This window comes from Falco peregrinus, chromosome 5 (genome assembly GCF_023634155.1).
Source record: "Falco peregrinus isolate bFalPer1 chromosome 5, bFalPer1.pri, whole genome shotgun sequence".
Taxonomy (NCBI): Eukaryota; Metazoa; Chordata; class Aves; order Falconiformes; family Falconidae; genus Falco; species Falco peregrinus.
This window is the reverse complement of record NC_073725.1, coordinates 58,554,497-58,626,176: the sequence shown is the minus strand read 5'-3', so window position 1 is coordinate 58,626,176 and position 71,680 is coordinate 58,554,497. Positions and strand designations below refer to the sequence as shown.

At 40.4% G+C, this 71,680-nt stretch overlaps 3 protein-coding genes across 5 annotated transcripts in view; 1 reads left to right on the top strand and 2 right to left on the bottom strand.

Annotated features, from left to right (window-relative positions):
- The window catches only part of LOC101922556 (elastase-1-like), a 7,429-nt gene extending 1,420 nt beyond the window's left edge, over window positions 1–6,009 (bottom strand). Inside the window, exons 1-6 of the mRNA XM_055803909.1 lie at window positions 6,006–6,009; window positions 3,243–3,334; window positions 2,985–3,094; window positions 2,077–2,208; window positions 1,380–1,516; window positions 1,090–1,235 (exon numbers count right to left, since the gene is read on the bottom strand). Coding sequence (XP_055659884.1) covers window positions 1,090–1,235; window positions 1,380–1,516; window positions 2,077–2,208; window positions 2,985–3,094; window positions 3,243–3,334; window positions 6,006–6,009 — 621 coding nt within the window. The remainder of the gene's footprint in view (window positions 1–1,089; window positions 1,236–1,379; window positions 1,517–2,076; window positions 2,209–2,984; window positions 3,095–3,242; window positions 3,335–6,005) is intronic.
- Window positions 6,010–27,825: 21,816 nt separating this feature from the next.
- Window positions 27,826–38,587, top strand: GORASP1 (golgi reassembly stacking protein 1). 3 transcript variants are annotated; one of them, XM_055804514.1, is made up of 9 exons: window positions 27,826–27,997; window positions 30,583–30,663; window positions 31,750–31,953; window positions 32,624–32,710; window positions 33,070–33,200; window positions 33,761–33,902; window positions 34,419–34,563; window positions 34,921–35,076; window positions 36,754–38,587. In XM_055804514.1, exons 1-9 carry the CDS (start codon window positions 27,935–27,937, stop codon window positions 37,035–37,037), a joined length of 1,293 nt encoding a protein of 430 aa, XP_055660489.1. In that variant the 5' UTR covers window positions 27,826–27,934; the 3' UTR covers window positions 37,038–38,587. The 3 variants fall into 3 exon arrangements, with proteins under 3 accessions (XP_055660489.1, XP_027647524.1, XP_027647523.1); XM_027791723.2 differs by lacking the exon at window positions 27,826–27,997 and adding an exon at window positions 28,273–28,641; XM_027791722.2 differs by lacking the exon at window positions 27,826–27,997 and adding an exon at window positions 30,215–30,492.
- Window positions 38,588–42,514: 3,927 nt separating this feature from the next.
- On the bottom strand, window positions 42,515–71,208 carry WDR48 (WD repeat domain 48). The gene is made up of 19 exons (XM_005240955.4): window positions 71,119–71,208; window positions 63,039–63,179; window positions 62,631–62,709; window positions 62,269–62,351; window positions 62,024–62,153; window positions 58,593–58,681; window positions 57,610–57,711; window positions 57,033–57,257; window positions 55,550–55,624; window positions 55,119–55,221; window positions 54,700–54,797; window positions 52,753–52,860; window positions 52,269–52,365; window positions 51,651–51,746; window positions 48,623–48,728; window positions 46,961–47,048; window positions 46,348–46,424; window positions 45,122–45,314; window positions 42,515–44,502 (listed from the first exon to the last, which is right to left on the bottom strand). The coding sequence occupies exons 1-19, from the start codon at window positions 71,164–71,166 to the stop codon at window positions 44,407–44,409; spliced, it is 2,034 nt and encodes a 677-aa protein (XP_005241012.1). The 5' UTR covers window positions 71,167–71,208; the 3' UTR covers window positions 42,515–44,406.
- Window positions 71,209–71,680: the final 472 nt, after the last annotated feature.

The window sequence follows — 71,680 nt, the reverse complement described above, 5'->3', positions numbered from 1 at the left end:
GTCCTTCCCAGCAAGGGCCACCTGCACAGCACCTCTGTTAAACTATCAGTGCACTCTCCAGCTACAGGTAGGAGGGAAATGCTGCTCTGTTTGTTCTTGCAAACAAGCATATTCAAAGGGTCCCGGGAAGTTAAGGTGGTAAAAAAGAAAGCAACTTGAATTAAAATATATGAGAAGATAAAGGCCCTCGCTGGGCTCAGAACCAGGTTTGTATAACAAGGTTCTGCCATAACTAAACCACACCAAACCCTACACTATGTATCTATAGACCTGTAATTATACTATACCTATAATTGCACCACATAGAATTGTATAATCTGTTTTATTTCCATACATTTCTGTATTATAATCATATATTTACATAATCAATTATGTTATGTACTTGTCCATTACTTTTTAAGGGCTCTGGTTGGTTTCTTTCACCAGAAGCCACCCCTGTAGCAAAGGGAATACAGGCAGAGATAACAGGTATACCCTGCCTCCACCTGGCAAACCTCCTTGCCTTGATGCTGGGGCCACCTGGAGCCCCTGGGATAAAGGGGACCTCACAGCATCTTCCTTTTCCACCTAACCTGGGCCAGACGGTGCAGCTGGGGGTAGCCACAACTTGCAGCAACATCAGCTGTGCATGTAAGCAGAGTGGCTGGGGTGCAGAAAGGTGACAAGCAGGGGGGAGCACTGCAACGTGACCACAGCATTGTCATGAGGAGTGGCAAGACTTCTCCACAGCTTCACTCTTCGGGTAAGAGCAGAGGGGACTGCCAAAGCCTCAACCTAGTCCCCAGGACCTGGTCAATGGGACACGCTGCTGGAATAAAGGGCAAATCTCCCCTCCAAAATCAGAGGGGAGAGATGCAGCCTGAGGGTTTGGAGGTTTTCTCTCTGCTGGCTGCTCTGTAGGGAGGTGGAGGAATGCGAAGCAGTCTGGTCTAGAAGACATTCAGCAGAAAGCAGCAAAGGGGCCAGGATTTGCAGGAGAGCTTTTGCCGGTGGAGAAATGGCAAACCCAGGTCCCAACTGCAGGAACAGCAAGGTCAGATAGGAAGGAAAGAGGGGAGCCTAAAAATCCCCTGATACAACAGATCTTACACTGCATCCAGACTTCACGCCGTCTCCACCTGCACAGATCATAGTGACTTTTACTTGAGATCCCCACCAGTCATCCTGGGAACAGATCTGACGGTCCACCACTGGCATCATCACCTCCTGCAGTCTGTCTGCGCTGTCACCGTTCGCTAGCACAGAAAGGGTAAGATTTGGGTCCAGGAGCTCCAGCAGCTGAGGAGGGAAGCCCGCACCCTGCCTCGTGCAGCCTCACCTGCGTGGTCGTCCCTCTGAAACCAGGAGGGATGCTCAGCGCTCCTCCTTCCCTTACTTACCGCTAACCAAGCCCCATCCAGTAAGGTAGCAGGGATAGTCATTGGGCAACGTTTCTCCTTCAGGCGGCAGCAGTGCCAGCTCAACGAACCCATTGTCATAGGCAGAAGACTCGAGGTGCAGCAGGGCAATGTCATAGCTGAAACGGGGTACAGGTAAAAGACTCTTCACTGAAAATCCTGCTTTAGCCACAGACCAGACGTCCTCACTCACATTTCGTCACAGGTCTCTAGTCTGTGGCATGATGATAGACAAGCACCTTGCAAACATCACTGAATAATCCTTATAGCTACCACAAAACCATGAGATTTTTGTTATCGATTGAGAGAGAAGAGGCCACGGTACAGACCGATAAAGGGCTAACACCCCCCAGAAACCTCCCACTCCTTCGGAGGCACCAAATCCCAGAGTGAATTGCAGCGGACCCTGGGCAGACAGGCATGCCTCTGAGGGGGAATTTAGAGCAGTTCCTTGGCATTTCCTTGATGGCTTCCCTCCATCAGATGCACACAGTGGTGTGACTGCTGGCAAGCCCCCGAATCTGCTGTACATCCTTGATCCATCCGTGAGGCCAATCTTTCCCCCATCTTGGGACAAAACAGGACTGAGGTCACCCACACAGATGTAACACCTCCAAGAGAAGAGGTCATTTGGGTCCTAAGTACCATTCAACCATCTGACAATATCCAAAATATTTACCCATTGGCAATGTTATTGGGATTCCAGCCTTCATGAATGAAGGCTCTTTCCACACCAATGTAGTACTCAGTGCCATCCTCCTCCACGAGACTGTGCTCACCCAGAGCCACTCGGTAGCTTGAGCCTTCTGGCCTGAAAATGAATCACAGAATAATCAATGTAAAAACTACTCCCCACCGCTAGCTTGGCAGTGTAATTCCTGCGCCACTGACACCTTCCACCAATGTAATCATCTCTAAAGCACCTTCCACCGGAGGATTTTCCATGGGCTGTAGCTAAACGGGCTTAGGAATTAGGCAAATGCCGCCTGCAGTTTGCTGGCAAAGCAAGTGAAGGTGCAGCATCAGCTACTACAGTGCAGAGATTAGCCTTGAAGGAGAATGTTCATTTTTCATCATCGCATGCCTGAACCGGAGTGTGAAGGATCAGCTTGTTACACTTCATTGTAAGTACATTCACTAAAGGCATGAGTAATTAAAGAGGCGTGTTTGCTTATCGGTGTCGCGCTGTACCATCTGGGCGGTGCGTGTTAGATATGCTGCAGAGCAAACTGTACAACACGGACCGTCAGCTGGGGACATGCCTTTTGTTCGGTCTTGCCATCTCTGTGCAGGTTTCTCAGGGTGCAAACCCATCCGAAATGCTCACATTCATGCAAATGCACCTCCTCTTATGCAAATCAGCAATCAGCTTGATTTCCACTCCCAGGAAACCAGCAAACAACATGTAAAACCAAGGCTAAAGCAAACACGAGTTTTCCAGTTCCCCTGATGAAGCGTGCAGCGAGATGTCCAACAGCACAAGGAACATCACCAGCAGGGAGTTCAGAGGATGAGGAGGGTCTGGCTCCCATCTGCAGCAAGAATGAGGGGCTGAACAGGAGTTTTAATGCTTTTTATCCTACTCACATGCTGAGGCAATGGGCTGCAGTCATCACCCAGTTGCTGCTGATAAGGGTTCCACCACAAATGTGTGAGTAGTACCCCGGGTAGTCAGGATAGGCAATCTGAAGTGATACCTGGATCAAACGACAACACGTGTTACACCCAAGCGATGCCATGCCTCTCTGGAGATGGGGTGTGTGGCTTAGGACAGCACAAGCTGTCATTTTCTCACTGTTTTTTTCAAGTCTAATGCTTTTTTCAAGCATAAGACACCAACATTACCTGCCACTTCCAGATGTTTCGCGGGGCCTCATGGCCTCCGATTACTCTCCCATCCTTCTGTTCATCCCTCAGGGGACTTCCAGAGATTGCCCCTAACCACACAGACAAAAGGAGTGCAGTTTGTCATGTGGATTCCCAAAGAGCATCAGCCATCCCAGGTTACCACCAGCCACAAAACCGGTGCGGCACAGGACCAGGACCGCCAGCTAAGCCAGCCTGGCAGATCAAGCACTTTGAGACTGGAATGTGGTGACACTGTGATCCCTCTCCAGCCCAGAGGCTGTCTTTAAAGCCTCCACGGTTGAAAAATGCCATCAACAGGCTTCAAGACACAAAGCTCTCCCACAGACTGACTTGTTTCCCATAGCCCCTACCACCCCACCCTAACAGCCAGGTGGCTGGGCACGCACCTAAATCCCCTTTCTTTCAGGGTGTAGGCTTCCCCTCCCTCCGAGAACTACCAGATCTTTCTCATGGAGATCTTGTTCCCGCAATAGAGAAAACTCCTTCCAGCCAAAATAATTATGTCCACATTAGGTTTTGCACTAGCCCAGTAAGTGCAGAGAAAAAAATGATCTGCTCTAATCTGCAGCAGTTAGAGGCCGAGAGGTTCACCCTTTCCCAGCTCAGATATTTTAATTGCAACTTACCCAGGCAGCTAAGAACAACCAGAAAATGAAGCATGTCTAATGAAGTGGTAGTATTTTTTTTTTCCCAAGAAAAAGTCTTTTTATACTAAAATATCTGATAAGAAGCTGTGTCTAAATTCGTGATTCATACAAGTTATCTATACTCATAACTCATTAAACTGATAAAAAATGTTCAATGTGTTGGAAAAGAGGGGGAGCAGCAAACTGTTCAAGGTAGAGCCCAAGGTTACACAAACACCCCCACACTGCAGAGTTCCCACTGGGCTATGAAGCAGAAAAAAAACCTTATAAATTTGGAGCACTCTCAGACCGAATCCAAACCAAGGCAGTGCAAACCCAGGCTCAAGAAGCTGACACTTCAGACCAGCAATTGTTGATGCACGTGTTGCATTCCCTTGTAAGAAATCCACCTGTCAGCCCAGCTGCCTGCCATGCCACACAACATGGACTGATCTTTGCAAATGAGATAAAAAGAGCAATAGCAAACAGGGGGAAGTGTAGCACTAAAAGTGGTTCAGCCTTGGCTGGATGTGTTAATCTGACCTTAGCTGGAGATGCTGATCCATTTTTAGGATACTTTTCTGCTCCCTCCTCCCTGCTGAATGAGTGTTCCCCTGCCTGCCCCAAAATGCTGGCTCTCAGTGACAGGAGGGGACGTAGGAGCTGGGCTATGGGCAAGGGGGATGCTGCAGCTGGAAGAAACCTGGGCTATCTCTGAGGAATGGGAAAGGTCCTGTAATCACAGAATGGTTGAGGTTGGAGGTCTGGAGGACATCTATCTGGTCCAGCCCCTGTGCTCAGGCAGAGCCAGTAAGAGCTGGTTGCCCAGGACCATGTCCAGACAGCTTAAGAGTATCTCCAAGGATAGACACCCCACAGCCTCCCTGGACAACCTGCACCAGTGCACGGTCATCCTCACAGTAGAAAAGTGTTTCCTGATGTCCAGAGGGAACCATCTGGGTTTTAGTTTGTGCCCCTGGCCACTGGTCCTGTCGTTGGGCAATCCTGATAAGTGCTTGAATCTGCATCCTCCCTTCAGGTATTTATGCACATTGATGAGATCCTCCCTGACCTCTCCCTTCTCCAGGCTGAACAGTCCCATCTCTCTCAGGCTTTCCTCATGGCAGGCATGATCGGTCCCTTCATCATCTTTGTGTCTCTCTGCTGGACTTTCTCCAGTATGTCCATGTCTTGTAGTGGGGAACCCAGAACTCCAGTGTTGATTTCTCCAGTACTGAGTAGAGGGAAATGGTCACATCCCTCGACCTGCTGGCCATGCTTTGCCTAATGCAGCCCAGGCCACTATTCTTTGTAACAAGGGCACACTGCTGGCCCATGTCTGACTTGGTGTCTACCAGGACCCCTAGGTCCTTTTCTGCCAGGATGCCTTCCAGCAGCTTGGGACAGGCAGCAGGTAGGGGAGGGACCAGGAGATATTACCAGGACCTGCGTCCCATCGTTGACCGTGGCCTTGATGTAGAACTTCAGAAGAAAATGTAGAGGCCTTTCTAATGGATAACTTTCTTCTGGGGTGAAGTATGTTTTCCTTTTTTAAAGCCCCATTAACTGCAGTCCCTTAACCATTTTACACTTGTGGAGCATCATTATTTATATCCCTTTAACGGTTTAAGGCATCTATCCATATATAAGCATAGCAGATGCATAAGTTCTTCAGTTAAATGTAAAATGCAGCCCTGCTTTAGATGTCCAGTGAGGAAGAAAACCAGAAATGCCCATAGCTGGTGGAAACTTGGAGACTTGTTTCCACAATCAGGGGAAATCCCCTTAGGAGACACAGGCCACCAACGGGAGGGAAGCAAAGCTCGCCTTGAACGTCAACTGCAGCCAGTGACCAGGTGTCAAGTAGAAAAGGAAGAGTTAAGGAAACGAACTGGAGAAGACAGCAAGGGTCATCCAATCCTCAAGCCCATCATCCCCAAGCCAGAGCCATTCCAAGGTTTCTCACAAGTGTAGGCAAAAGTGAATTTCTGTGCTCCAGGTCTTTACTGGTAAACAAAATGGGACATCTTTCACACCACAAAGCCAACTCACGTGGCCTTCTTTGTGTCCACATGGCCAAACTCTTTTATGCTCTAGACCAGAGAGGTCTCACCCATGCTCTCGCCCAAACTAGCTTTCCAAACCATGCATAAAGCTGCGATGGGGAGCATGGAGTGGTACAAACCAGTCTTAGGGTAGACGGTGCTGACATCTAACTGTACAGAAAAAGCAGGACAATGTCTGGGTTGGTCCTCTGGCATCCTTTAGTTAACTGCTGCTCTAGCATTTCTCAGTTAATTAGTGATCTAGTACTGCTCAGTTAATTAGAATATAGCTTTTTGGTCCTTGTTCTCAGAGCATCCACATTAAATATTTGATGACAGCAGCATTTTCTGGATGAGTAGACTGTTTTAGGAGTGATGGGAAGGATAAGGCAGGTTGTGAGGGGTAGGATAGATGGTGGGGAAAGATTCCCGGACTGTACAAGTAAATAAGGAGATTTGGATGCACTTGATGAGATCCATTGGGAGCTGCTGAGCACAAAGTCATCTTTTATGGAGGCCCTAAAGCACAAACTGACTTCCAGACATCAGGAGGGTTTACTGTGTATGTTTACTGTGCAGCTTTATGTCTGCTCTGCTCTTACATGCCTTTCCTAAGCATCTGCTATCAGCAGTTGTCACTAAGCCATTGGCTAGATGGATCTTTGGCATTACACAGTTCAGCCCTACATGTATCTTTATTTATTGACTATGTCTCCAGAAACAAAAGCCTCAGATTTATTTTTGCAGTGCAAATGCCAAGGTTCCCTTTCTTCTGTATAGCAGCAATTCAACATGACGTATCTATTCAGAATAATATTAAGCACACAGTTAAGCATGTGCTAATGTAAAGCACATGCTTCTCTTCTTAACAGATGGTTTTAAATGTATTAAGTAAGACTAGAGAAGATTCCTTCCAATGCACACACAGTATTTCATTATTTTTTCTCTACACTTCTCTTTCATACCTGAGTTTGTGTTGTTTCACATGGTAGTAAACCCATAAATATTCCCAGCTTCTCAACATTTGGCAACAAGTTAGGACAACATGAGCGGAAACCCTTCTGTTATATACGTAAAAAAGGTCTATGAACAGACTATTCTGAAAGCACTGACAAAACCTTGATTAACATACAGTTCTTAATAAATAGACCACAGTGACCTTAATCATCAATATGTGAGGATAAAGGGACAAATGAGTTCACTCTTTCTTCCTCTTTTTATTGCTATAGGATGAAGCCCTTATTTCAGTGTGAGTACTATTGAGCTGTAAAGAGATAAGCGTGATATGAAGTGGCTAATTTGTCAGACCACTCCATTTATCTCTATCTGGAAGCCTATCTTTGAAGGTTCATCTAACATACATCCAACTCAAAAGAAATTCTTAGGAAGAAGGAAACATAAAACCAGTAAGTGAGAAAACTTCGTATTTCAACACTGGAAATGTAAAATGACATAATGCAATGACAATTTACCTACTTTAGTGATAAAAATACTTATGAAGTTTAAGCTTGGTGTTACAAAATACACTTAACCTATATTTACTGATGTTTCACGTGGTGATGTTTGACAGAAAGTGCAAGTGACTCAGTAACACTAGAGTTGGTATGCACTGTGATGTACACATACATGAAAAATGCTACTTGATACATTTATTAGGCAGCTGAGGTTCAGGCAAGGTATAATGCACACAGAAAGTCTACTCTGAACGTGATTTTTAAAGAAGTTTGATATACAGACTGTTGAGGGCATGTGGAATGTGACAGCGTTTGCTTCATTAAAGTTGTAAGATCAAGAACGTTTTTCATTCAGAGGATATAACAGGTAAAAGGGAAAGTGATAAACAAAACAGAGGCACAAACCTGACAGACAAGAGATAACTAAGATGGTGATGAGGACCAAAAGTCTCCAGACTGCAAGTGATGGGCCACTGAGGAACTACAGGCTGAGCTCTGGAGAGAGCTATCCTGGACAGTGGTACTGATAAGAAGGGAAAAAGAAGATGAAATTGAGGATTTGAGGTATTCAAGAGGGCTGTGCAGGACAAGCCAGCTGGTCTAGCTGGCAAGTAGGAGATCATACAGCCGGTACAAGGGCCCAGTGTAATCCCAGGTCCTGGAGGCAGCTGGAGATGGAAGGTCTTATAATGTCCTTAATGTGGACCACTGCATATGGCAGTCTTACTGGCTTTATTTAAAACCTTTCTGTACCATCCAGGCAGGCAAAATTGATAAATACAATTTACTGTCACTTTGGGGTTCTTTCAGCCTGAGAAAACAATGTAAGCGGTTGCAAGAGAGAGGATCTGATACTCACTGTCTTGTAAATTAAATCACCTTTAAAATTCAGCTATGATGAATGCAATGTCCCCTGTTGGCGAACCTAAAGCTCCCCCTTGCTGAGCACACACAGACTGTAGTGTTCATGCCTGAGTCAGCTCATTCATTCCTTAAACAGTTGTCTTCCTATGTGACTCTTCAAAAAAAGGAAAACTTTAGTTTTATGTCAATTAAAAAGTCTAAAATACGTATTTAGTCAACTTATTATTAATTATTTCTAGTGTTTAATGACATCTCTAATAGCTAAACATTTTGTAGGAAGGTCTTATATTTAGGGTTTGATTGCTGCTTGTGCCTTTTAAAAATCTTTTTGAGTCTTTGGATAACTTGGAGAAAGCGTCAAAACCTAGTTAAAAAAATGACAGTTAAGAAAGTAAAACTTATTTTTCTTGTGGTGTAATTCAAAGTTTTTTTAACGACTTACATCATGACAAACTTCCACCTCCTCCACACATCTCCTATCCTTTGGATAACTGAGAGCAAGTTTGAAACCTTCAAGAGATGCAGAAAAAAATGTTGTTTACCACCTGTACATATTGAGGTTAATCTCATATTAAACCAGCACTTTGGAGCTGATACCACAACAGATTTAGAGTTAAAATAGAATACCCCAGAAAACATTCAGATAATGAACATGCGACCTGCACTACACTTTCTTTCTACCTGGACTTTTCAATTGGATTAATGCTAATGTTGAGTTAGGAAATCTCCCAGAAAAAGAGCTTCAAGGAAAAAAAAATTACTAAGTAATAAGGTCTTATGCACCTTGGATCCCTAGCCAGTTTGCAAGTACCGGATACTTGGTGGGCTCACACTAGCCAGGGCTGGGAAACGAGGGCTAATGTTCACAGCCGTTGTGCTCCTGGAAAAGGAGCCTGTCATGTCACTGTGCCTTTCAGAGCCCAGATGCTGGCACAGGTCCTGGGGACCACGCAGCACTGCTTCAGTCCAGGGGTTATTTGGAGAGTAAACCAGGACATAAGGATCAATGACCTGGGAGATGAGCAACAACAACTAACACCCCACATTTTTCTGATTCTTCAACATCTGACAACATCCATTTTACTTTTGCTAACTGTTTTAGTTGAATCTCTGGCCTTGGTGGTCTGATATAAGTATTACATGAGCATGGGTCATTGTCAAAATGATCTGAATTTTTTCCTTCTAAGAAAACATAAATCACATTAATTATAGCAATCTCCCTTCATATGCTAGTGATTGTATGATGTTTTGCACTGTTGTATGACAAAAAGGTAATGCAAAACCGACAGGTTGTTAACAGATTGTGGAGTAAACCTCAGTACTGCCATTTGTAGTAAACGCCCAATACAGCATTAAAAACCACTGAATATATACGTACACTTTTTTTATCTTGCACTGGAATTCCTACGGACAGGTTCCTAGGACCTCATAATATAGAGGAATTTATATATGAAATCTTTACAATAGGGCAACATATTAATGACAAACTAGGTGGAATATATGAATCAAAAGTCCTTACAATCAAAACACCTGTAAAAGGTTTTCAGCTTGTCTGAAAATTGAGCACAGAAGATACAAAAGGAAAACCATCTCCTGTGTGAAAGGCAAAGATACGACTTCCAGGAATACCCTTTTCCTTCTGGGTGCCGTCCCATTTCCTCAGTGCAGGGTGAAGTATTTGGATGATTCAACTCTTAATTATTCAAACCACTGCTAATCAAATCAAGGTCAAAGGGCTCCTTTAAGTAGCAAAACATGTTACCTGCTTTAATATGAATGCGTCATGATTGATGATTAGTTTTGAGCATTCACATAGCTCTATTAAAATCATTAAGTATGCATATTCATGCAGGGGAAGCATGTAATTAAATACTTTGCTGACTCAGGACCAGAGTGTTCAGCTAATTGTTGTTTCGCACTATTTCCCAATATTGATTTGTCTATATTGTAAATCTTGGGAAAGGAGAAAAACATCAATAGTTCAAATTATTTACACACAACAGAACTGAAAGAGTAAATCTTGATAAATAATGTCCTATTTATTTACTTCGAACAGCATAATAGCTTGATCTTGCCTCCAGATTCTGTGGAACATCCAGTACATAATTCAATCTTGTTTCAGTTGTTTAAGTAACTGTGGGACTAGAAAGCAGTTTACAGAAATCCAGTTTTCATAACTCTTAAGAGTTATGGCCATGATTTTCGACAAGTAAAGAGACAAGTAAAAAAAAATTAGTCTATGAAGTTTTAGAAATACTGGTATTCCTAATTCCTCTGAAATCAATGGAAAAGTTTAGTATTAATGACATCAGGATCTCACCCAGTGTGTTTACCAAAAGAGTTCACTTTGACCTTAAGTAAAGAGGAAAAAGTATAAAATAAACAGCCTACATTCTGTCTCTTTTAATCCTTACTCAACATGGAAAAAAGTAGTAAACACGTTCATACATAAGTATTCTAATATGGTTATTGATTTAATTTTAAAGCTTTTAGTTTAAAGTTAAGAAAATGTTATTCATTGAGGAGGAAAAAACAGGTAAAAAAGCAAAGCAGGAGTCTACTAGCAAATTGTGAGAGGAAAGAATGTGCATGAGAAGATCTAAAAAACTTTTTACCTGTCTTTTTGCCATTTCTACAAGTACACTGAGATTTTTTTCTACATTGTGTATTCCTGTAGTAGCCATTACACAGTATTTCTAATGTCTTTAGCTGATTTGGGCCTTTTTGCAAACAAGGACAAAACTCCTTTAGCAATTTTTCTCCTGTTCTTACACCCTGTTGTGCCACTTCTGATCTAAATTACTGTCACATTACATTCTATATGGTATTTCCTAGTTTCTCAAATAGTGACTAATATAAAGCAATATGTATCTTTGTCTATAAATTCTAACTACCCCGTATGTAAACAGAGTGGTCATGCATTTGTTTTTCTAAATATCTCATAAATCACAGTTGCTCAGACTAGAAATTAAACTGCTACTATTCGTATACCTCTTCTACAGCTAATTCATCCTGCTCCAGGTCTTGCAAGCATGGATGTTTCTGGAAGTGCTACATTTTCCTTTATTTTTAAAATGAAAATACATTAAAAAAAGAATGGTGAGATATTAATATTCTATACCTGTTGCTAATTGTGTTGTCAATAGGTACACTTATGCTTTTCCTGTATGTATATTCACACACTAAAGACTGACAATTTTTTATGTCAGTAGTATGCACAGGGGATACGTACAACATACCCTCCTCTATTTTCCCTCCCTTCTTTCTCGTGTCATTCATGCTGGTATAAAAAGAAAGGCACACACCCTACAATGCCTGATTCTCTCAATGGCCAAATTTCTGGAAAAATACTTGTGGCTTCAAAGCAAGAAATGTAGGAATATACATACAAAAACGTATCTCAAAGAACAGAATTTCAGCCAGTTTGAGGAAACTCAGCATAAAGAGCAGCAAAAGGCTGAGCATCTCCACTGGTGGATGTCGAGGTGGTGGCTAAGAGTTCAAAACTGCTTGGTGGAGATGCCCATCCAGTTTAGCTTCAGTCAACCATTTTTGCAGTGCTGGGTACTTCAGCCAAACTGACAAAACATCTGAGTGGACAGCAGTTGAAGAACATGTGAATTTGGATGCACAGCGAAGCAATTTTTGGACTGAGGATCAGAATTTCTCTTGTTGAGAAGCTGCAGGTGCGGCTTCATCCAGAAGGACAACCACCACCACCATCATTAAACAGGGATGGCAGAGCCTGGGATGGCAAGTCTGGCCTGAATCAAGTACGAGAAGATCTGGAAGGAAGGGAAGGGCTCTTGGACTCATTGGATACCCTCAAACCAGAAGAAGGTCCTTGGCCAAACTAGGATCAGCTGAATCTCTGCCGGCAAACCCCTCTTGGCAAGGCTCTTGAGTGCACCAGCAGGTGCTGCAGTCCTGTCCTCACCCCCCCTGGGTGTTCAGCTGCCTGTGTTCAGGGTCAGCTCTGATATAGTGGAGCTGCAACCTTGGATCAGACTTCTGTGGAAACCGCTGCATCGTGAGGAAATGCTAAATGAGAGGAAAAGAAACAACTCAGAAACCTCATCTGGTGCCATACCTCATGCTCAGGCCCTTGCTCTTGGTCCTTGCTTGAGCTCTTGGCAAGTCACTTACCAATAACTTGATGCTAAATGCTTGCTAGTAAAGAAGATGAGAACCTTGCGGTACCTTATTCATTGATATTATAGCAGTGATATTAACTGTTACTATATGTGGGTGATGGATCTTCACGTCGGGCTTTGGGATATTCCCAAGCATGACAAACTGAGCTTTCAGATCACTGGAATGAACCTTCCAACCAGACAAGGAGGCAACCGTGACTGTTGACTAGGGTAGCAATGATAATTTGAAAGGCATTCTGATATATCCTTCTCCACAGTTGCCATTGATAAGAAAACCATGGACTTTCTACAGAAGTGGCATCGTCATGCTGATCAACTGATCAAGTGACCAGGAGAGCAGGTACACTGACCAGCTTCGTGCTCTGCACCTTCCATATCACTGAGCCCAAGTCAAAGCCCAAGTCAAAGCCAGAACTCCAGAGGTTTAGTTGGTTCCAAGGGAACTTTCCTACATTTATCTTCAGACCACAAGCTCCTTCTACACAGAGAACTAAATTACACCAGAGCTAAAGGCTTGGCATTTGCTTCTGCTGTCTATACTGTGGAATTGTTTGCACAATTCCTGGTGTAGCTTTGCCCCACGTCAGCCACCACAGTCTCAAAAAAAACCCCCACACTTTGTCACATTTTAGTGCATAATATGGCCAGGAACGATTCCAATAGGCAATTGGGCTGCACAGACTCTGGTTTAGAGATGAAAGAGTTTAATCACATGAACATGAGATGTGTCTTGCCAGTTGGACTCAGGAATAAAGAATGTGCACCACCCGTTTGATTTACTAATAGACTCAGAATGAAATTTTTTTGTTCTCCAAAACTCTGTCCAGATGCCTCCTTTGCAAGCCTGCTGCTGATGCAAAGTGAAGCAATTAATCTTTTCACCCTCAGGTTTGTGACAAGCAATATCAACTTTTTGATCAGCCTGGACCCTACAAAGCACTAGAGCTTTCTACTGGATGCAGTTCTGACCCATGGTGAAGAAACATCATTCAACCAGACTGAGACAAGAAGGTGATTCTAAGGCGGATTACCAATGACAAATTTTAATAACAGTTTCTGAATTGCTCTGTTCCAGTTCCTCAAATCCTCAGTGGTTTCCCAGTCTCCTCTACTCTTTAATACCAGCAAATAGCTACTAGGAACCTTGCTCTTGATCTCATTTTTAAATGGATTTTGGTATTTCCAAGTAAGATGTTCACCTGCAGCAGAAGCAGGTTCTAATTGGAATCTCCTTTCTGCCCTGAGAAATTCCAAGAAAAGGACTGCAGGAGAACGGAGGCTTGAACTGAACCGTGTGACTTCAGGATATGATGCTGAACACCTACTTGTCTGGAGTAACAGACCCGACTGTTTCTCATTGAGCATGTGCTGATGTAGGAAGATGGGAACAGAAAGAGAAGATGGCTTTCATGTCTTGAACCAGAACTCAACATGCTTGTTTTGGTGCTAAAGGCTGCACCAGGGTCCTCCAGCAGAAAGCACAGCACTACTGTCAGTACTGCCGGCTTCTAACAGGTTCATGCTGTTCTTGAAGAGTTTGCAGGGGCCGAAGGTGAGAGAACACTGTGAGCTTTGAAGGAGCTGAAGTAACCAGTACATCGTTCCCTCCCTGGAGAATAATGGGGTGACTCGTTGGAAGCGGTGAATCAAATCAGTCTTTTGCAGAGTGCAACAGCTTGGTTTCAGCATGGAAAAAGGACTCTAGAAAAGGGTGCTGGACTTGGCAAATGAATGAAAATGCACAGGAAAACCTCAAGACAGCAGCCAAGCTACTTTACAGACATGTCTACAAGTAGAAGTCTCGGATTTGATAGAGACGAAGCATTGTTCAGGAATGTAGTCTTAACCCAAACAATGGAAGGAACGGCTAAGCTCACCAGAGCAGAAAAATCACTTCCATAAGTTATAAACAGTCTGTCAGAGAAGTTGTGGTCCTGTGGCACATGAAGAGCCAAGGTCCAAGGGGATTTAGACAAATCTGAACTATACCATTGATTGCTCTCTGGCCCCAGTCCCTGTCCTTTCTAGCTTTGGTATGTTACCTCAGAGTTGGATTAGATTGTCCCATCTGCCTGTTTGAAAAGACCAGAGGGCAATCAATTGTCTCAGTATGAAGTTTCCATATTTATCTACATAAAGCACCATGAAAACGAAAAGTCTTTTTAGAAAAAGGGAAGTTTGAAATATTTGCAGTAAGCATATATCTGTATACAAACTTATAAACACTAAGGGTATGAATGTTTTCAGGTAGATATTTATCTCATTTTATAATCTATTGAGAGATGCACAGGTTTTCTCATACATATGCCATCTTTCCATCTATAGCTTCACAGTTCTAACAGTTTTACAGAACATGTGTTTGCCAGTTCTGATGCACAGATTAATGCAAAATCAACCCATTAAAATGAAGAGAAATCAGGCACCAACCACGCAAACTCTGCCAAGGAAGGACAAAGTTAGCCCTGGAGGAGAATGGGTTTGTTTGCTTTCCTCCATGTACCACAACTCTTGCACTGAATCATGACTGCTTAAGTACCCAGTTTCTGCTTATATTCTTAGCCAGGGAGTGCTTCTGCAATTAATGAAGTACTTCTGTTTGGCTACTGAATGAATTTAAACCCTGTCGATGGTATGGGTTGCTGGAAACCTGCCAAGTCAAACCTCTCTCAGGGACACAGGTACCTACATTTCTCCACTCTTCTACCTTAAACCTCAAAGCTGATGCTTTCACTCTCACCCTGAAATCCTAGCAAAACCGTGAGCTCTGCTAAATGCACAACGTTCCCTTTGTGAAACAAAGAACAAGAGAATAGATGGGTTGTGCCAGATGTTAACCAGGTCGTTCAACGCAATTCACAAAGATACACCTGTACTATGGTGATGATGATTAATAACAGAGGGAAGAGCAATATTGATAAAGAACAGCATTTCCTTTAACGACGGCGCTCTGGAAGGAACCCCCTCAAGCAGCTGGCAAGGGTAATTTCTTAGAGCAGCATCCAGCATTAGGGTATTGGCTCACGCCCTATCCAGCTATAGGCACGTACAGAGTTCAAAGCTGATGATCAGGCGAGCTCCATCAGCTGCGCCAAGGGTAACGGTACATGTACAGCGAAGCTGCTCTAACAGGTTGTTGCAATAAAAAAGTGACTTGTTATCACTCTGTTCCTGGCAACAAGGTCCTCCCTTGCCTTGAGCTCTGGAACTTTTCCTCTCCCATAGTAAAATGGTTTGATTCAATAACCCAGGGAAAATATATTCATATTTTTGCTCATTATTTCTCTGCCATTTTAGAACGCTGAATCAGGCAGATTTTTGGAGCAAAGAGGCAGGTGAGACCATGTGGCACGAAGCAAGGCAGGAGGAAGAGCAGGACCTTCCCATTCCAGCACAGCAAGTTCTTCAGGGACTTGAATTTGTACCACGTAGTTAGACATCCATGTTCACAAGTAAAAAAAATTGGACATCCACACAATGTACATCTACATAATGAACATTTTATTATGTTTTTCATTCAGTGCTGCAAAGAAAGCCCAGTGCAGGCTGAAAGAGCTGTGCTATATACTCTCTATTGTGTCTTCACATATTTAATGCATCCCAGTCGCTTATGCCTGTGGAGAACTACTGTGAGCAATCAAGCAATCACTAAAGATATAAGTTAAACAGATTCCAGTTACAATCTGGGCTTGTATATTCTGCATTATGCAGTATAAAAGAAAACTTCTCACTATCAGATTGATTCTATAGCCCAAATTAGTTTTGTTTAATTGTATTTTGATATATCATTTCCAGATACATATTAGATGTGAAACCCTGTAAGTATAATCTTTCTTTTTGAAGTCAAATGCCAAAAACGTCTAAAGCCAAGAAGTCCACTAAGAACTACCTGGACTTATATATACAACTGGAAAATGGGTAAAACCCCACATTTGTAGAATATAGAGGTCATGTGTGTAACACAAATGTAGAGAGAATGATGAGAGATCTCCAAAATTAACAGGTATCTTTTACAGTATGTTACAGGACTTATTTGAATTCTCTTACTGACTACATTATAGAAAAACATCTTGGGCAGAATCCTAGCTCACTGAAATTATTTAAGCTAAGATTTGTCTCCTAATGTTTGCAGATGGAGGACTATTTACAATCAAAGCTCTTGTGTTAAGTATCTGCAGCTGATAGATTCAAACCAACCTACTTCTATTTGGATTACCCTATTTCACTATACATACAGCTTTCCTCATCTTCATGCTCCAGTACTTCCCAAAAGAAGTCTTGACCTATTAAGAAGTTTATATTTTTACCAGCCTTACCTTGTAAGCAAATCTGAAACCCCTAGTTTCATTTCTGTGCACATGAAGAAATAACATTAAACAAACTGAGCCTTAAAGCCTAAACAGCACAGAGGTTCGGCTCTGAAAATCCAAAATCCACCAATATTCCTTTGCATGCCTTACCAGCAGTAGAGACCTTGGCAGTAGTTATATCCAGGTTCCAAAAATAATCATGTTTCTTCACCATTTCAAATAAAAATGTAGTTTTATCAAGGTTACCACTTCTCAGCAAATTATAAAGCAATAAAGTACATTTTAGGTCTATCTTATAATTACTCAGATGCTTTCAAATCTGGCAATATTTAACTATTTACTTGAATTGTGCAGATTTGGTTTGGTTGGTTTCTTTGTTTGGTGTGGTGGTTTTTTTTTTGGGGGGGGGCAGCTGTAATTAAAAAGACACAGCAATACTGCTTATGTCTTAGGAAGAGGGTATGGTTTTTAAAAGAAATAATGACAAAGCCAAAAAGAATTCAGATGCCACCAAGATTTCCAGCTTCTTGAAGTAGAAAATAGAAAACTCTTCCAGAAAATTTCAGATCTATTCATACTCTATACGTGACACTACAGAAAGTCCTGAGAAATCCTGGGGTTTATTCAGAAGAAGAAAATTTTGTAAGTGAAATGAAGAAGATGGATTTTTTACATTTTCATGAGTTAGTTTTTCAAAACTTAGAGCAGAACTCTGAACAAACACACCATCTTCAAACTTACTTAATGTAACATGCCTGGTGATTTTTCCACAACATTCTGGTAAAGATTTAGTTTGTTCATACTTATGTTTCCTCAAGGTGAGTCCTGCCATCACCTACAAGATAAAAACTTGTAAAAATAAAAGGACATGCACAAATAAAAAGCCCGACATATGAACTGGCATTAAACAATGTTCTAAATTTAGTTCTTTTAAATATTATCAGAATACATAGTAAAAGAAGTAATAATTACCATACCAAAAAGCATGCGGGACATTTCTGCTTTTTAGGAAGAAAGAGGTCCAAACCGTAATGGATGGGTCAGTGCCACCACGTTGGCATACAGTTACCCACAAAAAGCAAATATTTCTTCTATTTTCATATGTTGTGCACAGAGTGAATATTTTTTCCATCCTACAAAGACTGTATTTGGGGGATACAGACCTCTAATTTTCATCATTCCATCACTTCACCCCTTTTCTATGACTTTTTCTGCAAAAAAATTAGTGATGCCAACCTACCATGCCAGCAATTTCATTATTAATACTTTCATGTAAAAACAGTGTGCTGGTGTGCAGACTGGGAACACAGTTGTTGCATCTTGACAATCCATCATCCAAATTAAAATAAGCCAATTTCAGTATTATCAGAGAAAATTAGAAGTAATTAAAAATGAAGTATTTAGATAACAATTTTAATAAGTGTCAAGAGCCTCTTATTTTCTCCCTACTGTGTTCCATCACAGAAGACAGAAACAGAGTAGATCATTTTTTTCCAATGCAATTTCAATCTACTTTTATAATTAAATCAAAGATAGATTTCCCCATTAGAACTATAGCAGTACCCAAGTAATTATGAATAATCAGCAAAGGATATTCTTTACTGATTTTTCTTGTGCGTCATTAATTATCTGAAGTGACAGGGCTAACGTTATTTCTATCTTGAATAAACAAGTAGAGGAAACATGGAGGAAGTCAAATATAAATAATAATAAGATCGCCACTCTTTGAAAATCAGTGTAAGCCTGGAAAATGTTATTAGCAGTTCTGGTTAAATGAAACTGCATGTGCTTGCTAGATGTTAAAGCCTGCAATATGTTGCATATAATTACTTCTCAGTAAAAGAGTAGATGGAGTTCATATCAAATTCAGTGCTATTTTCTGCCAGTTAATGGCCCTGAGAATCAAGCATTCACAAATGTAAATGCGAGTTTTTCCAAACCAATACTTTATGGGCTTTAAGAACCAGCTTTTACAGCAAGTAGAAAATCATATCTTGTTGTAAGTGTGACCTGATTTTTACATTTCTAATAGGATACTCTCTTCTGTTGATTTACTGTTTTATACATGAATTGTAAAATATTTTTCAATTTGACACATTTTATTATATAATGTATATTTATTATACCTTTATGGATAAATAAATGACAAAATGGCCAACATGACTGTATTTTCTTTTTGTGTTTGTGTTTCTTTTTGGTTCTTCTTCCATTCAAATGTCAGAAATATGATTTAAGAATTCACCCATGGTAATTCTATGGTTTTAAAAAATCAATAAATATTTCCTTTTCTGTATGTTTGAGGACACGACAATAACAACAATTTATCTCACTGACTGTGTATAGATACCATGAATGAGATGTTGATTTTATGTGAATATATATACAAGATATTTTATATAAAGAGGTAGTTTCTTCACTATCTATTGGAGTATATGTTAATGTATTTTTATAGCTTTCAGTAGCTCGTACACAGTCCTTCTGACTCAGATAGTGCAGGACATTTTTCAGTGCTGCCAGCTTCTTCTGAGAAGTAATTGATCCTGGCTGCTCCAAAGGGACACGTTTCAGTCTTTGCTGTTTTTCAAAAGCTTGTAGCAATAATGAACCACCTAAGAGAGATGCATGAAACTGAAATAATAATTGCACCCATTTCTGACAGTTTTTCAGAGCCGTTCCTTCGTGTCTGTGTGTTGTGTGGGCATCCACCTGAGGAGCAGGCACCTGCCTTTAAATCGCTTTTTCCTGGTCCAAACCAGAGAATTCAAATTGACTCTCCTACCACCAGATTTGTGTCCTAAAAAACAGACTGGAATGAAAAGATAAATCTCTTTCAGTCACTGCCCACTAAAGCTCTTCCATTTTGCATAAATACCATATTAACTAGGCTTGTGCAGCCTGGCCTGTGCCTGTGGGGAGGGCATGGCTGCTGGGCTAGGATATCAGCATTTTTTTTCTTAAATAACTAACCTTCTGTTGAAATATGCCTTTCCTAGTGGATAGACGGTTCTTCCCATCTCCTGGCTTGACCCTTTCCTCTCTTAAGTTCACTTCAATTAACTCTTTTCTTAAAATGCTTCAGTCCTCCAATGCAGCATATGGGGAGACTCCTGGGGGTAGATGCAGCTATGAATTCTACCACAGCAGTGAATACATCCTGATTTTAGCACTGCTTTTAATCAAGGGATAATACTCAACATCTAAAATTTACCCATTTTCAGTTTGCCACAGTAAGGACTTCAGTAGTGTCTGGAATGGTGCTGTCCCTGCAGGCAGGTGACCTGCATTATAAGAACCATGTTTGCATTGAAATGACTACACTGTCCTTGATGGATTCACAAATGTATTTCTCATATGAAATCAGGCACTCACTCACAGAAACATTTGCATCTATATCTGGCTTCTACACCACTTATCCTACTCGAGCACTGATGTGACTTAATATGCACCACACGCTGACACACGCACCCTGGCTCGCTCCAGCTGCTGGCACCACAGACACCCAAGTCCTTACAACCCCCCAACCCCATCCCAGTTGCTGGCACATAGAACTCCACCGAGACATCGCAGGGAGCCCCTTCTCCAGGAATATCGCTAGAAATTGAGTTTAATGAGACTGTGCTGATGAGACACGGGGTATGGCTGGATGAGTGCGCTGATCGGCAGCCTGTTTACAGGTGACCAACCGCTTTTAACTCCTTACACTTCCACTTTCCCATGCTGGTTCCCCCCCAAACCACCTTGGTCCCTCCCTTTCCCCACCATGTGCTTCCTCCACTTAACATCTCTTGCTGAGTCTTGCAAAATCCCAAAACGCTCTTCCCCTGCATCCCATTACATGTCCCATATCCCCCAGGAAGCAATCCCACTTCATCTAGCGATGCTCTGCAGAACTTTCCCTGTTGACTCTGGCTGACAGGCTTCACCCCCAGCCCCAGGAGCTAACAGCTCACCTGTGACAGCCCCAAGAGGAGCCAGGGCAGGGTGTCTGCTTCTGAGACTGCTCCTTCAACAAGCAGCACCACTTAAATGCTGGGACATTGCCAGGAGCTGTGTTTGTACAGGACATTCTTTTGCCTGCCAGCCCGAGCAGTTGTGCTGGCAGTGGCACACTGGTCCAGGAATGGAGACAAAAGAATGAATTGCTGACACTCTGCAAGTCTCAGTAGTAAGAAAAATAAGACTATTAAACACTTGTTATGCTGTATGGCTATAATAAATCTAGTTGCACTCTAGAGCTTTGGAAACAACAGAACTTTCTTTACCTGTGAACATCAATGTGTTATTTATATTAAATGGAAATTCTCTCTTGTGAATACAAGTGGGAGCTTGAAAGACACTAGTACAACAAAATCTACAACACTGGATGCAGCTGAAACCTTGCATCTGTCTGGCAGGTTTTATGTATAGAAATATCTTTACTTGTGCTTCTCCAGGGCTGCAAGATTCAATTCTTTACAAGTTCTGAAGAGGTGATACTGTTAACAAGGTGATGATAATTTAACTTTTTTGTGGATATATGAAAATGCTGTCTTATCATTGTTACAGAGACAACTGCCTCCAGAATTCCTGCTCATGAGCATCCTGTCCATGTCTTCAAAGAGGTATAAACAAATAGGACCAAAGATCTTCACAGGTTTATCAGTACTTGCCAGTGAAGTGGATAAACCTGTTGGATATATAATCATTCACAACTAAATTCAGTTGCTCACACATTGGCATCCAGTGTCCTTAGAGATCCCCAAAAGTATCTAAGTGAGGACTTGCCTCCCCATTCCCTTGGGAGCTGCTTTTACAGCGAGGCCCTACCACCAGCCCCAGCCTGCGCTGCACTGCAACAGCGCAGCAGCCCTGTGCCTGCTCCGGGACTGTGGCCCTGGTCTGCACTTGTTGGCTTAGCCAGCTAGAAGAGGGATGTGCTCAGGCCCTGACACCCTGCTGATGGCCAACACGCCAGCCCGCCACAAGCTGCAGCAGCTGTGCAGTGCGGGCAGGCGAACCAACCTCTAGCCAGGACAGTCAACGGAGCCCACAGTGCTGTTGGTCGGAGTTAATGTCGGTGTCTGCTTGAGGTGAGCTGAACAATTCACCACTTGCTAGACCTCCACTGACTATAGCGGGAGCTTTGACACCAAAGGCTCAAGTCATCCACCTGCACGTAGCTGTCTTGTACCATCTGAGATGCCACACAGTATCTCACCTCGCTTTCAGGTAGTGTTCCAGCAAGGTGCTGGTACCCAGTCACCTCTGTGTGACAATGAACAGTCTTGCTCAGATTTCTCAGGTACCATAAAGCATCTCAGCTGGCACGGAAAACCTGTCTTTAAGCAAAGGAATTAGGACTGTAGGCATTATAGAGACATCTTAATGTTGACCTGAACATCACCCTAATAAGCACCGTTCCACCAAGGACAATAATACTGCCATCAAGTAGCTTCCAACTCAATGTCAAGTTCACTATTTTCAAAATAGATCAGCAATAAAATGCCTTTTTCAATTAAGTTCAGCACCTTTAAGATAGACAAACCCACTTGTTTAGGACAATAAAGGTCCTGTAAATCATCTGCACAAGTTTGAGATTAAATTAATCTCCTTAACAAAATGCAGTTTAAACAGGTTTAATCTATTAGATGCTCTTCCTCTTATTTTTGAATAATGAATTTCTGTAATCTGCCCTCAGTAATGCTTAAGTTCCTATTCCCAATTATTTTGACCAAAACATTATTGCTTATTCAGGGGCAATTTCTTGATCATCTTAAAATTACTTCTAGGCCTATTACTATACAAATATTTTGTACTGATAATGAGCAAAGAACTAATCTTCCATTAACATTTTTCATCATGCTTGATTTTTTAGCTAAACTCATTCACAGAATTTCCTCTGAACTGCAAGCTTCCTTCTGAAACTTACTGAGTTCAGACGGTTAATATTTGAAACCATTTACTCCTTTGAAATTTTGAATTTGAATGTTTACTCCTTTGTAATTTCTGATGAGTTCTGAAAGAGGCCAAAGATCTTTGTTCACACTACACAATTCTTCTGCCATGCTGAACAATTACTTGTACAATAGGGATGACAAATCCTTAATTATAAGAGCTACAGCCAAGAGAAGTGCCTACTTTTCTCTACTGATTGCAAAAAAAGGAACCTATGACTAACTCAGCTGCAGCTTTTTACACTATATGTTCGTATCTAAATGTATTTTAGAAGAGTCAGCACACATTTCACGCATCAACTTTCATTTACATAGGAACCTTTAGAAAAGACTGATATTGCAAGCAAGCTGTAACTGCTAAGCATACAAAGAGCTTTGAAAAATAAGCATTTAAAGTTTACGGTACTCTGCAAAATCTGTCAGTTCCATATTACATTGTTGTAGTTCCATTACCATGAATGATAAATGAGATTTCTTTCAAAATTCAGTATATGCAAAAGCAAAGACATCTAGATATCACTGTGTGAAAATGCCATAACTGCACTATTTCTAGCGGCTTAAAGCCCTATAACAATCAGATTATATTTTTAATGGCCTGCCAATTGTTATGTTTTTAACCTTGCATTACCAAATAGCTGTTTTTGTATCATGTACTGACTTTATTATGAAAGGAAAATCCTCTGTTGACCAAATATTTTGGAGAATGCCTAAAACATAACTCTTAGCAATTTACTAACTATAACACAATCCTATTTTCACTGTCTAATACAGAATTAACAGAATAACAATTTTAAAGTAACATTTCAAAAAGTATTTACTAAGAAAGTTGACAACAATTTTCATCCATCAGTTACGGAGTAGCCAGTTTTGATGGCATCAATATGCAGGCAGGTAACCTTTGTCCGGTGTCACAGCTATAATCAGACAGTCCTCTTTGTGTATTTTCAGAAGCTCTTTTAAATGCAGACTATCTCCTCTGTAAACAATTCCTGAAGAATCAGAGAATCAAACAAGAAACACAGGCAGAAGAGGCTTGAAATTCCTCTTAAACTCTTTGTACCTTTTTCTCAGTAGGCCAGGATTTGCCTATTAGTGGAGGAGTCTGTAAAACCTGCTCAGGAAGCCTTTTAATTCCCAGCTCCTTGCCTCTGGCATATAATTACATCACAGCAATTCCCAAGTTACAACCAAATGTAAGTAGACCTGACGAAACAGTTGTACTCTCAAACATTACTTTGTTTTTACACTGTAGAAAAGAATAAACATTCTTCCTCATCCGAAGTAGTTTTTGATTAATGCAGAAATAGCCACTAAAAAGACCCAATTAATTTTACCAGATTTTATAGTAAACAATAAATATAATCTAGATAATTATAATCTTAGGTACAGTATACATTAGGTTTTGCATGTTAAAATTTTCTTATATTTGGCTAAAAGTCTGATGATCTCTTTCTACTTTTTAAATAGCTAGAACTTCTGTCTTGTTATGGATGAAATACCTCTTTATATACTCCATACCATTTATATATATGAAATACCATTTATACATTACCTCTCTAGGTTCAGGAGACATTTTTGGCATTCTGTGAAGTCATATTTATCCATTAGCCATAAAAATATTTCTGCCTAATATGATTAATTAGTCCCTGCATTCTCTCTGTTTTCCATCTCTAAACCAGCTTCATAATCTGAAAAAAACCCCAACATTTAAAGAAAAATGTGCTAAATGTGTTAAATTTTGAAAAGCCATTTAATGACAAAAACGGTCATATGAAACAAGCCTCCCAGTCCTTGAAACACACATGTAGGTAGCTTCTCAGATTACTGAAATCAAAATTGCTCAGCATTTGCCAGGTTGGAAAGTAAATTAGTAAGCTCTTCCCCTTTAGAAATTACATCTTTTAAAAATGAATTATTTTTGCACAAGCTGAAAAATAACATAGAGTTCTCCACTGATACAGAATGTAAATCTCCCCCATGTGAGCTGCAAACGTTGTGTCTTTCAGGACAGAATACTTGTATTCCTAATATGTATTACCTCTAATAGAAGGAATAGGTACCAGTTAGTGTTCTCTTCTAGTGTTTGAAACGCTCTTGTGCTGACGTTCTGGAAACACCCATGCAACTAGCCAATATAAATCTTTAATGTTGCAGAGAATCCTTTTCAAGGCAGCTACCTGAAAATAAAACTGGTTTTCTCTTCATGAGAATACCATAATGTGATCACTACAAATTCTGCCACGGACTGCTGTTGTTTAATAATTTATTCAGGTCTCTGAGCTTCATATAAGTTGACAAATTGAATATGCAAGTACTGTTTAAGTGTTGAATAAACACAAGCTAAAATATTTTTCTAAATAAACAAAAATGTGTTGCAAAAGAGTGGTGCAGAGCAGATTGTTTTGGCACTTCTAGTGATAGCAGCACTTTTTTTTTGCTACTGTTTAGCAAATTAGACAAAATATTACTTAAAACATACCTACATTTACCAAATCACCTCTAAATTTCTTTCATTCTACAACTCCTAATTTGACTTGGATAAGTGGATGAAACACTGAACTCATGTATTGCCAAGTTTCTGACTGTTGAAAGAAGCATGAGGGTGAAAAATAACCCATATATACATATATATATATAATATAGGCAGAACCTATATTTTTACACCTTTTCTGTGCACAAAGGAATTCCAAAAGACAACATGATGACATATCAGAAGGTTCTGCCTGGCTTTTCCTAACTGTAAGATACACCTTGTATTTGACCAGCAGAGTTGCAGGTGGATGGTTGGTTGTTTATTATTATTAGCAATTACTTTAAAAGTTATTTGTATAAACAAACTTGGAGCCACAGTCTAACTAGGTAGTTTGTTTCATTTGCACAGCCTATCACCACAAGCTGTTCTCTGTACATGCATGTTGCTACAAGAGCTTTGTAAACAACCTGGAAGAAGTAATGAGCTCCGAGCATTAAGAACAGCTGTGTTTGGTCAAGCCACAGCTATATCTAGCCCACTCTCACCAGCAGCAGCAGTTTTGATGGATGTGTGAGATAGAACGTCTCTTCATCACAGTCATGTTGTCTCTTCCTGAGAATATAACACTCAGGTACCCACTGAAATTATATATGATAGTTTCTGCTGCTTTGTTGACAGGCTTTGCTGCAAAGGAGGCTTACTGGCCTCCCCTACAGATCTCTACTAGAATATATAAATTTTTTTTTTAAATAAGGTATTTAGTACTTTCCAGTTCCCTGCAGCCAAAGTGCTTTTAAACAAGGAGTTTGATACAACTACTTGTAGGCGTGCAGTCTCATTCCTGAGTTCCTGTGCAGAGACTGGGTAAGGACCATACACTCCTGCAGGTAGTTATTGTTCACTTTGTCTGTTCATAGGCTCTTTGACCTCCGCCTTAGTATAAGACAGATGTTGTGATGAGTCCCTCCCTACAAAGAAATCTTCCATGGTGAACACAGATGCAAGTAACTCCTGTAGACTTCGTTTCCTAGATACTCATTTTATACTGGGATCAGACTCTTTTCTCTGGCATCTACTTTTGGTACGTCTGAAGAAAGATTTCTTATTTCTGTTATTTGTAGAAGTACAAATGCAGTTCTTCATTGGCACTACTATTACAAAAGATATTATTAATAAAAGGAATTATAGAAAAAATAACTATTTTATTATATATTTTAGTATTTTTTTAAATGTGATATGGTTCCCAAATATATGTAGCAGGAAACAACACTAATATTTGGCACGACTTCATTTTTTCTGAATACTTTCATGTACTTTTATCATATCACAGAATAGTTGGGGTTGGAAGGCCCCTCTGGAGATCAGCTAGTCCAACCCCTTGCTCGAGCAGGTCACGCTGTCATATCCCAGTGGGTTTTGAATGTCTTCAGAGAAGGAGGTTGCTCGATGATTGTGATGCGCAGATCTGCAATCACAGCTTTGAGATAATACTGTTCCTTAAAAAGGCTCCTGAGAATATCCTGGGCTGGCTTCACAGAAAAGTGAGCCGGTGTATGAAGCTTTCAAGCACAAATAGCTGTTGTGGTGACAGTAAAGTGAAGAGTTTCATTTGGAAGCAAAGGCAGAGGATGGAGAAAGCAGCTTTTTTTTTTTCAGTCTTTATGCATCACGCTTCACAGAAATCAGGATTTATGTGGATGGATCGTTTGGAAAAATGACATCTCAGAGATGAGAGCAGTAACTACCAAGGACTTTTACTGAAATGGATGCTTTTATACTGGAATGAAAGTACTCACGCAGGAAATACAACTGGCACTTTAACCATATTAACATAATGATGCTTCAGATTATTACTACTACTTTGAAAACTCTCAGAACTTTTCCATTAACACGTTAAAAGGCAGAATCAGAGTAACTCATCCAAAGTAAAAGCGTGGAGCAGAAATTTCAGGGGAATGGAAGTGTCGCCGCTTCTTAACAATTCCCTAAAGACAAGGCTCCTCACATCTTGCACAATAGCAACACCAGCCCATCGATGTGCTCCTCCAGCCCCACCGCTGCAGTGGGTCCGCTGCTGGAAATGCTTTTCGCGAGCACAAGACGTGAGAGATGCCTGCAGGAGGCACCGAGCCACAGCGCTTGCTCCTTGGAAATGTGCGAAGTAAATACTGGGAAATAATTAATCATCGCCTTCTGAATTGTATTAACAGAAGCGTAATGTCTAAAAGGCTGTTAGAAGGAGAACAATAGTCAACTGCTTTTTTTTTTTTGAGATTTGTAAAAAATATATGTGGCCAAAAAAAAAAGAATTTGTAAGTGAATCTGTTTCTGTAGAAGAAAAAAAAACCCAAAAGGTCCGAGACCCGAACAGTGGAGAGCTGCCCCGGCTCTCGGCTCCAGCCGGGGGGCAGGCCGGGGGTACAGCGAGGGCCCGCCCGCCCCGGCAGCGGTGCCTCTGCCTCCCTGCGCGGAGCCCGGGCGGGGGGAGCCGCAGCTCGGCTCGGGGCTGTGACTCGGTGGCTCCCGCCTCCAGCCGGGCCCGGGCCCTCCTCAGCGCGGCCCCCGAGCGCCGGCCCCCCCGCAGCAACGCCTCGCTTGCCCCGCCCCCTCCCCCGTCGCTAAGGGCGTCGCCGCGTGGCGCGCCCCAGCAGGCAGCAGAGCGGAGCCGAGCTCCCGCCTCCCCCCGCCGTGCGCGGGCGCTGCGCTCGGTGCTCGCTTGCTCGGGCCTAGCGGCGCCCTCCGTGCGGGAGCGGCGTGGGGGCGACGCTCGGTGCCGCCGCCTGAGCGGCCGGCGCGGTCCCGCAGCGGGGCCATGGGGCTGGGCTCCAGCTCCGAGGTCCCCGACGGCGGCGCCGCGGGCTTCCACGTACACGGGGTGAGGCCGGGCCCGCGGGGGGGAGCGGGCAGGAGGGAGGGCCCTGAGGGGCGGCGGGGCTGTGGTGGGGTCCCGCTTCCCCCGTCCTGCCCGTGGGGGCTCAGGCGGGCCGAGCTCCGAGTCCGGCACCGGGGAGGGCGGCAGGCCTGGCGGCCGCGGGCTGCCCGCCCCCACCTGTTGGCTTCCTCCGGGGAACTGCCACGGCGGCAGGGGAGGAGCGGCCGCGCGGCGCCCGGGGGCGGTGGGTGCCCGCCCGGTGCCGCCTCACACCGCCCCGGCGGCTTCCCCGGGCCCGGGCCTCGGCCTGCCGTGGCCTGGCTGCCGGGGGGAGCCCTCCGTGCTGCTTCGGAGGAGTCCGGCATAGTTGAAGAGTAGCGTAGCTCTGCCTCCCTGCCCCATCCGCATTCCCTTGGCTGACGACTTGGCTGATTTTTCCTCGGATCTTTACGGCATCTTGGCTGGGGGATAATTCCGGGCCCGGCCCGTGTGGTTTCCTACGCGGCTGCGTCTCACAGGGACTGTATGTAGGTGCAAACTTGTATAACCCCTCTCTCTGGCAAATTGCACGCATGTTGCTTTAAACGCCTATCTTGGCGTTTAAACTTCTGTGTTGGAGCTGAAAGAGCGCTGGTAACTCCTGTTGCGTAAGTTACCGGTTCATTTAGTTGGTGGTCTTCTACCCTGAAGTAAGAGTGGAAGCGTTGTTGCCACATGCTGCTTTCCCCCTCATCCACAGTTTATTTCTCAGGATTACAAGATGTGTTTAGGGGGTAGTGTTACATGATCGGCTTTTGTGAGTCTCCCTAACTGAGCTCTGACTCCATCAGAAATGACTGCTGGTCACAGAGTGCCTCCTCCTCTTATGTTAAGTGCAGAATACTGCTCGATTTTCATAGAATCATAGCAGGGTTGGGGTTGGAAGGGACCTTAAAGGTCATCTAGCTCCAGCCCCCTGCCACTAGGCCAGGTTGCCCCAAGTCCATGCAGCCTGGCCTTGGACACTGCCAGGGTGGAGGATGATTTTCATGACCTACAGTATGCAGGAGACAAAGTTTTGGGTGGGTTTTTTTGGATTTTGGTACCACCCCCACCCCCCAGGAATTCATGCGGCTTTTAACATGTCATTTGAAAACCAAATACTGCAGGAATTTTTGCTTGCAGCTTTCTGAGGGAATCTGTATGGCTTTTACATAGCTGAACAACAGTGGCATGAGCTTTGTCATAAGTTCCATGTACTGCTTTTTGTATACATTTTCATCCTTGATATTGTGTTATGTGATAGTTTCATCATAAGGCTTCTTGCACATTATTTAGAACTCGGATGTAGAGTAGGCTTTTTTTAACCTTTTTAACCCTTGGTTCGGTATAAGCTGGCTGTTCGTGTTTGATGCTGTTTAGGGTTGTGGTGAAAGTTAATACTTGCTCTAATTGTGGTTGCAGTGTCAGTCTTGACTGCTAAATAATGAAGCATGATTACTTTTTTTTTCTTTAAAGTTTTTGATGAAGTAACTATGCTATTATTTAAGTATATTTTATAACTTGCATGGACAGTTATTGCCAAAAAAAAAAAAAAGCCTATACTGATATGACTTCATCTCTTTAAAAAATAAAAAAAACAGTTTGGTAACAGAAGATCAAATGTAAGATATAGCAGTTTTAACTTTGATAGCAATGAACTTTTTAGTTTAGATGGTGCGTGGGTTATAACTTAGCACTTAAATTGTAGGGTGGCTTTCAGGAGTGAAATATATTGCAGGTTAAGGTCTGTGCTGCTGAGTTATGAGAAGTGAAGTTAAAAACAGTGCCAACTGTTAGCATTTTTGCTGTGATTGCCTTAATATCATGTTCCTTTGTTAGTATACTTTGAAGTGGATATACTCTGTATATATCAAGTTCTGTGTGACTCTTGATGGGTTTTATCCTAGTGTGAATGTATTTTCATAGGTATTCTCTGTATTTCTTTATTACATGTGTTTTACAATAACTTGATTACAATGAAATGTTGGATGTTGGAACTCTTTTTTTTTTTCTTACGAATCTTTTGTAAGAGTGATGGCAATCTTCTTGACCAGTACTTGTTAGCAATGCATTTGTAGAGTACTCTTTTAAGTGTTCCTATTCTACTGTGCTGTGAATTGTGGCATCCTAACTGTAAATTGTGTTTATGTTAAAAAAAAAACCAAAAAAACCAGCAACAAAAAAAAAGGCTGTTATGTAACTCGGGACTCTCAGTGTGTTCAGGCTGTTAGTAGCACGGAAGAAAAACCTGAAGCAGCACTTTCAAAACTAAGCCCTTCTCCAAAGTTTTCAGTATTTAATAATTACATGCTGTGCATTCTAAATCACAGTACTTGTCTTATATAGGTTCAAAACCTGTTTTTTACAGCTTAATTTGGACACCTGTTTTTCAGTTTTAGAAAAAGAAGTTCACAACTGTGGACTGCTTCCTGAGGTCTGTCATTTGGTATCTCATCTCTGGTTCAGCTAACTCAAAAGTAAATATTGACTCAAGTGTAAAGATTAATGCTGTCACTTAATGTAACTAGAGATCGATGTTTTTAAAAAATAAAGTGTATGTTTTGCAGGTTCAAGAAAACTCCCCAGCTCAACGAGGAGGACTGGAACCTTTTTTTGATTTCATCATTGCCATAGGACACACTAGGCTTGTAAGCTTCAAATTATTTTATTGTTTTGCTTTGTTTTCTCCTGCATGAAATATGGGTATTGTAATGATAAAAGCCAAAGCTGTCACAGGAAGGAAAGCTTTTCACATTGATCATTGTATATGGCTTTAAAAGGTAAAGTAAAATTTGGTGGTATTCAAAGTCTCCTCTCTGGCTGGATTGATATTTGAGGAAAGTGTCTTATTTATGCCTTTAGTCACCTTAACTTTCTTAACACATTAACACAATGTTTATAATATTACTCATTCATGCATGTTATCTGCCACAAGGTGAATATTGAACTGATGAGTCGATGGTAAGAGCTTAACATTTGTTTAAACAAACTTGTTTCAACATTTGATAAAACGATGAACAGAATAATAGCCTGTCTGATGTACTGCTGGGAACAGAGTTCCTGTAGGTTGACTTATGAGAGAAGGGTTGAATTTTGGTTTGGTTTGGGTTCTGGGTTTCTTTTGTTGTTGTTTTTTGTTTGTTTTGTTTAAAAGGCTCACAGGCTTGGCTTTATGCTTCACTCTAGCTACATACAAGCTGAACTCATTGTTTGCCGTGCTTTTCTTAGTGGAGGTGTCTTTCTGGAAGTTATGGTTATAATGGTCGATTTTGGTGGGAAATCACTTAATCTTTTAACGTGACAGAAACAAGGATAGTTCTAAGCTGCTTCCAAATAGTCTGTCCTTTCGTAGTCAATCTGCAATGACTTTGAATGAATAGTTACTGAATAAGGACTGGGATCAGAGACAGGAAGTAAAATATTGCTGCTTATTATTAGACTGTGTAGCTGAGATCTAATATTGCTGATATTATTTAATAGTGGTTGTGAAGAACAGGAATGTAAGTGATGAAACAGATTAAAAGTAAGTATTTAGGTAAGGGAACATGAGCTGATGGTACTGACTTCTTTCTAATAAAACAAAATTGGACTGCTGGGACAGTTGGTGGAACACAGAGCCTAAACTTTGACTGTTTTGGTTCTTTGTATTCAAATTCTGCCACAGGTGTTGACATCTACCTTACATGTGCAACTAGAAATCACGTTAATCATGTATTTCTTTCTGTGCTCTACAGAATAAAGAAAACAATATGTTGAAAGATCTGCTGAAGGCCAATGTTGAAAAAGCAGTGAAGCTGGAGGTGTATAACATCAAAACAATGAAAATAAGAGAGGTAGAGGTGATCCCCAGCAACATGTGGGGAGGACAAGGTCTTCTTGGAGCCAGTGTGAGGTTCTGCAGTTTCCAGGGAGCTAATGAACATGTGTGGCATGTTTTGGTAAGATGGAATTCTCTGGTGCCTTGTTTGTGTTCATACAACCTTATTTAAAAGTGTAATGTTTAGGAGTAGCTTGTATGTAGAAGTACAATGCTGAAATTGCACAGAAGAAGGGAACAGTCTTGAAGGTTTGTCTGAGCTATTTGAATAGGGACAAGCAGTGGGTGACTGTTACAGCGTTGCCTCTCACTGTGAAGAAAAGTAACTCCATCCCACCTGAACCAAACAGCGTGTGATGGGGAGAAGGTTTTTTTGTCTGATGTTGAAGAATCAATGGTAAAAAGCAAAAAGATTCTGGCCTGAGTGGTGTCCTGTGTTGGCTAAACTTCATTAAATTAATATTAATGATAGAAAAAGTACAAAAAAAATATTTTAAATTGCAAAGGACAGCTGAAAGAGTAGAACTGAATAGTAAAGACTGTCATGTTTCTGGTGTTTAAATGCAACTTCTCAACATCTTCAGAGTATCTCATGTTAAATTGGTAGTATCTTGGGCTGTCTTATTCAGCATGTTTTACAAGATGTCAAACGTAGATGTAGACTGTTCAAGGACTTACATTTTGTCCCATAAATGTTCTTTTTTTCCCTATTTTTGGAGTTAGCTTTCCTTTTTCACCTTGGAGTATTTTATCCTGCTGCAAATGCAGGTGACACATATCATTCTTTCCAGGATGTTGAACCTGCATCTCCTGCAGCTCTAGCTGGTCTGCAGCCGTATGCCGACTACATTGTTGGGTCTGATCAGATTCTTCAAGAGGTAGGGCACATGTTCCTTCAGGTAATTGTCTTTGTGCCTGCCAAATATATGTTGTAGGGTTTGGGGTGGATTTTTTTATGAATCCAGTTGCATGTACATCAAATTAATGGGGATAGTATTTGGGGATTTTGGGAGGCTGATGTTTGACAGATGCCTTATGGTTCAGATAAACATTTTTTTTGTGTGTGTGATAATAAAAAAAAAAAGTTGCACCTAAAGATCAAACTACAGTAGTGAGTTTTAGTCTGTCTCTGGGTTTTTAATATCTCACGTTGAAGTAAGTAACTACATAAAATGCTAACTTGCTTCCAGTTCCTTGTCTTGCATACTGGAGTTTAATTACTTTCTTTTTTTCTTAGTCAGAGGATTTCTTTTCACTGATTGAATCCCATGAGGGGAAGCCGCTGAAGCTGATGGTTTATAACACTGAAGCAGATTCCATTCGAGAGGTAGTTGTGACTCCCAATGGAGCTTGGGGTGGAGAAGGAAGGTACTGATTCCCGGACAGTCACTGGCTGGTCACAGGTTACATACTCACTGTAAATGAGCTCCTGTTAAGATTATTATTACTATTAATTACAGCTTGTTGTTTTCAAGTTAAGCCTTGTATCCTTACACTCGTTACACAAAACTGCTCATCTTTCCATAAAAAAACCCTAGCTTAGAACTAGGATTTCAGCATGTTCTGTGTCTAATTCTGTTTGAGTTGAAACCGGTGGCAAAACCTCTGTTGACTTCTCTGGTAGCAGTTTAACTAGCTACGTTCTTGTAGTCAAACATTCAGTTATTACAGCAAGAACAAAATCCACATCAGGTCAGATAACTTTCCGTCAATTATATCTTTCCAAAATATGTAAACTTGTATCTAAATGCCAAGTGCAGTGTGCTCCTTGAGTGCTATGAGTAAGTGAGATGATTCTTGCAGGTAGGTATTTCTTGCTATACGTTGAGGACTCAACAAAGCTAGTAAGTGTTTTAAATTTTGACTCTAAACCAAAACCAATTTAAGAACACTTTTTTTTCATGTCTTGTTTTACTTTTCTTGTACAGTTTAGGATGTGGTATTGGATATGGGTATTTGCACAGAATTCCGACACAGTCTGTAATGTCAAAGAAAAAGCCAGAAAGCAAATCACCTTCACCCTTACCAGAAGCTGGAACTCCTGGACCATCTACTAATGGTTACACAGAGGTATGCAAGAAATAAGTTCGTATCTCTGGCATTTCAAAATTTTCTGCTTGTTGGAATATTCGTAATACGGTGTATCTGGGTACACTATACAATTTTGCTTGAATGACATGGAGTTAGGTGAAGGGAAAGTGAGGGCTGATGATGCTGAGCACATGACAGATCACCAGTATTAGCTGATGTGAATTTTTGCCTGATATTTTCTTCCTGGTTTGAAGACTTGCTTACTACAGCTGTATTACTCAAAGAGAATCACATTAGAAGAATACCCTGCTCACTAGGAAATGAAATATACCTACAAGAATTAAGTATGGACTGTTCTTCTAAGAACATATGGACTTTAAAAGGCTGCATGGGAATGTGTCCTGATTGGTGACCTGACTTTCAGTTTCAGCATCACAGGTTCTCTCTGAATAGAAGAACTTGGAGGCTGAGGCAGAATGCTTTCATAGGAAGGTTGTCTCCAGGTGAAGCTTTCAGTATAAAAAGATGCTTTCCCTTCTTACTGTGTTGTTCCAGACCCCATTATTGGCACCTGCTTCTCAGAGTGACAGCTCTGAAATAGTTATGAACTTGGATCATTCCACAGATCAGGAAATGAGTGGTTATTCACAAGAAAGCTCGCTTTCTCCTCCTCCCCCTCTCCAGCGCGTTATGGATCCAGGTATGTTTTCTTAGGTGCTTTTTTCAGCAATTCTTTGGAGGACACCCAAGTAAACTAACAAGGTCTTAAACAAGTTTGAGACTTAAATGCAGAACTGTGATCACTGGTGGTTGTTTTCCTTGAAGTTTTTGACTTCACTGGATTTCAGAGCTGTAGAATCTGGGTACTGTGAGCTTGACTGAGGTTAACATTCTGCAGAAGTCTTTCCACTGATGTCAGCTAACATTTAGGTTAAATTTATTTGCATTTAATGGGGAGGGGACTTCACTGACTTCAGTCTGGATATAGTATGTCTTTTTGAATGTAGAATTGTGTGTTACAACTACAAAATACTGTAGTATTTGCTTTCTCTTTCAGGATTTCTAGATATGTCTGGTACTTCATTTCCTGAACTCACTAACTTGGAAAAAGTGTCCAACATGTCTTCATCTGCCTCCTTCAACATGCTGGCAGCAGATGCTGTAGTAGGCACTGAAAAGTTAGTGTTGAAAAATGATGCTTCTGCTTATTTTGGTAAGTGTATTCAAGATTTCCTTTAGGCCTCTGACCTCATTTCTGGAATGACACCAACTCATGCCTGTCAACAGTATCATGCTTTTTGGAAATAAGCCAATTATATAAAAAAAAAAAAATCAGAAAGGGGATTTGCTAAAATAGTTTTTGTGCACTTCTACTCTTGATTTCTGCCACTTCTCCTAATAGGCTTTTTTATAACATTACATAATATGTGCCTTTTTCTGTACATGGAAATGTTGATGGTCCAAATGAAACTGACCTTAAATGTAGGTATTTCTAAAATCAGTATGAATGAATTTTTATACCATAGGCTTGTCTTCATAGTTCTAAAGTAAAAATAAAATTGTAGTCATCTTAGTAGTGACTTTTTATGGTGGGTTGACCCTGGCTGGATGGCAGGAGCCCACCAAAGCCACTCCATTACTCCCCTTCTCAGCTGGACAGGGGAGAGAAAATGTAATGAAAGGCTTGTAGGTTGAGATACAGACAGGGAGATCACTCACCAATTACCGTTACAGGCAAAACAGACTCAACTTGGGGAAATTAGTTTAATTTGTTACTAATCTAATTGGAGTAGGATAATGAGAAATAAACCCAAATCTTAAAAACACCTTCCCCCCACCCTGCCTTCCTCCAGGCTCAACTTCACTCCCAATTCTTCTACCTCCTCCCTGCCTCAGCAGTGCAGGGGGCCAGGGCGTAGAGGCTGCGGTCAGTCCATCACACCTTGTCTCTGCCGCCCCTTCCTCCGCAGGGACAGGGCTCCCCCCCCCTGCCCTGCCCCAGGGGGGGTCCCCCCCACGGGTGCCGTCCCTCAGGGCCAGCCTGCCCCAGGGGGCCCCTCTCCCCGTGGGGCCACAGGCCCTGCCCGCAGCTGCCCCAGCACCACTGCCTGCGGGTCACGGCCTCCCTCGGGCACCCCCTGCCCTGGCGTGGGTGGGTCTGCAGGTGGGATCTGCTCCACCGTGGACCTCCATGGGCTGAGGGAACAGCCTGCCTCACCATGGGCTTCACCACAGGCTGTCGGGGAACCTCTGCTCCATCACCTGGAGCCCCCCCTGCCTCCTCCTGCACTGACCCGGGGGCTGCAGGGCTGCTGCTCTCACACATGCTCACTTCTCTCTCTGCTGCAGTTGCTCCCCCGCCTTTTGCCCCACTCCTAGATGCATTATCCCAGAGGTGCTGCCACCATCACTGACAGGCTCAGCCTTGGCCAGCAGTGGGTCCATCTTGGAGCCAGCTGGCATCAGCTCTTATCAGACATTGGGGAAGCTTCTAGCAGCTTCTCACAGAAGCCTCCCCGCTACCAAAACCTTGCCATGCAAACCCAATACCCTTCTCTATTTAAAAAAAAAAAATAAATCTTCACATTATGGATGCCTTCCCTTTTTAAAAGGTTGGGTGACTAAGAGTTGTAACACCAAGTATCTGTAGCATAAGAATACAGCAGACCAAATGGTTCGTGGTTTCTTAAAAACCTGTTTGCACCATCAGATTTTCTGGATTTGGGGAGAACTGAGTAAACACAGCCTGTGTATTTGACAGTTGTGAATGTGGTTACGTGGCTGTGTGATGTATCTCATTCAGGCCGGTTTTTCTAGACGTGTGGTAACCACATCACTGTCTGTTAGCCTGACAGGTTTTGAATTTTAACAAACTATTTCCATTTCCCAGAAAATGCCACAGCTTTGGACCCTGAAGATGTAACCATGTATTCTGAAGGCTCAGTCAAGCAGCCCGAGATAGACGACCCACTGCCTTCAGTTCCATCTTTACCTTCTTTTGCTCTTCCTAATGAAATTTCTTCAAAAACAACACTAGGAACTGATCCTGATAACAAAGAAACAAAGTTGCTCTTAAACAGTACTGAGAGCTCATTAACCACTACGCTGGTGAAACCAGATGATGAAGCAGCGTGTGAACAGAAAGAAGCAGCAGCTGCAGAAGCTTGTGAGTGAAACGAATGCTGCTTTAGTTTACAGACTGCCGTATGCTGTGATACTACAGCCTGGACTATTTTTCTGATCTTGAAAGAATTACAGTAATTCTATTTTGTTAGTGTAGACAATATTATAAAAGAAATCATATGAAATACATATCATACTGTCTTTTCCAGTGACTGTTTAATGGATTGATCTGTGTTCAACCTTTGAATGCTGTGCAAAATCAAATTAATGGAGAAATTAATGCAGAAACAAGCTGGAGACTGGCAAAATGTCATGTTTGCCTACAAATGTTCCTGAATGTTTTTATGAAGGCACTCTGCTGGAACAGCAATGATGATTACTTTCTCAGTATGACTGATGGCATTAAAAAAAAAGATACTGAAAATGGCATTAAAAAAAATATTCTTTCTAGAAAGGTTAACCAATGGTACATCTCAATTAAACAGTTATCCTGACTTTCAAAGCATTTCCTACCCCAAGATATCTTTATTCCTACTTACTACTCTGCAAACTGTTATTTTTCTTGTTTTAGAGCCCTGTCTCTGTAACTGTTATTCATATACCTTGCCTACAACTACTTCTGCGGGAAGGGAAGTACCATATGGTTTGGAGCTGCAGCACGTAGGTAGTACAAAATCATGTTGGTGGGTCTTGGCTGTTTGCTTCTGCTCCTCCATGGATCACATGGTGGTCTTGCAGTTAAAAAAAGGGGGGGTGGGGGGGGTGGCAACAGTAGGAAATTATGCTGGATATTTGAAACAAACTGAAGCCAAAGATGATTTAAGTCAGGCCCTGTGTTTTCAGGGTGATTAACACTTTCAGCAGAGCTGAGTATATCTTGGGTTTCTGTAGTGATGGAGAAACAGTTTTTCTTTAGTTGTGCTTTTCTATTTACTCATTTCTATTTTATACAAATCATTCAAAGTTTAGGGTATGGAGATATAATATGTTAGTGCAGCAACATCTATTGTTTTTTGTAGATTTTGTTTTGTTTGCACTTACCTTCAAATAGCTTCTGAATGTAATAGCAAACATGAAATGAACAGTGAAAGAAATTAGGAGGTTTTATACCCCTCAGGGCAGTGATTTATTATGGAATTTTAAAGCTGTTGATTGGGCATAAATTTCACTGCAGCTGGTACAGTTAGCAGGGTGAAAATCCTTCAGAAATTAAGAGAATGGGGTACAAGGTTAGGTGTGCGTTTAAGCTATAAACTGGAGTATACTTACTTAGAAATACTGTGCAATTCCCTTTTCTCTGTCCTGTCCCCTGAGGAGTGAGGTGACTGTCATGCCACAATCTGGTAACAGTGCAGGGTGGGAAGCCAGGGTGACACTCAGAGCGTGATGACTGAAGACACCTCTGGGCTCTATTTGGTTTTCTGTTGCTGTTTATTTAGGACTGTTTCTAATCTTACACCTTTGTCAAAGCTGTTTTAAAGCTGGTGGTAGCTCATTTTAAGTGATGCTGTACCCTAAGCACCCCTTAGAAATTTAAAAGCAGGGAATGTCAAAACTCATACTGAATTTCAAATGGCACAGTAATAAATGGCTTAACACTGCTGGCAGTCTGTTTAATTGTTTGTTAATTGGCTCTTGGAGGGGAAGCTGGGTAGCCTTCCATGTATTTATAAGGACTTGATTCTTTTTTTGTAACATTCAAGTGCACGCTGGTCTAGCACCCATTTAGCAGACCAAACTGAGTTAAACCTCTAGCAGTAGTACACTGTACTCACCTATTAACTTTATAATTTCAATGCTAAATGAAGAGTTTAACTTCCTCATCAGACTCCTTTTGACAACTTGGAACTACTTTTTAAGATGCCTGAGGCCCTCCCCACTGAAACAAAGAGAAGTAGGCAGTATTCTTGTGAGTGCAGAAGGTTTTATTTGGAAATTAGGTTTTATTTGGAAACCAAGAAATTCTAAAAAAGTGGCAGAAGCTTCTGCATGGCTGGATTCAGAGGGGATCCAGTTCTCCTGGGGGCACAGGCCACCTGCCTTGCCCTCCTGCTGTTGCTGCAAGTGTTAAGAGCAGAAGCGTCTCCCCTCCGACAGCCTGTGCGCTGTAGGCCAAGCTGGAGCATTTGTGATGATCTTGCTGCTGCTGCCTTAATTTGAGACAAATTCAGGAAAGGATTGCCCAGGTACTACTGAAAGCAATGCCCCTCCTAAGGCCAGATCTGAAATAGTACAGGTAGTATTTTATGTTGGTCTGAAACAAGTAGAATGGCTGTGGAAGACAGAGCTATCTTTGAGTGAAAGGGCTTGAACGGCCTGCTTTTGGGATGGGAAACAAAAGAACTCCAAACAAACCACCATCAGTCAGGTGCTGTCCCAGAAAGCTGCTGTTTCCAGGTAAGCAGGAGGGCTGGCTGCCACCCTGCGCTGGGAGGGCATCCGTAAACCCCACAGCGCTAATTCCTTTGCAGACACATAACACTGCCTCAGCAGTATCACAAGGATGGCAAAACAAAGGAAGATGGGGCTTTAGCAGGCTTGGTACTAACTTCAGAGCTTGATGCCATGGTTGTGTAGGATGGTTTGATACGGCCAGACACAACAGGATAAGCTTCCAGACCCGAGGTGCTCTCTAGTATTAATAGTTAAGCCTGAGGACATGAGTCTAGCAGACGTTAAATCCAAAGAGGCTACCAGGAGCTCAAGTGTTACAGCAAGGATTATGCAGAGCTCATCCCGGCTGAGCCAAGCGCCTCTGCTCACCTGAATGAGTCAGGGCAGCTGGTGGCTGGACAGGGGATGGGTGCTCAGCAGCACTGGGACCTCCAACCACAGACACCCACAGCTCTGCTCAAAAAAGGCTGGAGCAACTTCATCAAGGCTAACTTCAGCAGGCTGGACCAAGCATTCTTCCATTCTGAAGTAAATTACTTCATTCATGGCAACTTTGGGCAGCATAACCCAGTACTAGCAATGATCATAACTCCCCAGCATCATAAGGAACTAAGCATCCTAGAGATAAACATGCAAATCTTATTATTAACAGCAATATGGATGCTGAACTAATTCTAGCTGAACTTGAATGTGTGACTGAATGCACTTAGTGTCTTTTAAGATGAACAACTGCTGGAAAGAACTGTTGAAATACCAAATTCAGGCAGTGATGACTTTATTTTCCCTCTTAAACATTCACAGCAGGCTTGACAACTGACTGACTTCTGCTGTGCTACTCTAGGCTATGTTCAGAAGCTGCTCATCCAAGTTGCCACACCTGATTGAACTTGGCTGTACCTGAGAAATGGAGGAAGACAGGCTGCAGCACTGAGCAGAGATCACAGCACTCGTGCACCGACAGGCTTGAGTTACCCATTTCTGTCTGCTTGCTGCTGCACCGTGAAATTGACAGAAATGGGCAGCAGCAGAGGCAGCCTCCCAGGGAGAAGCTTCGAATTCAGCATTCCTCACAGCACCCTTACTATTCTCCCTCTTCCCCTGTACCTGGGCATAGTTTCACTTCCAAGCATTATGAAAGAACTAGGCGCGGCTGCCTCTGGCTGTTGAGTGAAGGCAGCTACAAGTTACTCACTGCATTTCCTTTGACTGTGTTAATCTCTTCAATTTCCTGGGCATTGCCACAAATGTCCACACAGCCTCCCTCTTTGCTTTTGCCTTAAGCAAACACTAATTTGCATTGGTTCTCCTGTAGCAGCAATTTCAAGGCGATTGTTTGGTTTAAGTTACATTTCTAAGCTGCAAAAAGTAATTGAGCATTCTCAGTCCCATGAAAAAGATGGCTGAAACAACGTCCCCATATCCTCAGAGAGAGATTGGGCCTGTCCCACCCAGTCTCTAATCGGTACCTCTGGTCTGCATGATATTTGTTCGGCTGCTTATGGAAAAAACCGCCACCACATAGCACAGGAAACTTATTTTAGTCAATCGCTTTCTTGATCTTTACATGTGCGTGTGCTTTTAACAGTTCTGTTATCTAGGTGGGCGGTAACTCCACCTGGCTCTGCTGGGGAGCCATCAGCACGCCTACAAGCGTAACAGCATGTGCTTAACAATTGATGCTAAACATCAAGTTCAGAAATTTTCTGGGGATAAAATTTGAATCAAGTGGGACCTCTGTGAATGGGGAAGTAGTACCTTGCTGTGATGTACAGGTCTAAATTTGGAATGCTGTAACTGGATTCATGCGTTAACAGTCACTCTGTGCCTTCACCTTTGACAAACACATTCTCTCCCCTTCCCAGGCACCTCCACCGTAACTCACCTCGGCAAACTTTCCTCTCTCCCCTGAGTCAGCAACTCTCAGATCAACACTTCAGCTTGCATGATCTAAACCACGGGAGAGCTGCTCTGACCAAGACCGCCCGGAGCAGCACACCACCAGTCCCCGGCTGCCCCTCTCCCATGGAATACAGACAATCGAACTAATAAATCCCAAGTCTCTTATTTTCCCACCACTTGGCAATCAGGTGGAACTACATTATCTCCTGCCTAGGGCTTATTTTGAGTATTTTTTTAGTCTTTCTAAAAGTTAATGCTAAATCCTTCAGGTAGTTGTTCTCCTCCTGAAATGATACTTGCACTTCAGCTGCAACAGCTGAGCCCAGCTCTCCTGTCCTCAACACTACCCCACCTGAAGTGAAGAAAGTGTTGCCTGTCATAGACAAATGTATTTAGCAGTGTAACCTGTCTCCCAGAAAAAATAGAGTTACAACTGTCCATTACCAACTTGGAAATTAAAAAACCCTCACTTCTACAAATCAGCAGCCTTTCCTGTGATTCTGGCAAACTAGAACTCCCTCTGTTGTTCCAGTGAGCTGTGATTCTCGTGATTCTCATATTAACTCCTTAACGCCACGCAGGGGCCTCTCCTGCTCTTGCCTTCAGGACTCTTGAAGACAGCACAATTCCAGAAACGGTGACAGAAATTAAAAGGGAGTAGCAAAAAACACTCTAACTTGACACTCCATCTAGGATGGATGCTGGGAGCCTCTGGGAACACATTTGGCCACTGAATTAGTGTCCCCTCCAAAAGCAGCCCAGCTGACAGTCCCCGCAGCAAATGCTTTGAGCATTCTGTACTGGCATTTTCAGCATCAGGAAACCCAGTCTTGGTTTCCCACCTGCCTCTCACAGGGCTAAAACCTTCCCACATCCAGAAAACTCAGTGACAACTGCCACGAATTACTTGTAGCATGGCTGTCTTTCCTTATGCACTACATAGGTATTAGCACAAAATAACTTTCCTAGCACAAAAGCATGCACTGCCCATGCAAACAGCATTGCTCGAGCAGGTTCTCCACCTCAACAGGACCTCAAAGCTTGCATGTCTGCTAAATTCTTATACCCAACCATATTACAAGATCATCTTGAAGGGTAAGGCACTGCCATTTCTTTAGCCATTCCATTACCTGAGGCTTCAAAGGATTTTGAAGTCCCTAATAATAAAACATTAAATAGCAACGGTCCGAGTTCTACAATCGCATAATCAATCCAATAACAAAACAACTTGAAAATATTTTAACTAAAGCCTTTTATTCTATACAACTATGAAACATCATTTACCCTTCTGGCATTGCAGACTGTTCTGTCAATCTTTCCTGAAACTGTGTTTCGCAATGGTTACAAAGAAAAAAAGAAGAAAAATTACAATCTTGGCTGATTTCAAACAAAATTACTGGGAGCAATTTCAGTGTATACAACAGGACAGGAAGACAACCATAAAAAAAACCCAAACCCAAACAGTGCCTATTGGGACAAGCGTAGATCCTTGCTATTAATAAATACAAGTCAGGAAAATTTATCAGAAAAAAGTTACAATTCTGTTTAACCATTTAATTCACAAATATCACTAAAAATGTGCAGTTATAGCACAATGGTGTCAAACTGAGCATACACAGAAATGGGGATTAAAAACTGAAACTGACTCTCAAAAGACAGGGAAAAAGACATGCTAGCTTAGGTCTGAACCATATTTTTTGTTTAAGCAATGAGTTTGTTTACCTAGGTTAAGATTGCAGAAGGTAATGATTTGACTATTTTTTCAAATAAAGTACGATGAAAAATATTTAACTTTTTGTTTGACCAGTACAATCCCAGTAATAGAATTTATTGGGACTTTCTTTAGGCCTCAACCTAAATCTTGACAGCAAGATACAGGAAGGGCAAGAGCATATGTCTCCTGAAGAAACTCAAATAATATACTGCCCTTTGAAGGCACTTGTGCTTCTGCTTCAGACAAGAGTAATTTTTACACAATTTCTTTATGAGGATTTGTAATTTGTTCTGGCTACAAATGGTTTTCTGGGACAGCCCCACATTCTCTCACCAAAAAGCTGAAATGCCTTTACCCCCTCCCCCCAATAAGTTAAACTCTATAAAAGACTACTATGAGTCTATGACAGTCACAGATTTTTAGAAATAACAGTGAAAAGAAGATCTGCATAAATCTATAACGAAAGAACAACTGCATATAAAATTTTGGAAAAGAAGAATAAGTATTTTTATATCATGAATATGAAATCTGCTGAGAAGTTGCTGAAGTTTAACATTAAACATATGAAGTTATTTTCAGAATGGTCTGAAGTTTTAACAAAATGTCACATAGTTTTGGAGCACAGTTACCAAAAATTAGACTAGTGTGTCTTCAGAACACCCAGAACACAGTGCAGGAAGTAGTTATATATATTTAAAAAAAAAATAAATTGCTGCAAAGCATGTTCACCCTACTATGATGCACAGCATCACTGGACTGACCTTGCTACAATATTTACCTAGTGTTCTTATTCTGCATGTCAACAGTCCTTTAAAGCAACCATGGAGTTGCAGTATTAAAACAACTCTAAACATTTACAATTAAATGGGCCAATTCTTTCAAGTATACAATACGTATTTTCTGTTGTTTTTCTTTTCCAAATTTCTTTAAGTGGTAGACATGTTTGAGTAACCAGTGAGAAATCACTGTAGGAACTTTATGAATGGAATGTACTAAAAATACCTTGTGAGCAGTTCTGAACACAGCAACTAATATGGCCAAAATGGTTTCATATCAAGCATGAGCAGACGAGGATATTATGTTCTGGAAAAACAAAAGCAAAAAGGAGGAAGCAAAAGTCTGCACTGGACTATCATCCTTTCTCTGTACACCTCACACAACACGAACCACTCAGCGACTTCCCATCTCAATGGCTGAGACTAGGACAGACTTTAGTTTAAGTCATATAGATTTTTTTTCCTCTATATTACAGATCTATTAGTCACTTCAATTAAATGTATACTTCCCATCCATACCGAGTCATTAGAAGTCTCATCTACCTTAGGGGTTCAGTGGGCTTCTATAGTACTACTCTTGGAACCAGTACAGTATGGTCATGTAAATAAGGAACCATCTGGGTCCACACCACTGCCTTCACGTTGATTTCTGGCGATAATGAAGTGTCAGATCACCACCACTCTTCCAAATGAAGTGCTTTACAGTTCGAAGGTCCATATTGGGATCCAAAACCTAAACAGTAGAAATTTATCTTTTATTCCACAAATCTGCCAGACTCTCAAAAATTCAAGGATGAAACACTCTGGTTGGGCAAAACAATCCTACGGGTGATCTGGCGTCAAAGAGAAACCATGCAAAGCCTCAGATTTTTCAACTAGCAAGTAAACCTAATGCATTACTGAAAGATTTTAGCAATGTAACAAATAACTTCATATTAAAACCACATCCTCAATATTTAATCTTTGCACGCTTATTACCATTACTAGACAATTCATAATTCTGGGCCAATTTTAAACTTCAGTAGAAATGTAGAATTCAAAACGTTCCAAAAATGCTAGAAATGGAACTCTATGGAACTGTATTAAGTCCATTTGTTGAGTATGAGTGAGTAATCCTATAAAGGCCACTATTCAGCCTAAACGGAACAGGCATACTATATAAATTCTTTGATCTATCTGCAGCTGTCTGAACTTATGTCAGCAGTAAGCTATCATGATGTCAAAACATTTCCTTAGTTTTAAAGGTAACAGACAACCTAGAGTGTATTGCAAGCTCAGTATTCAGAAATTCACAACTGATTCATTGCTAAACACTGGTTTTGCTCACAGGCTAGAATGCTCAAGGAACTTACCTGGTCCTGGCACAGAAGTTCAATCTTCTCCTCTGCTAGCACAGCGATGTCTTCCTCTTTTTCTTGTTCTCCTGTTTTTTCGTTATTGGAAGAGCTAGTTGTCTGAGACTCATTATCCAAGTTTATGATTTTCTCATACACATGTTCCATCACTTTTCTCACCTGAAGCATATCACTTGCTGACAGTCGGTCTCTATATAAAGGTAAGGTATAAGTTTGGCAGGAAAAAAACTTGAGAAACTCTATTTCTCATCTTCACAATACTTATCTGTAGCAAAATATGCAAGTACACAGATAAACTCTTTATATTATAAGCCTAATAGTAAATTATCAGGATCATCCAGAATACCATGATCATAACAGCTATTTATCCAAAGACTCACATGGCAAAAGGGACTCACAAAATGGTAAGATATGCAAGAGACAGAATTAAAACCAAACTTCAGGTGAATTTTGTATACAGGAGCCATCTTTCAATAGAAAAGGGATTAGTAAGAGAAGGACAGAAGATATGGAATAGTAATAGAGGTCAGCCAGAATATGCTGCTCAACCTACCACATTAACAGAGGGGAATTTCTAAAGTAATAAGCAGCAGCAGCTTTTCCACAAAGGCCACAAACAGCCTGTGAAGTTCCTCTTTCACAAATGTCTCCGATGTGAAGACTTCAGTGAGATTTAAGAAACTTGGCATTTGTGGAAAATACCACAAACTGTTGCACATAAATGGTGGGCATGCCATCTACGATATTTGACTTCAAACCTGAGGACCTGCATTGACTTCTAACCTATACAGCTCCCAGTTACAGCTAATGTGATAGCCTGCCTATCCTGCTTTCCCTGCTGTCAGGTTTTGTACCTTTCCCTTTTAAAGAGCTATTACTCATCATTGTTAGCAAGAGGAAACACAATATAGAACCGAACAGCGTAACAATCTCTAAGTTCCTCAATTTTCTGACTAAATACTACAAAAGACAAAGTCTGATTTCAGTAGTTAGTTCTTGGACATTTCTTTCCATAATCTTAAGCAACTGCCCATTCAACCCAAGAGAAACCTACAGTTCTTTCAAATATTCTGATACAATTTAATGCTTCAGAGTGATGCTGCTTAATTGACTAGAAACTTCTATAAATTCATCAAGCACAACATGATTTTCTGGCATTTTTTTATTTTTTTAGTTTGCAATTCTCTTTCTGCAGTTCTGAGAGTTAAATATGCATTACTTACTTTTTTAGAGTTTTTGCCCCTGATGATGAATGAGGTTGGAGGTAGAAGGGGATCTTATTGAATTTGGGCATATTTTTCTAGAAGGAAACAAATTTGAAAACTGTTAATTTAGGATGAACTGTTATCAGTTCCTATTTCCACCAGCTGGTATGTGAAGTATATTCAGCTCCTAATTATCAAAAACCAAGAGAGATTCTTAATCAACATAACCACCACAGCCAACTTCTAAATTACTCATACTCCTGAGATGCTTCAATTTGGATAATGCATGTATCATCTAGCTTTTGCATATAAATTATCATTTATTTCAAAGGAAACTAGATAGAATCAAAAGACTGCGGCAATATGAAGAGCATTCTCTGTTCTGAAGTCCACACTTGAAAAGGATACCAATTATGCACAGTGCTTTGAATAATTTTTCTAAGAATTTCTGTCAAAAGAAAGTAAGCAAAAAAACCCTTAACTGGATATATAAAAAAATAATGAATCGAGATAACTTATTTAAAATAAAAACACAGCAAAAATTTAAAATGTCATTTCAGATCCTGTACAGTTAAAAAAATTTAAAAAAGAATAACCACCAAACCCCAAAATCTATACAGGTAATACTTACATCCACAGTGATGTCAATTACCCATTGTGGCACAGTTTCATTAAGAAGCATAGATTCAGTTTCACCACCTGAATCCCGACATAATAACCTAAGACAGAGAGAAACAGTGTTTGTGAATGAAAACAATTACTGTAATGTGCATTAAAAAGCTTTCAGGGAAGGACCTGCGCTTTTAATGGGCAGGGAGCTTGAATTTGGTTAGCTGGCCCTTCACGTCATCACACTCATTGGGGAAGTGATCACGTTACCTTCTGTTAAGACCAACAAAAGTAACTGCAGGAAGACAACAGGTCCCTGGAGCAGAAACAGGGAGAAGTAACTCAACAGACCACAGGCTACAGCACAGAGAAATTTAAAAAACTACTTTGCTCAGGGATTGCATATTTTTGTGTCTTGAAGTACAAAACTGTCAGGAGAAGGGGAAAGACACCTGGCATAAAGCAATTCTTTTCTGCTTAGAAAAAAATTAGCTTTGCATGTAAAGTGTCTGCTAAGCCCTCACTAAATGGAAAGAATAAAACCAATTTTAAGAAACATGCACATAAAATGGTGAAATGAAGCAACATAAAAATTTATAAATTCCAATTAAGTATTTTGTCAGAGACATACAGCCACCATTTAGGTTCAATAAGCATAGCTTGTTCCCGCCAATGTTGTCTTTTCAGTGTTCTCTTGAGAACAAGTTGTATAAGATGTAAGATCCACAAGTACAGAATGGATGCAAATATTAAGCCCCAGCTACAATACATTGATAATGCAGAAAAAATAATCAGTTCTCAAAGCTGCAAAAGGCTACCCTGTTTTACTGACCAATTCATGGACTGAAATTTATTTTAACACTAAACAACAAAAATTTTTGTTTATTGTTAAAATAGTAAACATTGTTAAATTATAATAGAAACTGTTAAGTGTTAAAATAAATTGTTAAATAATAATTGAAACACACAATGTTAAAATGACACAAAACCAACAAATCAAACATCTCCCACTCCTCAAATTTAAAATCCACTGTGTCAGTTACTATTAAATGCTTCATGGTATTTGAAAGCTTGGCGTTTGTTTCACAGCACTATTAAACTGTCTCTGACATATCATATATCACAGTTAGGCTTTTCAACATAGGATGAAAAAAACCAGAAGGATAATCAGTATGTATATATATTATAATACAAAATTTGTGCTCCTACCTGCCAGGGCTTAGCATCTTGTAATGGGTCATCAACTACAATTTTGGAAGCGGAAATTAATTCTCTAGTGAGTAGGATCTCCTGTCTGAGTCATTAATGGTCAAAGACCAGCACAACAGGCCAGTAAAAGAAGTTCTACAAGCATCTAAAGCAGCACAATTCCATTCTAAAATAAAGTTCAGTTAATCAGTTTGCAGGAGGAGGGCACCCATAAAGGTCTCAAAACTGTGACATCCAACCAGGAACAATATACAACTCTTACCGCTGTAAAACCCCACACCTTGCTGATTTTCAGACTCACATACTCAGTTGGACAATGCAAAATTATTAACGGCTGCCCATCTTCCTGTCACGGGCATGTCTTCAATGTACAGTACAGAATGGAGGCAAGTATTATGTTCTGATAGCATTTCTGCTTGCAACAAAGGAAGTGATTATTTAGCCGCTGAATTTTTACACTCTTGAATTTTCATACCTGAACAAAGTGCGTCCTCCAGCCTCACCAAAAATAACTGGTGTATGTGGTGGCACTTGAAAGTATCCATTTCCTTTCTGGACTCTGTTCTCCTGCTCACCATTCACTGTTGGAAAAAATACACACAACGGTGAGACTGGACTAGGCCTTAAAATTGGGTATACATAGACCCCCCAGCTAATATAAAAATAAGCTTAATAAAAAACAAGAAAATGCCCATTTCCAACACACAGGAAGTATATAAAAAAAAGGAACACTAGAGAATAACTAGACCAACACAGGTTTGTGGAAGGCCTATTTCAAAAGCCTTTTAGGAAAAGGAAACAGAGCTCGTGAGCCAAAACTCTGTTACTAGTTTTCTCCAGTTCCTTAAGAGAACTCTTGAGAATTTGTCAGACTGAACAATACTAATATTAGAAATCAAACAAAGAGATTCTGCTGAGACAAGACTGTTTCTCCCCTCTACGCTGACAGCAGAGAACTCTGAAGGATGTTAGCTTTGCTTTTCTACCTGGATTCGCCAGATGTCAAAACAGTGTACTAGCAAAACTTGGACTCATATTTCCTTGAAGTTGTAGCATTCTAAATTCAATTTATTTTTAGTCGGTTATAGCAGTATGGTCTTCAAACACTCAAGAATCTGATTCCACATCAGATGGACAGGATAAGATTAAAGAAAAATCAGCATTATTTATGCACCTCTTGAACAGCACAGCTTCTCATCAGTCAGGTATCTTGAAACACAATAGATGCCTTCCTTTCACTAGATCATCTTGATTACACTGCAGCATCTAATTAACCTATTTGAACACGATGTTCAGTTCAAGCATCATAAGAAATTTAAATGGCATAGTCTCACAAGATGCATAATTATTTAGCTTTCTGACCAGCAATGGATGTAGGGAAAGGAAGGTCAAAAATTGTATCAAGCAAAGAAACAAAAAAAGAAAATATTCCCTATTAGGAGGGATGAACAGGATATTTAAGCTAGAGCAAGTGAGAAATCCTAGTTTGAAAAAATTCTTCACAACACTTCTGTTAACAATTGAGAGGAACAATACTGCACATACACATATATATATATATTTATGTTCTTGTCTATTTACAGAGTCACAGGATGGTTGGGGTTGGAAGGCACCTCTGGAGATCACCTAGTCCAGCCCCCTGCTAAAGCAGGTTCACCTAGAGCAGGTTGCACAGGATCGCATCCAGGTGGGTTTTGAATGTCTCCAGGGAAGGAGACCCCACAGCCTCTCTGGGCAGCCTGTGCCAGGGCTCCATCACCCTCAAAGCAAAGAAGTTTTTCCTCATATTCAGACAGAACTTCCTGTGTTTTAGTTTGTGCCTGTTGCCCCTTCTCCTGTCGCTGAGCACCACTCAAAAGAGCCTGGCCCCAGCCTCCTGACACTCACCCTTAAGATACTTGTAGACATTGATAAGATCCCCTCTTAGTCTTCTCTTCTCCAAACTGAACAGGCCCAGCTCTCTCAGCCTTTCCTCATCAGGGAGATGCTTCAGTCCCTTCATCATCTTTGCAGCCTCCACCAGACCCTCTCCAGTAGCTCCCTGTCTCTCTTGAACTGGGAAGCACTGGACACAGCACTCCAGATGTGGTTTCACCAGGGCACAGGGGGAGGATTACCTCACTTGACCTGCTGGCCACGCTCCTCCTAATGTACCCCAGGGCACCATTGCCCTCTTGGCCATGAGGGCACACTGTTGGCCCACAGACAATTTGCTGTCCACCAGAACTCCCGGGTCCTTTTCTCCACAGAGCTGCCCCCCAGCAGGTCAACCACAGCCTGTGCTGCTGCGTGGGGCTGTTCCTCCCCACGTGCAGGACCCTACACTTGCATTTGTTGAACTTCAGTAGTTTCCTCTCTAGCCTGTCCAGGTGTCACTGAATGGCAGCACAGCCTCCAGGTGTATCAAATTTACACCAACTTCAGTGTCCAACAGTTACACTTTATCTTCTTAAGTTCAGTGTCAGTTTCTTAATTGTTACTTTTGAAAAGGAAAATGAAGACTGACTCTGTAGTAGTGAGCATCCTGAACATTCCACCAATCCACAGCTATTCACAGAGATCAGTAGTGCAGCATCAGTGTTCCAACAATACAAAAATCTGTGAGTTATACTTCTTATACACGTCTGGCTCTCAAGCTGCAGGCTGCCAATACACAGAAGTATGAAAATCAGCAACTTTATCCAGAAAAGCCTTCCAAGTGCTGTAACCCTCCATGGAGATCATTTCTGAAAGAAGAAACTAGCTAACTCTTGGCACAATCTTTGTCACAAAATGGCAAGATACTGCTGAACTTACAGCTTTCTTAATGGCATTATCTGTAGAAACTAATCTCTTAATCACCAAAGACTTTTCAGTCAACTCTGATCTGGGTCAAATTAATTTCAAACTTAGAAGTTATACAGTCTCTTCTGTCAATTCTGCCAAATTCAGCCACTACCTTAAACTTTACATAGCTGTGCTTTTTATCTTATGACTGATTAGACTTAGCATTTACCTTAAAACACCACTCTGAGCTGGTTTTGTATAGGCCTACTCCATGTATTATTCTAATATCCATTTGATAGATTTTTCACAATATATCTTTCTTTTATTTTATATGGTTCATAATATCTAGCATCAAATTGGAATCATGTCAAGAGAATGTTGGATAATGTGAATAACTGAACTATTGCTCTTTGCTGTCATTATCTAGGCTGTTTCTTTTCCACGTCAAGCCTTAGTTTTGCCAGTAATGTTTTTCATCAAGGCATCATATTTCTGTAACTTCAGAATCACCTATTCACCTACATTATTTATTTTTGAGTTCTTAAGATTTTTGCTGATACTTTCAGAAGAATGCTACTTAGCAAGTTTTGGTGTAAAGCCAATTTCAAAGCATTAAAAAACATTAGTCTATAAAGCATACAGAGATAGATATATGACAGCAAGTCAAGGTATAAACTTTTAAAGATAAACAGAATGTATGAACAAATCCTAAAAAAGGAAAATATTAAAACACTAACCATGATTTATTTCATTTTCTTCTTCATCCATTGGATTGATATGTGTTCTAGGCCAATACTCCAGAAGTGCTTGTAGCAGAAGCCCTCCAAGGTTCACTGTCAAGACATAGCAGGGTAGGACTTCAGTTATGCAAAATCCATTGGCATCATTATATTCCACATTTGATCCACAGCTGAAAACTTTCCCAGAAGATTAAGCAGTTCTGTTTCCAAAACAAATTATTTATGGGCACAGAAATCTTCTTATTACAATCTCAGAGCTACAAATTACAATCTTTCAAAATAAGCTACTTTTAGAATTGCTGCTGTTGGACCACTCACATGCTACAACATCCCTAGATTAGGAAACAGATCCAAGTTGAGGAATATTACTTTTTCCCTTTTGCTTCTTGAAGGTTTAAAAGCAAGTTAAATAGAAAACCTGAACATGACAAACATTTCAGAAAAAAGCAAGCATTCTCAATGGAGGATTCTCTGCAAAATTTAGTTTCAAGAAAATAAGCCCTAAAATCCAACCAGCTACTGACATATGTGACATTGGAATACTTTGAAACATAAATACTAGAATTTATTCTGCTTTTTCATCTCAATAAAACACTAGTATTAGTTAAAACTTACATTTTGGATCAGAACCATCTGGACTGCTAAATCCAGCATCCTTTGCTGAAACCCAGGCTGCAAAGCAGTCACTTTCATCCAAAGTAATTGTCAACATCTGTTGGAAAAAAGACCACCAGGAAAAGGAATGCAATAGTTGTCTTTTATTAAGCAAGTCTATAAATTTATTTTGTTCATACTTAACTGGGAATACAAAACAAAGAATTTCTAAATGCATGATAGCATATTTTTGTTTACCAAACTGTATTAATTCATAATTAGTGTTGGTGGATTTAAACTGACCACACCATGAGAAAAAAAAAAGTTTTTCAAATTATTAAGAACTGAGATAAAATTTGCTGGTTTGCTTCAAAATAAATCTAGCCCATCAGATAAATGATGATTTTTATTCAAAACTTGTAACACAATAAAACCTTTGTGAACAAACAGTATGTGAAAATATATTAAGTATGAAAGAACAACAGACTTAGGAATTGTATCTCACCCCAGTTTTCAAGTCTACTGAGAACCAGTTTGGCACATACACCATCTTAAATCTCTTCTTAATTTCTTCTTCAAAATCTACTTTCCCAAGGTCTTCAACTTTACATGCCTGTGCACCAAATGAAATACACATGGTTTTAAATTCTGAGTATTGAGTCACATCAACACCTCCAATCATTTGCTTGACTTTCATATACACTTGGAATGATTACAAATTACGATTTCTCCAAGAGTGCTGTAGTCCAGAGACACACAAGTTAAAGGTTCAACATTTTCTCAAAAAAATTAAACAATAGTTTATGTGGTAAATAATTTTTATTTGCTATTTATTATTTATACCTGATGTAGTGGCATCAAGACATTGGAATGGTATGGAAGTATTACTTCCCATTAATAAAAAACATTTTCCTTATCACTGAGTAGATAGCTGTCTTCTATCACCCTCTGTCATTCTTCTCCCCATCAGTATCAATATTTCAGTACAACTCTCTATCAAACACCAAACACCAATACTTGTTGCCAATCTAGCAACAAATTCAGCTCAACTACTGCAATGGGAACAGCAGTGAGTGCATTTGTGTGCAGATTCTTTTTTTCCTGTTTTAGTTTATCTGTTTTAATTTATACTTTTAAAGTTCCTTAAGCAAGTCTGTTAACATCGAAATCCTCGTATTCCACTCACAAAGTCATCCTGAAACACATGCTTTAAGCAAAGTCTAAGGATTATAACCTTGCAAGACTTATTTCCTCAAAATCTAGGAAGTTACAGGAAGCAAAGACTGGAGGGTGTAGCTACAGGTAAGAAAACTTCCCTATTTTCTTCCAGCGCATTCAAAAAAGAATCTCAGCTTTAGAGTGCAGTGATCCTACACATACAATGACACTTCCACCTGGCAAGTAACCTCATCTCTAAAGCAAATACATATTTAAACATATCTAACAGATGCTTCTGAAAGCCTTAAAAGAGAAAAAAATAATTGAATGAAGGTACAAATTATCATTAGCATTTGACTTTGGTCCTGAGATCTAATACTGATTTAAGTATATACCAACCATAAACTGAAAGAAAGAAAAGCTATTCACTTTTCCACAAAAGTAATCTAGATAATTTCTAGTACAAATCTACATTCTCCAACTTAATTCCCTTCTTCCTCCCTTCAGTCAGCAACTCAGTAGGTTAGCTGGGCATGCTGCACTTCATTACTTAATCTTGGATGGAGCACCACATTGTTCAAGATGAAAACAAGATTTAGAATTTCAAACAGGATTTTGCAAAGGAAGAAACTGCTGGCCACCTCACTGATCTGGGATTCCAGTCCTTTCTCTCCACACCCTTTTCCTTCTCCTCTGACAAATCACTGGGTAAAGCAAAAAAAAGAAATGCCACGCCAAGTCTCTCCTCAGAGGAGTAAGTAACACTAGGCAGGAGCTATGCTTCTTTCTGCTAACTGTCCTTCCAGTCCTGCCTCGCTGCCTGCTATATTTCCAACTAACAAGGATAAATTCCAGAATAGTCCACAGACTGCTAGTCGGCACGCTCGCTTGGGATCTGTAGGTTTGCAGCAGGACTTGAAGCACAGGTTTCCCTTTCGCGGGCTAAGCTTTCTTATGCTACTCTGTTCTGCATTGGGCAGACATGACCAGAGGCCTCTACAAGCCCTCTTTGAAACAAAACCCAATCAAAACAAACATTACTATTTTCAGGACAGAATTCAAGGGTCCGACTTTCAGGTGAACGAATACATCAGCCTCGCATCAGGCAAAGATACAGAAAAGCTCAAAAATACCCCCTCCCTTTTCAAAAAGCAATCTTTGCATTAAGTCATGGGACAGAAAGATAATTTACTTTCTACCGTAGGTCTCTTACACACTAAAAATATTATATAAAAAAGGTACAAAATAATTACACATCCAACAGCAGACGCTTAATCCAAAATTATATACTTACCTTCAAGACATCCCAGTATGCCACATTATTATTTGTGTCTTTGGTTAATATGTGTCTCTTGTCGTTAAGAATGTGGCACTGAATAATACTAGCACCGCCTAGCAAACAAAAAGAGTTAAGGTCACTACAGTGTTGGTTGTTGGTTTTTTTCCTAATATTACATTAAATTAAACTGTATAACATGACACATGTGATTGTTCTTTGGTTTCACTATTTTATATAAGACTTGGATATCACCAAGGTTTGAACAATATTTTAAATGTAGCTAACACTAGATAGGTGATAACCACATTGTCTTTGTTTTGGTTTGGTTGAAATCATAGTATCAGGCACCCAAAAACTTGAGCTAGTTGTAAACATCTACCATTTCTGGTAATGATAACAGATTTTATAAGGCAGTCTGAAAAACAGCTGTTTACCTTTTATAACTTGGTCAGGCTGTGTACACAGGGGTGGTATAGGGTTGCTACAATCATTATCATAATCTCCAGATGCTCTAAAATTATGAATTCCCTTCAAAGTCTAAAGAAAGAAATAAAATAATGACACATTCATAATAATCTATAAACTGCTTCTATCTGTAACAACGCTTAGTTCATGCTGCTATTTGTTAACCGTCCAGTTCAGAGGAAGATAATTTATTTCTAAAAGCAGCATAAATAGACAGCAATTCAAAGCTTAATGTCTTTTGATCAGTTTCAATATTAGCGTATTATTTTTTTAAAGAAAGCTTATAGATCATAGCAAGTCACAGTCAAGTTGCAAACAACAGTCCAACAGCTCCCAAACCAAGAGTGCAAACACCACGACTGCTTAATTGAATTCACAGAGTGTAAAATACATCACTTACCCATTTATTCACAGAGGATTTAGTTGTTGCAACCCAAAGTGCTGGAGGAGGATCAGCTGATCTGTCAAGTTCCATCTAAACAAAGAAACCACAAATACTTTCAGGCATGTTTAACTTAATTTTCCTTTATTCAATTAATATTTGCTTGTGTAGACCTGCTCCCATACTTGAATGTATCTCAGAAACAGCACTACTTTCAGTTTACTAAAGAATACGAAGTTTAAATGAAAACTAACTAAGCTGTGATTTTTGAAACTCCAGAGAAATTATTTCAAATATTCAACAAATAGATTCTGGACATGGGCAACAGTAGATGCAACGTATCTAAACAAGCAGTATATAAGGTTGCTTCTAGCATGACACAATCTTGTCTGACAGTTTGATAAATACAGTATTTTCTGAATTACCCTGTATTCAGATACTTCACATCATTACAAAGAGAACGTAAAAAGTTCTGTACTAATGAAAAAGCAGACTGTTATGCATTTGGCTTTGCTGTTACATTTCTTGGACAATAACGAATCACTGTAGCAAAGATCTTAGAGACCCCTTCTGATCTTTGTACAGCTGATCATAGCTGTCATTTTCCATTTTGAACTGAAAAGTCTGATTCTGACTTTCTCAAAAATACAGTTAATATATCCAGGATTTTATCTGAACACACTAAACCAAAGTTCACTCACAAGGAAAGCCAGATTGCTTAGATACTGGTATCTGTTTCAATTGCTCACTGCCTTTACACCTACGTGTTTCTAGGTCACATCATCTACAGTTGGACAGTAAAAAAAAAAATTATCAAAAAAGCAGTTCTTCAAAAGACTCAGACATGTGCACGCAATTTTCTCCCATTAAGAAAACATCATGCTTAGGTGTTCAAAAACCCCACAAATTTCACTCCTGGTTCCTGTGAGTATGCAACATATTCTAAGATAACCCTCTGTGTATCTATTGCTGCTAAGAAACATCCATTTTTTTGTCCTTTTGTCTTGACAATGCCAGCTTAGTTTCTTAAAACTGTACTAGAGACTGGTAAAAACAACTTTTCATGTCTGAAGCATATTCAATTTCAGTAATATTTGAATTTGCATATTTAAGTAGCTGCCAGGAATTTATCTTCTTCAGACAATAAAGTTTCAGACATAATTTAGGAGACAAAGCCAATATACTGAAGATGTGGTGTAATAAACACTTGTTACCCAAGACACGTTCTTCTATCAACTTATACCTCAAGCCACTATTTCATCAGACAACATGCAATACAATTACACTTTTAGACTGCGAGGGTGACTGAGAACTGGAACAGGTTGCCCAGAAAAGTGGCAAAGTCTCTGTTCTTGGAGATATTCAAAAGCCACCTGGACCAGGTCCTGGACAATCGGCTCTAGGTAGCCCTGCTTGAGCGGGGAGTGGGTGGGCCAGATGACCTCCAGAGGTCACTTCCAACCTCAACCATTCTGTGATTCTTTGAATTAAACTCAATTACCTTAAGCACTGGTGCCTTTTCTTCACAGATAAGCACACGGATGTCAGGATTTCGTAAATCTGTACAATAAATCTTCCTGTCTCTTCCTCCTGAATAAACATGAGTGAAGGCTTCATTGACTTGCAGAGCCCAAACCCCTTCATCATGGACTCGATATGTGGCTATACATCTCTGCTGCCCAAGGGACCACAGGCGGATAGTTCCATCAGAGCTGCCTGAAAGACACTGAGCAACAACCATCATAATTAAATACCCGCTTGATTTAAGTCTTTAAAAATATTTTTTTCCATAGAGAACTTTCACAATTCCAATACGACAGTGCTAAATGAAGACTATCAGTTAACAACTCTAGCCACAATTTCCAGACATTTTATGTAAACCATCCCCTCCATACCTAGATGGACCTGTAATAACATAGAGCTTTCACACACCAGCCTCCCTCTTTTAATCACTAAATATCTGTAAAATACTTGTTAAGCTACCTTCGGTAATCTATGTATAAAAGAAATATATTGAAAAAGACTAAGGACATTTCTGCATTCTGTAAAATGTCTTAGTCTCGAGTTAAAGCACATACCTGGGTGCCATCTCTGTTCAACAACAAAGCTTTTACATTGTCCGTGTGCCCTTTGAGTTTCATTAATTTTGCACAAGTTCGCGGATCCCACACCCTTAGAACCTACATAAATAGACATTGGATAACTGGCATTAACATTGTTCTTCCCAAGAATGCATTTTCTTTACAGAAAATTAAGCCTTTCTGAATAAACTGACCCTTATTCCAAGCACACAGACATCCACCACCAAAAACATACCTCATCAGAACAAGACAGACAGAACTACGTCTTATGCAGCTCTAGTAATCAGATATGATTTTCTTTGCTTGGTTTTAATGTCATTTGTTCTGACTTTTTCTGTCTTCTTAAGAAATCAAGGAATGGAAGTGACTGGGAACAGGATAGTGTGATGTGGGTAAAAAAAAAAAAATGATTCTGAGACTCTTCTCAGGCATTTTGCTCATGTATCCTATTTTCATTTTTATATTGACTTGAAAATAAAATTCTCTCAAGGTAAGATTAGGTAAAAATACCCCAACTTGCAGGGGACTTTAGGGTGTTTCATCTTCCTTTACAACAAACAGCATGGGCTATCTCTTGGTAACACTTGAACTTCATGAGTTCATTTCCCACCTCCTGTAGGGGACTTACAAATCGCTGGCACCACTTCTTTCTTACCTGTGGCAACTGCTTCAGTTTTTATAATCATCCGAGTAACACACCCTCAAAGTCAGAGCTCTTGTGGTGAAACGTAATGATGTCTGATAGAGAGAGGGTTACACAAGATGTTCCAATTGTGTCTTCTGTGTATTAAAGCTATACGGATATATACACATCTTCAGACTGAGGTAGGTATTTGTATCCTACACTTACATTCCCACTTAAAATTGTCTACCCTCACTATTAAAAACACAAAACCCACAACACTGAACATGAATAAAACAGTCTCTTCATATGAATCTTTAAACTGAAGTGGAATGAGCCTTACCAGACTTTTACTTACCTTTTCAGTGGACCCTGATACAATAACTGTTCCCATTTGATTCATTGCAAGGCTGTAGATAGAGTCTTTGTTCCCACTCAGGGAAGAAGCTATTGCAAAATAAAATTTTCATTTTCAATTTTAATGCTGTCATTTGAAAAACACCTATATTCACTCAAAACCTGTATTTTAGGGTATTTTAATACCCTTTGACCCATGAAAATAGTGCCACTCTACCCCATATATAGAGTTGCTTTAAAAAAAAAAGAAAGACTATAGACAGCATACTGGTAGAAAAAACCCATCCCAGTTGTTAACCTACCGCTGCATAAAAACAAAGTAACCCCTCAGACTTCGGGTCATTTCAATCTCAGTGACCTTTAGGCATTCATTGCCAGGACCATCAAGGTACTCTTGCTCTTCTCAACTATTCTATTAGAGAATGATCCAACCTAAACAATTCTATATCTTATAACACAGAGCATTTGGATTTAAGTGCAGAGATTTTTTTTTCAAGACAAGTAGCAGTAAAATTCTATGTTATATATTAAAGGCTCTTCTCTTAGTTCAGCAGAGATGCATCACTGAAGTTACACTGCAGTGCTGAAATGTGTTACTTGGGCACGGATGCTACCTCTGAGTTTGTGAAAACCATATGGCAATTCCTTAGCATCACAACTACCATCAGAGTTGAGGAATTCTGTGCCTTCTAGCCTAATCTACTTTTGGAGAGATTAAAGTACCAATCCCTCAACAAGGAAAAGCAAATGAAACAGACACAGCAAATGAAAATCATCTATTTAGAGAGCACCATTAGGCATTTCGTCAAGCCCCCAAACCATACAATCAGCATGCCAAGAAGGCTGAGGAGAGCAACAAGCTGTACCGCTAGCAAAAATGTGAAACTTTATATAACGATTTATGTATATTATGGAAATAAGTTTCTAACACACAAACATTTTGTCACAGTGGAAGAATTATGCAGCTTTACTTCAGAGTCCTCTTAACCACTAGCTATTGCTATCCAAATGTAAACTTTCAAATGAAATCTATTATTTATAGCCAAAATAAAGGGACAGTCTTCCACTGTCTTCAGAGGATAGTTGAAGGCAAAAAGCAGAACTGAAAGTCTTGAAGGTTAGCACACTGTTCAACAACCATAATCTATGAAGGGATAATTTGCAGTTATCACAAGCTGGAGATCAGGAATGGAAGAGAGAGCCTTCAGTGTACAGAGGCAAAATTTATGCCAGAACAAAAGCAAAGCTTAACTCCACCCTCTTCTGGAAGGGGCTACCTCTCAAAAGCAAAATCTCTCCACTTAATTTAAATTTATGTCTATGCTGACTGAAAGACTCTAAAAATAGGCTTCCTTTTACTGCTGGCTTGTGTACGTCGCTTCCATGTAATCGGACAGGAAACTATTGTACAAGAACAATCTTCATTTGCACTCTGAAAAAATCAATATTGTTTGAAAGGACTGAGGAAAAGCAGCTTTAAGGACACATACTGTGTTCTTCCCAATAGAAATATTATTAGTTGGGAGCACCAGAAAGGAAAACTTCCCCTTCCTCCCTCTTATGAAGCATTACTGTTCTAACTCTAGAAATGCAAACTTATTTCTGTCATCTCAGAGGTAATGTCTCCACTTCCATTTGGTATGGGGCTCAAAACAAGCATCAGCTCCTCAGTAGTCCCCGTCTCCCATTTATGATTCACTTGAATCATTTAGGTTCTGTATCACTATTGTGGTATTAAAAAAAAATTTTCCCCCACAACAGAGTCTTCCTTCAAGCCAGCAAATAAATTCTTCCTTAAAAAACAATCCCTGTTCAACCAGACAGCGTAATTTAGAGTTATCAGCAAAGTTTGGTGATGAAATAATTCTACTTTCAGTGAAAGAAAACTTCTGGGAAATATAAGGTAAATCTAGCTATATGCAGCCATGTGCCATCTCAATACTATTATCATAGAATCACAGAATGGTTTGGGTCAGAAGGGAACTCGAAAAATCATCTAATTCCTAACACCCTGCTGTGGGCAGGGACACAACAGTGCAACACAGCTCACTGGAAGCCATCTCTGTTCTGAAGGCTACAGAGATAAGGCCATACTTGAATTAAAAAGTCCAGTAGACAGAACAAATACAAAACTGACAGTTCTGCCCACCAGATGCATCCTTGGTTCTAGAAGATACCAAATCCATAAAATTAACACCCCCTTCAGAATTAGCCAAAACAGAAAGCCACACCAAAACAACTACATGCCTGCCTCTTATTTACAGAATCACATGTTCCTGAAATTTCTTAAAAGTATGTCATGCCAGCTCCAAATTTCAGTCTTGCAGATTTTTCTTGAGTCACTCCTAACCTATGAATGAGGAAGCACGTAGTCTTATTTAGAAAATTCAAGTATGGCCGTGTAGCAAGACAGTATGTTCTTTCCCAATGCGTACACCTGAGACTCTGCTACTGTTTAAACATATATCAAACACTAATATAAACCAAAAAAGATCAGTCACTTTGAACACTGTTTTTGCAACCTACCTACAATCAGCAACACACACTGTGGTCAAACTAGACCTCTTTTTGAAAAAATATACTGTAAAATAGCCAATACAAACCAGGATGCTGATGACCCAGATTTATATTATTCACTTGAGCAATCAAATCTAACTGAAGATTGGTGTCATGCTTTCCAGAAGAGAAACTTAACCAGCTCTATCCTGTCTGTTCTAAGAAAGCAGTGTTGGAATTGCTCTATGGGAAAAGAACTCATAATATACCATAATGCCTTTACTGGGACAGAGAAGCACGACAGATGACTTCCTAAAAGATGATAACATTAAGGATTAACCCTGATAAGTAGTTTCCACTTGCCTTCTAATATTGAGTTAGATCCCACTAGTATGCTACCCTTACATGTAAATTAGTGCTTAGTATTATTTTGCATGGTTTTTAATCTAATATATCTAGTAACTTTATTCTTCTGACAGATAGATTTGATAAGTGTATGAAGACCTGCTTTAGGAGTCACACTGCATTTTTTTTTTCAGCATCTGTATAGACAAAAAAAGAAGCCCAATTATAATACACAGAAACTGCACTGACAACTAACCTAAGGAAAAATTTCTGTAACAGGTAAGTTGAGGAGCAAAAAGCTCCTTGAGCTAAAGCTCTGTCAAGTTTCAGAGAATACCTGCACACTATATTTCAGGAGAAAATGTTCAAAGAGACCTGTCCTTTATTCTAAATGCCATGACTGTTGGCTGCTCTAGATTTTCAGCTATTATATAATGCAACAAATGGACTGATTACACACTAATACCACCTTAAAAACTTGCACATTTTTTATGTACATTCAGAAACTGTACCTATAGTTTTAAATTGATTTCACAGATTATGCTACTCAATAAAATGCATTGAATTTGCCTCCTCTCCCTTGGTACCTACTTGTTACGGTGTTGTTTGAGGCAGTCAGTGCTGTTAGAGTATTTACATCCCAGAGGAATATCTGTCTGTCCAGCCCGGCAGATGCTACCAGCTCTTTATCTTTTGCATATGCTAAGGCTTTCACATAATCCTACAATAAAGTAAATATAACACTAATCAACAGTATTATCTATTTGAAGTCTAGTTCTTAATATTTAAAAGACTGTCAGTGATAACACACAGTATTTATAGATAATGTTTTTCACCTTATGCGTCCTTAGTGTTGACATGCAAAATCCCTTATGTGCATTCCACACTTTAACAGTAGTATCCGAAGAAGCAGATATCACTAAATTGGAAAAATAAAGAGTAAACATTAATGGCTTGTATATTACTTTAGAGCATATTGGTACTACTCTAATTTGCTTTTCAAAAGATTAAAGGAATCCTTTATATACACATTTAAATTTTCATTAAAATATCTGCTCACACTATTCATCAAATTTACAATACACATCACAAATTAATTTTACATGCTAAGAAAAGATGTAAATAATTAAAGCAGCGGACAATATACTTTTATACCCAATTTCTGAATACTGTAGTTTTCAAACATTTAAGTACTTACACGTTTTCCCATTGCAGCAGAGCACAATATCATTTACCCAATCTGTGTGATGTTCCATAGATGCTATATAAGGGTCTTGCTGCAAATTAAAAAAAAAAAGTTTGTAAGATCTCATCACAAATAGAAAAGATTGTGACTATCAGATCCTGTTGTGGTATTTTCTTTAACCTTCAAATGGATCACAAATTGCCTAAAGCAGAGTTGCTTGAAGTCACTATCCCAGAATCTTTTTGTGAAATAACTCTATAGCTATGCAAGATATCACAGTATGAGCAATATCAAAATGATCTTATCGTAATAATTGGCAGCTGTTAAAAAACAGTATTAGATGCCCACCCGTAGGCAGCTTACTAGCATGGTAACTTGGAAAAAAGTAGGTTTAGACATAGGAATCCTCTCATTACCTACCTTGTGCTGATTGACACTCCATATCCTTATAATAGAGTCTCGACCTGCTGTGAAGAGTCTATTTAATGCTGGATCCAGCTGAAGTGCATTTACCCCATTTCGGTTATACTTCTCCACTTCATCTCTAATCACATAAGAAACCTAAAATACATTTACACAAATCCAATTACGGTATGAAGATATTGACTTGGCCATAAAATCCTAACAACTAATGTCATCTCTGTAAGGTAGAAAAGGTAGAAAATATTAAGAGCTTTATAAGCATTAAAGAAGTCTGTCAGTTTGAGAGTTACCTGTACCACCCCAATTACTCCTCCCCCATGAAAATGGGGAAGAATCACAGAGAAGGTATCAGCAGTGCTAGAACTGGAGCCCAAAAATAATTTAATCACTACAACTCCAGCTTCGACCCAGGGTGTCCTTAGTTCAGTTCCCGGCTCTGCACAGATATTCTGGGTGATCTCAAACACACCGAGTTTGAGTCTCACTTCCTAAGTAGGTTTCGTAGTTTCTATAGCTGGGATGACAGTACTTCCCAGACTCACAAGGGAGAGGATATGGTGACTGAGGACTACAAAGCATTGAAAGACTGCAAATAGAAATTCCAGCTATTTCAGATGTCACTATTATTTTGAGACCAATTTTTTAAGAACTACCTACTTTCTAATATAATAAGAAGCAAAAATATTTACTGCTCTTTCAGAAAAATTATTCCTTTAGTTTCTTTTCCTTCTATGTTTGACAGTACTGCACGTACAGATTATTTCATTCTTTTGTTCAGAAACACTAAATGGAGATTTAAGGAGACATACTGCAAAGGCTGCAGCACTCTCCATTATTACTGTTCAGTAAACACAGTTACACTGTGCTGCATCTCTCCTGATCACAGGGTTTACACAGGGTTTTTGCATTAGTATGAGGAAAGCCCACACAGAGAACAGCAAAGGAAGCTGCCAGCTATGCCTCTTCCCAGATTCTGTAAAACATGATAAGAACAAGGTAAAATTTTAGGCTTGGTATAATCCAATCTGCCCACAGCACGAATCGCTTGGATACGTAAGTACCAGTGTTTTGAAAATGCTTTCAAGGAGTAGTCTTGGGCTAGAGATCTGAAAGCAATTTTTCACTCCAATAACTACATTATAGCAGTATAAAGAAAATGTTTTCCAGATCAGATCTCAGTTACACAAAATAAAAACAACAAATTAAACAAAATGTTTAGCAGTCCTTATCGTTGAAGAAACATTTTACAGCATCTCAGATTCTATATCACAAGAACCGACAGGTCCATTTGGTGAATGTGAGCAACACTTCAACTGAATTATGCCGTCCTAGTGGAGCACAGTAAGAGAACTGATGCTTCTAGAAAGCACACATCCAGTCCTGTTTTCTGTTTTAGAAACAGCTGCCACAGCTCTACAGACCAACACTGGAGGATCAAAATTAAAACCCTCCTAATAAAATAAGAGCCTTCTGCTTAATACTCTCCATTACCAATCCACAAGTTCTTTACTACGTTTATTATGTTATGCCCCAATGCTCTTAAAGCACTTCTTGCTCATTATCTTTGTTAGCCACTCACAGTCCTTGCAGTTCTTCCTCCCAGTTTCAGATTGTGTCTTACTTTCCAGCACTCTTGGCTTCTCTCACCCATTCCAAACTCATCCATAATATTCTTGCTATCCATGCTCAAGTCTCCACCTACACACAGCTTCAAAGATGTTACTGAGAGAAGACACCATCAAACACACATAACTGTTATGTTAAAACACTTCCAATACCTGAGGTTTTGGGTTGGGTGGGATTTTTTTTGTGGTGCAGAGAGCAAGATGTATGTGCAGCTCCTCACCTTGGCTTGATCATATCATGTCTACATTGCTAGAAGACCCGCACACACTACTTGAGTAAAGGAATGTTACAAAGTCAAGGTTCAGTGTGATACAAAACACAAGGTAAAGGGATGGCCATCAAAGTCACACTGCTTTCAAACTCCTTGAATAGAACCAATGAAAATACTCAGGTGAAAATACTAAATGTGAGCAGGTAAGACAAAAAGGAATTCTAAATCTATAGGTCAGTGGATGAAATTTGATTTTAGTTACTAGGGAGAACAATCTCTTCCTGAAATAGTGTCAGACAAGGTCAGCAGAGGCCCTTCAGCTCTTGCTTCTCCAAACTGCAGGATATTTTTAAAGAAATCTTCAATTTTGGGGTTTGTTCTTCTTCTGTCAGTCACCTCCCATATTTATTATATTTCCCATATATTATATTATATATAATATAGAGCTTTTTACTCCACTCATAAATAAGACTGTCAAGCTATATTAGTCACCAGAGCATTTTAAGGAGCTTTTGCTCATAATCATGTTACTTTTTTAATTTAGAGGAGTTCAAATGAAGAGCCATAAATAATAATTTTAAAAATGCAAAAAAGCAAATGCTGTCTTACTCTAGTAAATAAGGTACTTTTCACGTATGATTTATATTTTCATAGGACTACAGAATCAGCATCATATTTCTACTCTAATCCTCACAGAATTAGTCGCTTCATAATATCTTAAAATGTAATGGATAAAATATTTTCTTGCTAAATATTGTTCTTCAACAGAAACTAGCAGCAAAAAAAGCTCACAGAGATTATATGTAGTAAATTAATTTTCGCTTCTTTCTAGAATGGAATTTGCATAACTTACATTTCCATCTAGAAGACCTTGAAACTGTGGCTTTCGGCTCAACTGGGCGCTGTTCCTCCATCATTCAAAGACATGACTGGGGAAAAACTGACAACATTTTCCCACTACCACCAGTAATGAAATATTCAAATGAAGGCCAAATTTAATTTGCCCTTTATTCCTTTTAATAACTTCCATACATGAATTTAGTCAAACATCTCTTGGCAAGTACTGTTTACATTTTAAGAGAACTGAGAAAAAGAGAGGAATTATATTGTTTCAGGGTTAATGAGTCTCTGGTAGATCTAAGAGCGTTCTTACTATTCCATTTTCTTGTGCATGTAAATACATGACTGCTTTGATGGAAAAAAAGATGACAAAACAACAAAGCTTGACACTTACAAAATTATCTAGCAGTGAATGCTACTGTTCATAGAATTCAACCAGTTACTTTTGTCTTTCCTCAGACTTATAATTCTACAAAGTTTTATTTTTCATCCACAGAAGGAATAGTATGCCTTTCCTGATAAAATGCCTTAACATTTAAGATACAAGAGTAAGAAGAAAAGAAATCTCTACTGTATAACGAATTGGTAATGATAATTTTCTGCACATCATGGGAAGAAACTGTGACAGCCATTTTTCAACAACAAAGGTGATTCTAATCCAATTAAACATCAATTAACCATGTGCTCCATAATCCTTTTTTTTATTATTATTATTTTATTTCCAATACTAAAACCACAAGTGGAGAAAATTAAAATGAAAGAAAATTACTTTGTGATTAGCAAGTTTACTGGATACCACACCAACATTTCAAATGAATACTGCTATTTAAGCAGCTAGGTAAGGAAAAGACAAACCACTTTTCATGAAGAGAATATGAACTGAAAAAGACGACTATGGCACAAAAACAGACTCTCCAACTCTTATTGGAGGCCTAATGACATTCCAGTAACTGTCAGTTTCTTACATTGTATATATTTAATACATTTATTTTCTCACCCAAACAAAAAACACTTTAAGTGGTCCACTCTTGCAAACCAGCCACTCAGACTGAAATACATATATATTAAAAAAACTAGAACAAGACACACAGAATATGTGGCTGAACTAAAAATAACCTCACAAGACATTTGCTGTACACCACATCTTTTAGAGAGGTATAACACCAGAAGCATCCAGGCTTGTATTCAAATGCATTACTTATATATTAACACAGAGGGACAAATCAAGGGTTCCACAAAACTGTTGAAAGGGCATTGAAATGCCTCTCAACACAGGGAACTTAAAATGGACCAATAAAATCAACAGCAACTTAATTTAAAAGATCTGTCACTTGTGTACGAGTGATGGACAGCAGGCAAGTTCACTAAACCAAGTATTTCACCAAAATGAACAGAAGAAGATTGCTGATAATCCACATGTGGCTCTCCATTATAATCTTATTTTGGGGGAGAAAATGTTTTTTGTTTGCTTGGTTTTTTTACATGTGAGTGTCACTGATCATAGTAGTGTAAGAACTATTAGTAAATATAGTAACTATACAAACAAATATAAAAATATGAAGTATATGTTCAAGTATGTGTGTACACACATACACCTAAACAACGCAAAAGCAACAGGCTTTTGGCTGAGAATAAATTTCCGTGATCAAATTAAACTCTGACCCACAGCATACACGTATTTATCACTCTAGATAAGGTATTGTATTCTGCCTGGAAAAGACTGTGAAGGTCACAAGGAAGTTACGACTCTAAGCACCAACTGGCATTCACTTCAAAGAGGGAAGACTGAGCATGTTACTGTTTTGTTGGTTGTGTTGATTCACAACGTCAGATGCAAACCACAAAGATAATAATGACTATGATATAGATCATAGTCACTTTATTGCCATGATGGTCTGGGAAGGGCAAGATTTGTGGGATATTAAATATTTTAATAATGACCAAGGCCTTTTACATTTATACTGCTGTAGCTTTTATAAACTCCCATAATGAATAAGAACCTTTCACTGCAGCAGTGCACAAACATTACAAGTTGGTGAACACTCCTTATAAAGAATTTATGGGATTCAGTACCCTAAGTGGACCAGGACTAAAAATTTTAATGACTAAGAGCCCCAGAGATAAAGCTATTGTCAACAGATACATTGTAGATGCTGTAAGAAATTCACTTGGCTTTGTGTGCTGAAATGTATTTCCCTCATGAATAAGTATATCTGCTGATGTGAAATCCTGTTACCCTTGTACACTAGACATTTGTAACAGATGTTGTCTTAATAGATGGGTAGAATCTGCTTTTAAAAATACCACCTCACCACCATTGTGGAAGAAACAATGAACAGCCAAGTTCTGACAGCGCTTGTTCCTTGTTTGTAAAATTTCAAAGACACAAATACTATTGTGAGCAATTAAAAAAAATGGTACTTCTCAAAATCACTCCAAGGATTCTATGAGATCTGACATGAATTGCATCAAAAAAGTGAGAGAAGCAGCAGTCAACCACCAAGAAAAAAACTTCTGCCTTAGTATCTTGATAGTGCAGATATATCCCCTAAAATAAGTTTAAATTAAGAACATATTGATATTTGAATTTTTTATCAGGTGCTCCAGGCCCTACAATAAAAGCAATGGAAAGCATTAAAAAGTTTGTTTTATCCTTTTACAGTTGAATCAACTTACTAGCTATTCATTTGCTTATGTATTATGTATGAAATATATACAATTTATAAACAAAAATTAGATATTTGTTATAAAATACAAAAATTAGACAGATATAAAAATCTAGTAAGTGACTGCAAACAAAATCTAGTGTGCTTTTAATAAATGGTACTATTAACAAAATCAGTAGCTGAAATATTTTCTAAATGTAAAGGCTTTTTGTTCCACCACTTTATACTTGCTGTCATAATGCAGTGTTAGTGCACAAACATGACAAAGCCAGTGGAAAAAGATCTTATTCTGTACAAGACTTAAAGACAAAAAAAGTTTAAAATCCGTCAGTAATTTTGTAAGAAAGATGGTGATCCAAATCATTTTTGGCAAAATTCCCATGTTCTGAGTGAGGGGGCGAATATATTCTGGCCAGGCAGCAAGTCTGGGAGAGCAGATACAGCGCAGCCCCTCAAGAGCAGCTACTTTAAGCCACCTGCTGAAAACTGGCTTCATCTTACCTTAATTCACAGTAACATATCGGAAAGCTACAGCATATGGCCAAATGTTCCTCACCACACAGCAGTATCTGACACACCTTTGCATCCCCATTCCCTTCCCAAAACAGACAACCTCACTACTGCAGCCTTCAGACGGGCATAGGTAAGCTTAAGAAACACCAACAGCTTGCCACTAGACATTTCAAATGCCTGACTTACATTTAAATAATTAAACTTCTTCCCTTTTTTTATGCATGGAATTTATTTTGAGGCCTAAACCATCTATCTGATTAAACCCTTACAAACATACAATTATATGCAGAAGCACCTTAACCTGACTATTTTGGATAGTTCTCCATACCAGTAAAACAGGTGCATCCAAGATAATAACAGTTCTGTTTTCCATAAACTTCAGTCAGCTCTCCTGCCATGTAAGGAATCAAGGTCCTCCATGCCCGAGAGGTATTTTTTTAAAAAGCTTCTTCTCCTAGCCTCATAGCTTTGAGAGAAATTTCTCCACCCACCCCACCCCCCCAAAAGCTTCATGTAGCAGCACCCTAAATGCTCAGCCATTGGGAAGCAAAATAAATCACTAGTGGTTTTAACTTTCCATTAGCGGCTGACAGATAAAACAGCCATTTAGAATTCCAATACATGAACAAAATCCAGGCCCTAGCCAAACAGGTGAAATAGTATGAGTGCAAGAAAATACCTAGCTTCTACTCAAGGTTTAGATATGCTTATACTATAACCAAAGCTGTTCTCTACAGACTTAGAATGTACAGGCTGAGACACAGACCATTGCAGCAGTAAGTGAAGTAAAAAAAAACAAACCCAAAACAAAAACAAAGATCATGTAACACAATGGAAGTGGAAAAGACAACATCATTAACCAGCACAAAACCACCTGTAAAAACAAACTTTTGAGCTAAGTAATGTTTGGAAAAGGAATGTAGCAGTAAAAAAGGAAACAATGTACTCTTTGATGCATGTTGCTGTCAGGGAAATGATACTTCATGAATAAAAAGGACTACATCAAAGAAAAATGTAGTTATGATAAAATCCCCCTCCTTAGGAGAGCAACCTGCAAAAACTTGTTTATGGCACAGGCAATGAAGTCAATAAAGGGATATTAAATTTTGGATTCTTTGTATTTTAAAGAGTGTCAGAGGTTTTTTTTGGTAGGGCAAAGGAATTCTTAATACAGTACTGCTTGAGAGCTTACCTTAACCATGAAACCCACTAAAGGCTACAAAGAAATGCACGTTTCCTCTGCGTGATAAAATGCAAAAAACAGGTTCAAAACCTGAACCAACCTCTGTTTGGAAGGATACTAGTCCTATTACAGGGTTAATCAGTATTTCTTTTGCTCACAGTGGATAGATACAGCCAAAACTTGCGCTTGCCACTAGAGGTAGGCAAGCCATGCACGTTGATAAAGCATTAAATCTTTCCCACAGTGAAACCTGTAAAAATGTGCTGGTACTATCACAAAGAAGAACAAAAATTTGAGGACCATAATAAAACCACTGCATGACTTTTACTGGTAAAGACTCTTGACTTCGTACATGCATTTCAATAATTCCAATCTCCGCCAAGGCCACAAGCGCGTACTCATAGCTACATATGAGCCCACACCACGAAGCGTGATGGTCTCTCAGGTGAGCTGCGAAGGTTTACACCCACCAGACGGTCCAGGCCACGGCCTTCCCGTGAGGAACCCTGACCGGAGCTGGACGGGGCAGGCGGGCGGGGTGGCTCAGCGCTGCCTCCTCCGGTCTGGGGAGCCCGGCCCCGCTCGGCAGAGAGCAGCCCCTCTTCCCCCCGGGCGGCGGAGCCAAGGGCAGCCACTCGCTCCGCCACAGGTGTTAGCGGCGGTGGGCAGCGCCACCCGGGGTGCGCGGGGTGTCTCCCCGGCACCTCAGTGCTGTTGGGAAAGGGAAGGCGGCGACCGTGTTGCCATAGAAACCCCCAACACCTGCCCCCACCCCAGCCGAGAGCAGCCGTTGCCACAGCGCCCCTGAGCCGGGAGGCAGCGTCCCTGAGAAGAGCCCACCCTGGCCCGGCGCCCTCCCGCCGCGCCCCGCCACCCCCGCCCGCTGACCCCACCCCCGCCACCGCCCCTCTCCCGGGCCGCGCTCCGCCTCGCCGCCGCTACCCGTCCTCCTCCTGCCGGGCCGCGCCACGGTCCAGCCCTGCCGGAGCCCCGCCGCGCCCCCCCCGCAGCCCCCCCCGGGCCCTATTTCGCCCTCACCTGCACTTTCCGCCGCCCCGCCGTGTTCTGCCGATGATGGGCCGCCATCTTGCATGTTGACACTCTGATGTCATTTCCGAGGAGGGCAAGCCGGCCCGGAAGTCCCTCCCCCTTCCCGCTGCGAGCCCGCGCAGCGAGGCGGGGCGGGGACCGTCACAGTCCGGGGCGTTGCCAGGACAACGGCCGGAGGGGGCGGGGCGAGCGCTTCCGCCTTGTGCTTGCTCTCCGCCATGTTGTCGGCAGGGCGGGTTGCCAGTAGGCTTCCCACTGAAGGGCTGTGGCTGTCTCCTTGTCTGCATTACAGCTCACGGGTGTCCTTGCAGTACCTCGAGGGCTGTGTTGTCCCGCGGGAGGCCCCAGACCCGCGGGGTGAGGCCGCTCTGGAGGGCTCCGCGAAGGGCTGAGGCGTTCCCGTAAGGCTGGTGCTGCGCGCCAGCGCTGAGACGCCCCAGCTCGAAGGCTGTGAGGTGCTGGAGGCAGTGCTTCTGAGGGGCTGGGGGCTTTACATACGCCCTTTAGGGTGTCCAAGTTCACCACCGTTATTTTATGAGCCTGTGGTGGG

What these genes read in the sequence shown, in the direction of transcription:
- WDR48 (XM_005240955.4), bottom strand. Translation starts at nt 71,166, where the DNA reads ATGGCGGCCCATCATCGGCAGAACACGGCGGGGCGGCGGAAAGTGCAG. An exon ending in TGAACAGAGATGGCACCCAG is followed by an intron (nt 57,258 to 57,609) that starts GTATGTGCTTTA and finishes GTTGTTGCTCAG; the next exon opens with TGTCTTTCAGGCAGCTCTGA. An exon ending in AATCCTCTGTGAATAAATGG is followed by an intron (nt 55,222 to 55,549) that starts GTAAGTGATGTA and finishes TTCTTTCTTTAG; the next exon opens with ACTTTGAAGGGAATTCATAA.
- GORASP1 (XM_055804514.1), top strand. Translation starts at nt 27,935, where the DNA reads ATGGGGCTGGGCTCCAGCTCCGAGGTCCCCGACGGCGGCGCCGCGGGC. An exon ending in GCTTGGGGTGGAGAAGGAAG is followed by an intron (nt 33,201 to 33,760) that starts GTACTGATTCCC and finishes TTTCTTGTACAG; the next exon opens with TTTAGGATGTGGTATTGGAT. An exon ending in CCAGCGCGTTATGGATCCAG is followed by an intron (nt 34,564 to 34,920) that starts GTATGTTTTCTT and finishes TTTCTCTTTCAG; the next exon opens with GATTTCTAGATATGTCTGGT.